The sequence below is a fragment of the Saccopteryx leptura genome, chromosome 5 (genome assembly GCF_036850995.1).
Source record: "Saccopteryx leptura isolate mSacLep1 chromosome 5, mSacLep1_pri_phased_curated, whole genome shotgun sequence".
In the NCBI taxonomy this organism is placed as follows: Eukaryota; Metazoa; Chordata; class Mammalia; order Chiroptera; family Emballonuridae; genus Saccopteryx; species Saccopteryx leptura.
This window is the reverse complement of record NC_089507.1, coordinates 156,257,589-156,320,689: the sequence shown is the minus strand read 5'-3', so window position 1 is coordinate 156,320,689 and position 63,101 is coordinate 156,257,589. Positions and strand designations below refer to the sequence as shown.

At 44.2% G+C, this 63,101-nt stretch overlaps 2 protein-coding genes and 2 pseudogenes across 2 annotated transcripts; 3 read left to right on the top strand and 1 right to left on the bottom strand.

Annotated features, from left to right (window-relative positions):
• Positions 1-6,416: 6,416 nt before the first annotated feature.
• Positions 6,417-30,157, top strand: LAPTM4A (lysosomal protein transmembrane 4 alpha). The gene is made up of 7 exons (XM_066386223.1): positions 6,417-6,696; positions 18,971-19,091; positions 24,465-24,541; positions 24,642-24,764; positions 27,849-27,944; positions 28,411-28,509; positions 29,541-30,157. Exons 1-7 carry the CDS (start codon positions 6,586-6,588, stop codon positions 29,613-29,615), a joined length of 702 nt encoding a protein of 233 aa, XP_066242320.1. The 5' UTR covers positions 6,417-6,585; the 3' UTR covers positions 29,616-30,157.
• Positions 18,447-18,739, bottom strand: LOC136406276 (cAMP-regulated phosphoprotein 19 pseudogene; annotated as a pseudogene).
• Positions 30,158-32,355: 2,198 nt separating the features above from the next.
• Positions 32,356-42,183, top strand: LOC136406583 (peroxiredoxin-1-like; annotated as a pseudogene).
• An 853-nt stretch (positions 42,184-43,036) lies between these two features.
• Positions 43,037-62,447, top strand: MATN3 (matrilin 3). Its single transcript, XM_066386222.1, has 8 exons — positions 43,037-43,326; positions 48,040-48,606; positions 51,087-51,212; positions 52,068-52,193; positions 54,427-54,555; positions 57,490-57,615; positions 59,182-59,292; positions 61,970-62,447. Exons 1-8 carry the CDS (start codon positions 43,077-43,079, stop codon positions 62,023-62,025), a joined length of 1,491 nt encoding a protein of 496 aa, XP_066242319.1. The 5' UTR covers positions 43,037-43,076; the 3' UTR covers positions 62,026-62,447.
• Positions 62,448-63,101: the final 654 nt, after the last annotated feature.

Sequence of the window (63,101 nt, the reverse complement as noted above, 5' to 3'; positions counted from 1 at the left end):
AACCTGTAAGTACTTAGGGAAAGGGTGTTACATTTCTACACTTTGCAGTTAGAGTTTAAGTCCTAGTGACTACTGCTTCTAGCTGGAATTAGCAGCAGGTCCCAGCCTATAATAGGCATGGGGCATTGAGATAAGAGAAATAAAGGAGACACTAAACATAAAGCAATAAAACCAGACTGTCAATACCCACAGTAGAGATCTTTGAGGGATAAATAAAACTTAAATATTCAAGCAAGGCATAGTAGATGGCCCTCGTGTTATTAGCTTATCTGCTACTTGGAAGAAATACCTTAGGCTCGTGAATGATGTCCTTGGGCCTTCAGTGGCAATTCCCAGCACGCTGGGCAAGGTCAGGTCACAGGTAGCTGGAGCAGGGCTAGAAGAAACTGAACCCTCCCTCCATGGAGCAAGGGGGCAGCTTACCTTCTCATGTCCCTCTTTCCACAGCACAGACGTGTCCTTTGATGGGGCCCGGAAGCCTGGCAGGCTTCAGTTCAATGACCTTTCTTTCCACTCTGGAGCAGGGCCTTGATGACATGCTATGAAGCGCCTTAGGGCGCTGGAGCCAAAAGTTGGTATTTCCTGACTTCTTTTGGACCTTATTTGCCTTTTCTGTTACTTCCTTGGTCATTATAGACCTTAAAAGCCATGCTCAGAAGATCTCACTGAGGGGCTTGACTAAGAGAGCAAAATTGGGAATACAACAACAGATCCTTGGTACAAAAAGGAAGTCTTTGTACTTGACAGACTATACAATTCTATTATGGCTAAAGCAGTGGGTTTAGAAGGGGCCGTATTCCCTAAATCTTCTCCTCGGGTCTGGCTCCAGATAGGAGGTGGGGATTCCCCGGAGCCAAAGCAGAGGAGGGCAGGGGGCTGTAGCAAGGTGATGATAGCCTCTAGCTTACTGCACTGTTATCTTTTGCCTGACTAAGCAGTGGCTCAGCCCTTGAGCCGGTGCCCAAGGGGGAGGAGCAAGTGCCTGAAACTGTGAGGGGAGCCTGCCGCTTCTCCTGCAGCCAGCTGCAGCCTGGCTGCCTTTTCTTTCTCTACCTCTGCTACTATGCTGGCTGCATAATGACCATGCCACCTGCCTGTAGGTGGGTGCTGGTGATAGTACGCTAGACTCTCTATGTTTTCTATGGGTCTAGCAATCCTTGGTTTGGCCAGTCTGCTCTTAACTTGGCCATTCCAGTAGCAGACAAACAAACCAAATATGCACACAAAACAAACAAAACTTCTAAACCAAAACCAAAGGGAGAAGGCAGCGTCCTGCGTTCCCAGACTGACCAGGTGGGGAGAAATCAGGTGGCGTCCCGCCTGCTCCACTACACCCTTTTCTAACCAGAGCTCTGTTTCCAAATATTCAAAGAGGAAGCTTTCTTACCAAACAGTCTCAAGACTCCAAATGTTTCAAATCAGCCAAATTCAGTTTCCAAATGGCAACTGCCGGAGGCTGGCCAGCTACCAATGTCTGCTGCAGCCCACTCCGTGAGGAGGGGTCTTACACGGTCTATCTCGCTGGGGCCTCCATCTGTTACATCCCAGCGAGAGAGACTACAGCAGACCCAAAGTGAATTTTATAAGTTTTATTGCAGACCTGCACAGGGATTGCAGGCAACCCATGCAAGGGAGCACTGCAGCCCCCCAAACCTGCGCAGGGACTGCAGGTAACCCACACAGGGGAACACTGCAGCCCCCCAAACCTGCGCAGGGACTGCAGGCAACCCATGCCTCCGAAGAGACTGGAGCACTGCAGCCAACCAAACCTGCGCAGCCAACAAACTGCGCAGGGACTGCAGCCCCCCAAACCTGCACAGGGACTGCAGCTCCGAGCTTCTAAAATGGCTCCTTTTTATAGGGTGGCTGTCTAGGATGAGCAAGCATCATACAGAAGCTGATGTGGCTGTTAGTCATTGGCTAGGGAGGTCGTGCGCAGTTACGGGGGGGGGGGTATTACTCAGTGGAGAATTTCAAACATAAACTTCTGATAAGGGTCTCTGACTCAATGCAGGATGTTGCTGAACTCTTTGTTCTCAGTGTCACAGGGACCTTGTACACTCTTGGCAGCCCCAGCATGTCAGTACTCCCTGAATCTAACACCACGGCCACTGTCAGAGCAGCCCAGCTCATGCAGGTTCGCTTTGGATTCGGACAGTCGGTAAAGAAACAACGGAGCCACAAACTGGTGGGCCATAGTCTTTAATCCTAGCTTGCACCCGGCGGGCAAGTAAAAACACACACTGGGCTCCAAAACCCACTCACATTCAGTGCTCACAAAGCTACTGACTTATCCGAGTTTCCTAGAATCAAAGGTTTCTAGCTCACCAGCCTTATTCTCCTCAGTTCCCCATCTCCTTCCTTCTCCAGCGTCAAACTGCACAAACTGGCCTTTCACTCAATATTCCACCATCTTGGCTGCTTCTCCTGGCCACATGGCCTCTTTCTGCTCTCCTCTCTGCTCTCTCCTCTCTCAAGCTAATTAGCCCAGGAACCAAGAGAGCAAACTCTCGTTCTGCCCCCATTTTATATTGTAGCTTCACAACCTCTAATCCAATATACAAAATAGGGAAGTCTCTAATACAAAGTCACTTCTCTGAGGCATGATGGGATTGTACCACCCCACATCAAAAAGGGTAGGAAAGGCTTAATCCCAAAACCAAGCCCCAGGCTACAAGGATTCTCAACACACATTAATATCACCTGGGCGCCAGCCTCACATGGGCAGCACCATCTTTAACAAAGTGAGCATAATACATTTTATCTGCCCAACAATATTAGATAAAAATTATCCAGACAAAACTCTATAATTATCCTTCCCCCCTTAAACCACAGCTATGTATGCTCTTTAAAAATTCACACCTAGTTCTAGTCCCCTGGTCCCTTCCCTGGGGTAGTTTTAGCACAGGAAAAGCCAACCTCAAGAGCTGATCTGATGCCATGTTAAATATACCTGATTTAGAATATAGATTGATTTTAGTTTTCATAGAACAAGATAAAGTTTCCCCCATCTTTCTATTCTGTCATTTTATTCTTATTCTGTCTTATTTTTTGTTTGTATTGTATTTATTTTTATCTGCCACATTTTATATCAAAACAGAATAACAGTGCTGCCCATTAGAACAAGCTGGAAGGCTTTAAAAAATTCCAATACTCTGGTCTTATTCCATAACAATTAAACCAGAATGTCTGGAGGTACTAGGTAGGTAACTTTCTATATAGCCTCAGGTGATTCCAACATGCAGCAAAGTTTGGAAACCACTTGCATGTTAGGTTTTAATCGCACTTCTGACACAGACTGGTCTTGTAACCTTGGGTATGGAGTTTAACTTCTCTGTGAAGTTAAATAATATAAAAGTACCTGCCTTATAGAGTTGTTGTAAGTATGAAATGACTCAAAATAAACAAAGTGATCCATACATAGAACTTGTCAATAAGGGTTATGTAATTTTTTCTTGGGGGAGGGCGTTATTATAGTCTACTCCCTAATAAGTGGAGAAATGTCACTATGAGTTAAATTACTACCACTTCACTCCATCCTTTAGTGTAGCTTGGTTTAATTATCCCCCCCCCCCCCAGGTATTTTGAAGTATCATTCAAAGTAGGAAAATTGCCCATGGACAATGCTTTCATTGTTGCAGAAGTAAAGTCTCTACTTTCCCAGAATTTACATTTCAGAAGATGAAAAAAATAATCGACATATCAATATATAATTTCTGGCAATGCTTGTTGAAGCTATGACAGTGCAAAAACCTTTAGTCGGAACACACTGCCCTCTCTCCGACTAGAATATATTTGGCTGTGGGAAGGCCCTTCTATTCCCTAAAGGGAAGTGTAGGTACTTCCAAAGTGTTAAATCACAGACTGGATGATAAAGGGGTTCTAAGAAAGGTAACCTCATAGGTTGATCTAATCATAAATTTCTTACTGGGAAGATCTTCATGTGTAGTCATGCCCCAGGCATGTAACTTTTTTTTAAGTGAAAAGTTTCTCTTTGCCTTAAGGAAGCAAGCCCTGTTCATGTACCTATATGTTAACCCAGGGGTCCCCAAACTACGGCCTGCGGGCCACATGTGGCCCCCTGAGGCCATTTATCCGGCCCCCACCGCACTTCCGGAAGGGGCACCTCTTTCATTGGTGGTGAGAGGAGCATAGTTCCCATTGAAATACTGGTCAGTTTGTTGATTTAAATTTACTTGTTCTTTATTTTAAAAATTGTATTTGTTCCCGTTTTGTTTTTTTACTTTAAAATAAAATATGTGCAGTGTGCATAGGGATTTGTTCATAGTTTTTTTATAGTCTGGCCCTCCAGTGGTCTGAGGGACAGTGAACTGGCCCCCTGTGTAAAAAGTTTGGGGACCCCTGTGTTAACCCATTTTAGAAATAAGTGTAACCACCCTTAAAGGGAACACATGGTCTTTTACTATCCTGTAATCTGATCCCTGTCTTGCTCTCTCCCACCTTTATGTAATCTTCCTTACATTCCCTCCTTGATTTCAAAAACATAAAAGAAACTGCAAAACTGTCATTATCGGGATCATCTGAGATCTTGCTTCCCAGCATTGTCAATTTGGCTCAGATAAAATCTTACAAAGATTCCTTACAACTTTGAACATTTACTTTGTAAAGCCAGGAGTCACAGCCAGGGCCAGCATCAGAGCAGCCCAGCCCATGCAGGTTCGCATTGGATTCGGACAGTCGGTAAAGAAACCATGGAGCCAAAAACTGGTGGGCCATAACCTTTAATCCTACCTTGCACCCGGCGGGCAAGTAAAAATACACACTGGGCTCCAAAACCCAGTCACACTCAGTGCTCACAAAGCCACTGACTTATCCGAGTTTCCTAGAATCAAAGGTTTCTAGCTCACCAACCTTATTCTCCTCAGTTCCCCATTTTCTTCCTTATCCCAGATACAAACTCTACACAAACTGGCATCTCACTCAGCACTCTGCCATCTTGGCTGCTTCTCCTGGCCTCCTCCACGTGGCCTCCTTCCGCTGCTGGCTCTACTTTTTCTGCTCTCTCATGCTAACCTCAGGAACCAAGAGCCAAACTCCCGCTCCGTTCCCATTTTATAGTATAGAAATCCAAACCCTTAATCCAATATACATAATAGGGAAGTCTCTTAATACAAAGTCACTTCTCTGAGGCATGATAGGATTGTACCACCTTACACCAAAAAGGGTAGGAAAGGCTTAATCCCAAAACCAAGCCCCAGGCTACAAGGATTCTGCCTGCCTTTAGCCCACCCCAACACACATTAATATCACCTGGGCAACGGCCTCTTTAACAAAGTGAGCATAATACATTTTATCTGCCCAACATACTTCGACAACGTTTTTTAAAGGAAAAAGTCATAGCAGAGTTGCACAGCGGAAGCGTGCTGGGCCCATAAAGGAAAAAGTCGTTAAGAATCTTCTACAAATACAAAATCAACACATGCCAAAGATTTTATTTACTCATTAATTGAGGAGACCAGTAAGATGTCCAACCGTTAGTTTAAAGAATTTAAGTATCCACTTTGTTATTGAATCAGGAATAGGAATGAATTTACAAATGAGATGCAAAATAGCTTTTTCCAAGGAGGGGAAAATTCAATATGAAGTTCAATAAACGAAAGTATTTTATCTTGCTCACAGCTCTCCATAATTTAAGAGTTGTGCAGAGCACCACAAAAAAAGATGGAGCCTCCACTCCCTTAGAATCAGAATACAGGGAAGGTGTGCCAGACTTTGGCTGGTTTTCATGGAAGACACCCAGTACTCTTTTGGTCCATTTCAGTATGTATACAATTCTCTCTATAAAAATCATCCTGATGATCCGTAAACGTCCAGCATCTAAGCAGGTTTCCATCTTCCACCTTTCTTGTATTATTCTCAAGCCTTTTGCCTCTTTGTTGTCGATGGCAGGGTTGGAAGGCATTTTTTTTTTCTTCTACAGCAGAGATGAGGGCCCCAGAACAGTTGGCCTCGCCCATTCCCCAAAGGCACCGCCCCCGGCCAGCTCAATAATGGGCTACGCGCAAAGGTCACGTGAGCAGCCGCCCTCCCATGATGCTGCCAAAGCAATACGTGGCAAAGACATCACTCAGAAAAGTCCTTCGGCCTTTCTGTCGGCTGCGCATCCCGTCTCTCCCTTTTCCTAGTAAATGCCTTTTTGTGGCCGCTCTCGCCTCGGAGATGGTGACTGACGAGGACACACCCAACCACTACTTCCTTAAACCTCCGAGCCAGCTCTTGCCGTCACTTAAGAGCAGAGGCGAGTTGCACTTCTGATTTGGCGTGATGTCTTGTCAATCTCCGAGTTTCTCCAATTAGGGGTCGAGTCGCCCCTGCTTTCCGCTCTTCCATTGGCCTGTGTGCGGGGAAGGTGGAGGAACGAAGGGTAAAGCGAGGTCGCGCGAGAGCGGCCCTCAGTCCTCAGTGCGCAGGTGCGAAGTGGCTGGCTGGGGCCCGTGCTGGGGGCGGGCTTGAAGACGCGTCGTTTGGTTTTGGACCGCGGTGACAGAGCTTTGCTGGGTTCAACTGTTGGGCGGAAAGCCTTTGTCCGGGGTCCGGCCAAGAACAAGCTTCGCGAGGTTCCCAATGGTGTCCATGACTTTCAAGCGGAGCCGCAGCGACCGGTTCTACAGCACCCGGTGCTGCGGCTGCTGCCATGTCCGCACCGGGACGATCATCCTGGGGACCTGGTACATGGTAAGCCCGGGCGGGGCGGGAGGGTAGGGCCCTGGGGGGAATGCGCATGAGCGGGAGGTGGCGGAGCCGGGTCGGGAAGGAAGGGAGTGTTCCCTGGGAGGGGAGGAACTGAGAACTGGGTGTTGGGTGGGGCAGGAAGGCGAGGGGCAACTTCTTTTTTGGGTGCTCTAACTTGGAGGGAGGGGACTATCCCGGAATCATTGTGGAGGTGGGGAAGGAGGAGGAGGTGGAGGGGGTGGAGGAGGAGGAGGGGGACGAGGAGGAGGAGGAGGGGGGGTGAGGGGGTGGAGGAGGTGGAGGGGGACGAGGAGGAGGAGGGGGGGTGAGGGGGTGGAGGAGGTGGAGGGGGACGAGGAGGAGGAGGGGGGTGAGGGGGTGGAGGAGGTGGAGGGGGACGAGGAGGAGGAGGGGGGTGAGGGGGTGGAGGAGGTGGAGGGGGACGAGGAGGAGGAGGGGGGGTGAGGGGGTGGAGGAGGTGGAGGGGGACGAGGAGGAGGAGGGGGACGAGGACGAGGAGGAGTAGGAGGAGAAGGAGAAGGAGAAGAAGAAATAGAAGAAGATTCTTCCGAGGCCAAAAGAGCTGGGTTGAGAGAGGCATAGGCTTTGTGGGCGGAGGGGAATGAAGGTATTGGGTTTTGGTGAGAAGTTATGGAAGTTACCAAGTTTCGGCTCTTTTTGTACTTCCGTCATCTGAAAGCCCCCACCCCCTACCCCTCCCTGCTCCCTGGAGTTTTTCTCCCTCACAATCATGGACCGACCTAAATAAATGCAGTCTGGGTTCGACTTTGTGTCTTGCCTGAAGGGAAAGGAAAAGATCAGCGTGCAACGCAGACCGTGGTTCCCGGAGCCTGTTGATTAGAATGTGTCTGTGATTTCGGCAGGAAGGCCTCTCGGAGGCCATACCATTTGTTGGGGTTTACACTCGATCAACTTGGCTGTAGCTGTACTATCCCCTGCACATTAGACGCTTTTTATATCACACCTGTTTTGTTTTTTTAAGAGACCTTTTTTGAGAGCCCGTGCTAGTCTAGCCACATCTAGCATTCCCTGGATTTCAAGATCAGTGTAATTCTCTGTCATAACCAAGTTGGCATTGTAATTGATTTGATGGTTCACTAGTAATGCTTCGTGATTTCTTATTTCCAGTATACGTACGTTTTGAAGCTGTGACTTCCATTTGTGACTTCCAAATATGTGGTTTCGTTTAGGTAGTTTAACGCTGTGATGACATTACAGAGGCTTTGACAGACTTTTGCTGTCGACGTGACTACTTTTCTAATGACTTTGTAATATTTTTTTTGTGTGTGTGTGTGAGGTTGTGACATTAGTGACACTGCTCAGTTTCTGATGACTTAAATTTAAAGGGGGAAGAGCTTTATCACAGACGTTCTTTTTGCCTTTCTCTGTTCTCATGACTTCCCCACACAGTGCCTTGAAATCATTACTGTTTGGACAAACACCAGATGAGAATTATCTCCAGTTAGGCAGATAGTGTTTCATGGCCCCCGTACCCACCCATGGGACTGTGCTGTTCACATTATTTCTGACTGCCCTGGGTTTTTTTTACAGCCTTGCTTCATTAGCGAACATTAGAAACAACAGAACTTGAGTGTGTAGGCTTATTTGCTTGTTTCTAAATTAAATATTTCCTGTACTTTTATATTCAGAAACATCACCGTGTCATCTTATTGGTGTAGTTTTATATCACACTTATCCTGTAAAGAAAGACTCTCTTCTTGTTCTGTATTTTAACTGACTTGTGATACTGGACTTCTATCAATTAATGGCAATAGCGGATGTTATATTTCTAACTTTTATTTCTAATCTATTTTGCTAAAGGTATGGGACTTTAATTTCTTTTGTTTGCCCTTAGCTCTGCCTTTGTTTCCTTAAAATAATAATTTAAATCTTTAGAGTCCTCCAGCCTCTTACTCAACCCTGCCTTCCTCATCAAGAGATGATCTTCCCTCCCACTTTAACTGAGAGTGAGTGTCCAGTAGGCTGATACTCTTGCCTGCAAGCCCAGCCTTCCTTTTTCTTCTCAGTGCCTTTCCTCCATTCACAGGACAAAGGATTTCTAACTCCAGAAGAAATAACATCCATCCCAGTTTCAACCATCTGAATGTAATTGGCTGTTTTTCTTCCAAGGCAGATTTTTTTTTGATGCTCTGAGCTCAGCTCACAAAAGTGAAAGGAATAGCAGGGAAAAGTGGGATTTATAAAGAGCAAAACTCAAAATTCAGGGAGAAAAACTTAACTAAGACCATTTATTCTCCCAAGATAGGGGGTGAGGAATTTGAATCTCTTCTCGAAGCACTTGATGTGGAAACTGCACGTATCTTCCCTTTTTCATGCTTTTAGCCATAGCTGTTCTCACTTTGCGTGGACTTTTCTAGTTAATAGAACATTATAAGCTGCTAAGTCAATTAACTTTAAATGAAGAGAGTTACTGATTATTTACAGTGGAAAAAGCAGGGTGGATATACAATAAGAAGTCGTCACAGGGCTTATATGTCATTAATCTTTTTTTTTTTTTTTTTTTTACAGAGAGTCAGAGGGATAGACAGGGACAGACAGACAGGAATGGAGAGATGAGAAGCATCAATCAATAGTTTTTCGTTGCGCATTGCGACACCTTAGTTGTTCATTGATTGCTTTCTCATATGTGCCTTGACCGCGGGCCTTCAGCAGATGGAGTAACCCCTTGCTCGAGCTAGCGACCTTGGGTCCAAGCTGGTGAGCTTTTTGCTCAAACCAGATGAGCCTGTGCTCAAGCTGGCCACCTTGGGGTCTTGAACCTGGGTCCTCAGCATCCCAGTCCAATGCTCTATCCACTGCGCCACCGCCTGGTCAGGCATGTCATTAATCTTTTTTTTTTAATATATATATTTTTAATTTTTATTTATTCATTTTAGAGAGGAGAGGGAGAGAGAGAGAGAGGAGAGACAGAGAGAGAAGGGGGGAGGAGCTGGAAGCATCAACTCCCATATGTGCCTTGACCAGGCAAGCCCAGGGTTTCGAACTGGCGACCTCAGCGTTTCCAGGTCGACGCTTTATCCACTGCGCCACCACAGGTCAGGCCTCATTAATTTTTTGTATTATTACCTGCCACATAGAAGCTCTCAGATGTTTCTTGGCTTGAACATGGCACCTGCCCTCAAGATTTTTTGGTATTACAAAGAGCTTTGGAGTACATACACAAATGAAATTTATGGTACATTGACAAGGGGGAAGGAGAAAGTGATCAGAGTCTAACCAGATTAAGGCCATTGGTTTTGTTGGTTACAGTATTGCTGTTGACTTTTAAAAGTGTGGCTTTAGTGCCATAGCAATACAAGGACTAGCTGGGGAGGACAAATAACATTTAGAAAACAAAATCAACTAGAGAAAAGTGTAATATAGTATCTCTAGAACAAAGGATTTGTCCAAACAGTGCATTTTGTTGCCAGGAGCTCCCTTACCAAGATGGAGAAAAAAAAGAAGAGAGTAGGTAGAATGTCATTTCCCTTTCCAGCTCTCTTGTCATGATACTCTCTATTTCGGATGGAAGAATATGATTGCCTCTGTGTTATTTGGAACCTAGGGATGCAACCCTCCCACCTGCTGGATCCAGACACCATATCAATGACTTTGTATCTGATACGGTGTCATTGCTTTCTAGCAACTCCTTCTGCAGGTCTAGTGTTAAGGCGACGGTAACACTATATACTGAAGTATTAATTGTATGGTACTAAATAGTGCAATAGGATATAGAGAAGTCGGAGCCAGTTATATGCACCAGGCTTGAAGTGTTTGTCTTTGGCATTTTTAGATTTAAATGGAGCATGGCTGACTTAATATTTGGTTAAGGAATAGATGAAATTTCAGAATGAACTCTATTTTAAATTCTGTAATTTCCAAAATTGTTTTTTCTCTAATTTATTAAAGAACTTGGAAGACAGATGAGGGTATATTTACCATGTAATGTTTATTGAATGATTGAAAATGGGCTTAAAATTCTGCAGATGTCCTCCATTGTTAATGGTGTACTGCAAGAATGCGTTTTGAGCATTCAATTTTTTTGAGCAATTACAAAAAATATTTGTAATATTTTTAGGTCCTGGAAAGGTTTAATATATGGCTACTTTTTTTAAAATTTGACAACAGAATTTATTTTGAAATTATCCATCTTTCTCTGGGGAAGGATGAACCTTATTGTCTATTTAATTTATGGCTAATTTTGCATGAGTGCCTGAAACATAAGCAATCTAAAGTGAGATAGCTGGAAGAGAAGTGAAGACAGGTTTCTTCCTCAAGCTTATCCCTTCCAGCTTTCTCCTCTGACTTACATAAGTATAGTTTGGTGATATTTCAGAGTTAGCACCTTTCCTTGCACACACTGCTCTGCCCTAGTTCTTCTCCCTGAGATGTTGTTCTTCCCATAACTCTTAAACCTCATGAAGAAAATTTTCAAATACACAAAATAGTATAAAAATCTCTCACTTATTCATCTCCCAGGTTTTTTTTTTTTGTTTTTGTTTTTTGTATTTTTCCGAAACTAGAAACGGGGAGAGACAGACTCCCGCATACGCCCGACCGGGATCCACCCGGCACGCCCACCAGGGGGTGTCGCTCTGCCGCGACCAGAGCCACTCTAGCGCCTGGGGCAGAGGCCAAGGAGCCATCCCCAGCGCCCAGGCCATCTTTGCTCCAATGGAGCCTCGGCTGCGGGAGGGGAAGAGAGAGACAGAGAGGAAGGAGAGGGGGAGGGGTGGAGAAGCAGATGGGCGCTTCTCCTGTGTGCCCTGGTCGGGAATCGAACCCGGGACTTCTGCACACCAGGCCGACGCTCTACCACTGAGCCAACCGGCCAGGGCCTCACCCAGTTTTAATCATTAACACTTTTGCCAATTTTGGTGAATTTTCTAATGATTAGCTCAAATGTTTCTTGGTGAAACTTCCCTTGCTTCTTGGTGAAATTCCTTGCTTCCCAGCCAGAGGCGTCTGGTTTTCTGATTGTGTACCTGGAAGAGTTCCCACCGATCTCTCGATCTCTCGTCTGTACTTTAAGATACTACTTATCACACAGTAGTAGAATTATCTTATTTTTCTCCCCACACAGGATGTTTTCTTTCAAGGAGGAAGGTGATGTTTTACTCTATTAAATGTGTATGGTAACATTAATTAGAACATTTGAAGTATTCAGTAGACGTTTGTTAAGTGAATTGTGTCATACAAAAAACAGTAGGAATAACTCATTTGTAACTGGACATAAGGGTAAAAATCAACAAAAACTTATACATACACATTTTATAAAAACTTTCCGTAATTTTTGTATTAATGACTTTATTGGAGTGACTAATAAAATGAGGTAGGTTTCAGGGGGCACAGTTTAATAACACATCATCTCTATATTGCATTGTGTGTTCACCGCCTCAGGTCGTTTGCTTCATCACCCGCTTACCCTCTCCTCCCTCCCCCACCCCCTTTCCCTCTGCTGATCACCAGACAGTTCTCTGTGAGATGATTTGTTTTTGTTTTTTCTTAATCCATACACTTATTAAAATTCAAAGATTGTTAATTTTAATCTTTAAATGATGACAGTTCTTTGCTGACTTAGAGCAGGGGTTCCCAAACTTTTTACACAGGGGGCCAGTTCACTGTCCCTCAGACCGTTGGAGGGCCAGACTATAAAAAAAACTATGAACAAATCCCTATGCACACTGCACATATCTTATTTTAAAGTAAAAAAACAAAACGGGAACAAATACAATATTTAAAATAAAGAACAAGTAAATTTAAATCAACAAACGGACCAGTATTTCAATGGGAACTATGCTCCTCTCACTGACCACCAATGAAAGAGGTACTCCTTCCGGAAGTGGGGGGGGGGGCAGATAAATGGCCTCAGAGGGCCGCAGTTTGGGGACCCCTGACTTAGAGAGTTGTAGACTTGGCTCTCTGTGGATCCCTCTTTGCCCAAGAGACCCTTATTCGGATGCCCTGAAGCGAACACATTGTTTTAATTATAGTGTCCACAGATACTGACTTGTGGCAAGATAAGCTGTGGGAAAAGTGAAGAATAATAATTAAATTACAAAAACCAGTCCACAAAAGCATCTCCTGAGACGGGTGTGGTGACGAAATAAGGAAGCAAAGAGGAATTCCTTGGCCAAGGCACAGTGCTCCCAATGGATCTGACTATGTTTCTTTGTAACAGTGAAATCTAATGCACCTGGCTTTGCTTACTGATACAGGGTGTGCAAAAGGCTTTCCAAGATCATGCAGACCATTTGGTCTGACCCACTGAGTTTGTAGTACCGCTCTCATATTGGTGAGTGGTATGTTCTTTGCCCACGGTGTTAACAGATTTGCATAGTTGCTACCTTCTATGCCTCCCCACATTACTAGAATTAGAAATTTTAATTACCTTTTTGTTAATTTTCTTTGTTAAATGCAAAAAGAAAAATGAATTGGGAATAAATATTTTGGAATTGCACATTTTTGCTATTTTCAGAGAAATTTTGTATTGCAAGACTATAAAATTAGTTTGATATATTTTTTTGAAGACTGCTGTATGGAACTTAGTAGGAATACCAACTGCAATTCCAAGTGAAAAGCACAGGGTCTGCATTTGAGCACAGGGCAGTGGGCAGTGGCGAGCCTTTCAGGGTCATAAGATGGGTTTTCCAGGTCAGTGTTTCAAATGTAAGTTGATGGTGACTTAATGGAGTATAATGAACTCAGTGATGATCTGAAAATTGTGTGTGCTTTTTTAAAAATAGTACTACTTGTTTTCCCATTTCTTGGTCCTTTTGGAGTGTCATTTCCTTTATTTAATAATTGAGTTTGCATGTTTTTCTTGACAGAATGTCTTTTCTATGGAGTGCTTTTTACTGTGACTATTGTGTTTAGCAGAGTTTGCCAAATTGATTCCAACCTTATTTCCTTAAACAGAATATCTAAGTTCAGTAGATAAATCTTGATTGTTCAGTAATTCACCTGATCGTATTAACTCGCATACGATATACACTGGTCACATGCATTACAATGAAAATGGACAATTATTGTAAATTAAAATTCAACTGGGGAGCCATCTTGGAAATAGGATTTTTCCTTGTAAGACCTTTTAGGAATTGAAGGGTAAAGTGTCTCTTGCCTTTGAGCAATGCAAGGATAAAGCCATGTTACTGAAACATTTATTGGAGAGTACAGTATAAATATTTTATAACCCTAGATAATGGTTTCTTTTGGAAAGACCTCAAAACAGGAGTTGCTTAGGAATGGTTATAAGTAATCACACGGTACAAAGAAGCAGGCAGTCTTTAAAAGGGCCAGATTGTATTCTAGCTGCATCCTCTATCAGCTCAGTGAACTTACACAAATTAGTTTGGTTTTTTTGAGCCTTAGTTTCCCCATCTGCAGATGGACTTTAGTAATATTTATTTTACTTAAATAAGTGAAGTATTATATGGCAATGTACTTGGTATATTGTGTATCTTCAGACACATTAGTCAATTGTGTATTTGATAGTGTGACATTGCTTAGATCACCTAACCTTATCTTATTTAAAGATAAAACTTGGGCTGCTTGTTTTAGAGCAGGGGTCCCCAAATTACTGCCCGGGGGCCACATGCGGCCCCCTGAGGCCATTTATCTGGCCACCCGCTGCACTTCCGGAAGGGGCACCTCTTTCATTGGTGGTCAGTGAGAGGAGCACATTGACCATCTCATTAGCCAAAAGCAGGCCCATAGTTCCCATTGAAATACTGGTCAGTTTGTTGATTTAAATTTACTTGTTCTTTATTTTAAATATTGTATTTGTTCCCGTTTTGTTTTTTTACTTTAAAATAAGATATGTGCAGTGTTCATAGTTTTTTTTTATAGTCCGGCCTTCCAATGGTCTGAGGGACAGTGAACTGGCCCCCTGTGTAAAAAGTTTGGGACCCCTGTTTTAGAGAATGTGTAATGCCTTTGACTGATAAATTTAAGCCCTGATAAAACTGTTATTTATCATTCTGGGTGGACAGGAAAGAGCTGTATAATACAGTGTGTCCGTAAAGTCATGGTGCACTTTTGACCGGTCACAGGAAAGCAACAAAAGACGATAGAAATGTGAAATCTGCACCAAATAAAAGGAAAACCCTCCCAGTTTCTGTAGGATGATGTGGCAGCATGTGTGCATGCACAGATGATGATGTAACACCGTGTATACAGCGGAGTAGCCCACGGCCATGCCAGTAGAGATGTGGATGGTACAGAGGAAAGGTCAATGTGTTCTGTGGCTCGCTAAATTCGAATGTGTGACCAAAGTGCAACGTGAATATCGGCGCATTCATAACGAAGCGCCACCACATAGGAATAACATTACTCGGTGGGATAAGCAGTTGAAGGAAACTGGCAGTTTGGTGGAGAAACCCCGTTCTGGTAGGCCATCAGTCAGTGACAAGTCTGTAGAGGCTATACAGGATAGCTACCTAAGGAGCCCTAAAAAATCTGTGCGTGAGCCCACATCAAACTGCACTGAATAGGTATGAAACTGGGAGAGTTTTCCTTTTATTTGGTGCAGATTTCACATTTCTATCGTCTTTTGTTGCTTTCCTGTGACCAGTCTAAAGTGCACCATGACTTTATGGGCACACTGTCGTTTGTTTAAAATGCTGTTGATAAGACCCAAACAGTTCTTGAAAGTATCAAATGTTCAGATTTTCAAGAAGGGGTAGAGAACAGATTCTATGAACTATAGATAGCAAAGCCTAACTCCAGTCCAGGAGAAGTTTCTCTCTGAAATCATTAACAGTTTTAAGCACTTACTTAAAGAAATGGTGTCTCCTGGACTACTGCAGAGACTCAAAACTAGAGGCATGAATATTTCCTTTTTAAATGGAGTTACAACCCTTCCAACCCACTGCAGCAAAAGTCACCAGGTTAATTATGATGAGATTTCAGCAGGATGTTTGACAAAAGTCTCAAGATGTTCCTCCGGATCAGATAGAGAATTTTACTGAAAGGTTATTAATGGGAAGAGGACAACCTCCGGCCCCTTTGTCCTCGCTTTGTTCTCTTGTTAGTGACTTAGATGGAAATACTGATTACATGCTAATTATATTTTCAAATGCAGGGTGCTGAGAGAGATAGGAAATCTATAGAATTCAATCTATTAGAATCTAGATTGAAAAATTTTTGACAGGCAAGAGTGATGAGATTTGATTGCAAATATTATGTATGAAGGCTTATGCTTGGGTCTCGAATGTAACTGAACCAGGTAGATGATAGCTTAGTCCAGTGGTTCTCAAACTTTTTGAAGGGGTGCATTTAAAATCCTACAAATAATTGTAGGCGCACTATATACATCTGAGAAATATGTTATAATAAGTCAAATATTAAAGAAAAATAAAGTTCAAGCATGCTTTTATGGTAATTAAACAATAAATACCATAAAATTAAATTTATTCTGACATTAGAAAACATTTTTATGTTACATTTTTTTGTTGTGCTTTTTAGAATTCGTAAAAAGGGGTTAAAAATGACAAAATTATTTTTTTATATATAATATATAGATAAATTCTTAGTAAGATTTAGTAAACTTGGCAGGTCCCAATGCGAATGTATTAAGTGTTTTCCTTCTTGTGTTTATGAGAAACATGACCCTGATTTCTTCAATGTTTGGGCATATATTTGAAAGGCAAACTCTCATTCCTTGTCAATACATTGAAGAATTCCTCTCTTTTTACTCTTAGTTGTGTTGTGTGCAGAAAACCCCCACCATACATATCATCTTAACTTGACACTAAACAAAGGATAGAAGAAACTTGCCTCCAGTCTTTCCGGGGAACAGGAGGGGTAGTGTAAACAATCCAGCACCACAGCTTAACAGCCTTTTGCAGCCTAATCAGGCAAGTGAGGTGGGGGTTTGGGCAGACTGTCAGCTTACAGCCAATTCCCTACACCTCTGTGCCCCCCAAATCTAAACACTTTGAGAACCACTGGCTTAGTGGGATCAAGTGTAGAAAAGAATTGGGGGTTTTAGGGAGTTACTTTCATATAACAATCAAAAAATTTAGGCCAGTGTGATTTTAGGCTCCATTAATTAAAATGTGCTAGTTAGGGACCTGAGACCAGCCCTCCCCCCCACCCCCGTGTTCTCTCCAGGCCTGTCTTAGCTCATTTTAATAGTGTATAGGGAAGGGCAGGGAGGACTTAGTGAGGTAGCTGGGCACTGTGCTGGTGAGAGCCCGTTCAAGTACCAGCGTTCTTCGTTCTTCGGGAGAGGACATCTGGAGGCACATGTCAGCTGCCCCTGGGTGTTACAGGAGCACTTATTTGGTAGGATGAGTGGATTATTGCAGAGGGTAGAATTAAGATAGTAGGTGAAATTTAAGTGACATAGTTGAAATATTGGCGGGTCCTTAAAGCATTTTAGTCTTTAAAGCATTAAGTCAAGAGTAAATAGTTCTCTGTCACAGGATAGGAGATACTGTGGAGGAGTTTCAGGCTTACCTGATGGCTCATTTTATGTTTATCCAAAGGCTATAATATATATTTATCTGATGGATCAGTATATTGGATGAACTGGCATCTTCAAAACCAGAAATTCCGCGATTGGTATAGTAGTATGTAACTCTGAACACAGATGATTTGTAATGATCCTTTTTTTTTTTTTTTTAAGAGACAGAGAGTCAGAGAGAGGGATAGAGAACGGAGAGAGTTGAGAAGCATCAATCATTAGTTTTTCGTTGCGGCACCTTGGTTGTTCATTGATTGCCTTCCCATATGTGCCTTGACCGTGGGCCTTCAGCAGACCAAGTAACCCCTTGCTCGAGCCAGCGATCTTGGGTCCAAGCTGGTGAGCTTTTGCTCAAACCAGATGAGCCTGCACTGAAGTTGGCAACCTCGGGGTCTCGAACCTGGGTCTTCCGCATCCCAGTCTGACGCTTTATCCACTGCGCCACCACCTGGTCAGGCTGATCCTTTATTTTTAATTGTTGCCATTTTATTCCATAAATCAATTACCTTCTCTCTGAAACAGTGAAGTTTATACTTAACTTTTTTTTTTTTTTTTTTTTTTTTTTACAGAGTCAGAGAGAGGGATAGATAGCGACAGACAGACAGGAATGGAGAGAGATGAGAAGCACCAATCATTAGTTTTTTGCTGTGACACCTTAGTTGTTCATTGATTGCTTTCTCATATGTGCCTTGACCATGGGGCTACAGCAGACCAATTAACCCCTTGCTTGGGCAACCTTGGGTCCAAGCTGGTGAGCTTTTGCTCAAACCAGATGAGCTCACACTCAATCTGGTGACTTCGGGGTCTCGAACCTGGGTCTTCCGCATCCCAGTCCGATGCTCTATCCACTGCACCACCGCCTGGTCAGGCTATACTTAACTTTTTGAAATATTTGTTTTAAAACTATTCTTATAGTAGTAGTACATATTTTATCTCACAGTCTCAAATTTTGTTCTTTTTTTTTTTAATGTAAAACTCACTTGTTAGTTGTTAGCACCAGCCCTACACTAGGAGTTAGGTAATGTGTACAATTATTTTCAAGTATATTGTGTTACTCTAACATGTTCTCTTCATCAGTGCAATGTTAAACTAATCAGAAGCGCTGCACCTGTCTTCCCTTGCAGTAGCCGCAAGCACTCCCACTACCTGCAAAACTGTCACTCTCAAATGACTTAGTGAAGAAGAGGAAGTAAGAGGCTGGAAGTAACATATTCAGGGAAGACTTGATGGGAATCAGAGGATTCACACAGTTTAGCTCTTTTAATCAGCCAGCCAGTCTGCTAGCAACAGAGGGTGGTTTCCATTGAGGAAGTGGGAACGTGGTCACCAGTGACCTCGGTCTTGTCTATGGCTGTTGTAGGAAGTTGCTTCTTCATTTTTGCTTTAGCCACGTTGTACTCCTCAGAATCAAACTATTTTTACCCTTCTTGCAATCATTTCCTTAAGAAATCTGAATCTCCAGGCTTTTGTCACAAAGGAGGATTACCTTGCTTTTAATTTTGCTTCTTCAGCTTTCTCTGGAGGAGTCACTTTATCTTCCATTTCCTTCTGCTCCTCCGTGGAGGCTGCGTTGGCGCTTGGTGTCCATGCTGCTCACTCCGTAGACCAGACGCCAGGCAGATGTGATTAATTACCCGGTCCAAGGCCACCCAGCTGCGCTACCTTTGCCCCGCGCGCCCCTTTATGTCTTTCTAACTCCAAGTAAAACAATTTTAAATATGGGAAGACATCTAATGATTGTGCTAAGACTGCTTCCTAATTAATAATATAAAATATTATCTTTTATAGGTGGTAAACCTGTTGATGGCAATTCTGCTGACTGTGGAGGTAACTCATCCAAACTCAATGCCATCTGTCAACATTCAGTATGAAGTCATTGGCAATTACTACTCATCTGAGAGAATGGCAGGTATGTTTTTAATTGGAAATATCTCCTACTAATTACACACACACTTGTTATTTAGAAGAGGATTATCTGAATTATATTTCAGTTACTCTGCTTGCCAAGGCAGAAAAGTGTTTTGTGACTTTTTCAAAGATACTCAGTGAAGATTATAATCGAGCATTTCCAGCCAGAAAATGTAATGGACTACTAGACGATTTTCAAGAGATTGGTATTGTATACTTTGACTCCTGTTGGGGGCTGGGGAGATCAGAGAGAGAGGAATTACAAAAAGATTGTGATCCTTTGAAGGTCAGCTGACAAGTGGCATAGAGGACGGGAGGTTTGTTCATGGAACAAAAAAACTTAGAGTAAAATATGAAATAAGTATTGGTGTGTATATATATATGTATATGTATATATATATATATTTTTTTTTACAAATACAATATTTATTTTATTTTAATTTTCTTTTTACAGGGACAGAGAGAGAGTCAGAGAGAGGGATAGATAGGGACAGACATACAGGAAGGGAGAGAGATGAGAAGCATCAAGCCGGTGAACTTTTTGCTCAAGCTAAATGAGCCCACGCTCAAGCTGGTGACCTCGGGGTCTTGAACCTGGGTCCCTCCACATCCCAGTCCGACGCTCTACCCACTGCGCCACCGCCTGGTCAGGCGAATTATTGGTATATTTGGTGATATCTTTTGCTTAGGGTCACAATTCTAAATACATTTCTATTCTTTAGAGGAGGACAGACTTGACTTTGGAGTTAAAAATAGAGTGACTTTAGTCCTGGCCGGATGGCTCGGTTGGTTAGGGTGTTGCCCCGAAGCGCAGAGGTTGCTGGTTTGTTCCCTAGTCAGGGCACACACAGGAGCAGCTTGATGTTCTGTCTCTCTCTCTCTACCCCCTTCCTCTCTCACTGTAATCAGTAATAAAAAAAAAAGAGTAACCCTACAGCATTCATAGAAACTACCTATTTAAACCTGTTTATTCCTGATAGCAGTGTTTTCATTATTTATCTTCCTCTACAATACAGGTGCATAAAGATTGTAGTAAAATTTTATACTAAGTTATGTTTAAAATTTTAATATTTGAACAGAAAGTTATGCCTCAGACTTTTCAGTGCAAATAACTTCCATGTGTTGATTTATTTATTTATTTATTTTACAGAGACAGAGAGAGGGATAGACAGGGATAGACAGACAGGAACGGAGAGATGAGGAAGCATCATTAGTTTTTCGTTGTGCATTGCGACACCTTAGTTGTTCATTGATTGCTTTCTCGTATGTGCCTTGACCGTGGGCCTTCGGCAGACCGAGTAACCCCTTGCTTGAGCCAGCGACCTTGGGTCCAAGCTGGTGAGCTTTTGCTCAAACCAGATGAGCCCACGCTCAAGGTGGCGACCTCGGGGTCTTGAACTTGGGTCCTTGGCATCCCAGTCCGATGCTCTATCCACTGCGCCACCGCCTGGTCAGGCCATGTGTTGATTTTTTTTTTTTTTTTTTTTTTCCTGAAGCTGGAAATGGGGAGAGACAGTCAGACAGACTCCCGCATGCGCCCGACCGGGATCCACCCGGCACGCCCACCAGGGGCGATGCTCTGCCCATCAGGGGGCGTCGCTCTGCCACGACCAGAGCCACTCTAGCGCCTGGGATAGAGGCCAAGGAGCCATCCCCAGCGCCTGCGCCGTCTTTGCTCCAATGGAGCCTTGGCTGCGGGAGGGGAAGAGAGAGACAGAGAGGAAGGAGGGGGTGGGGGTGGAGAAGCAAATGGGTGCTTCTCCTATGTGCCCTGGCCGGGAATCGAACCTGGGTCCCCCACACGCCAGGCCGACGCTCTACCACTGAGCCAACCGGCCAGAGCCATGTGTTGATTTTTAAAACAAATTTCACTTCAGAGGAATGTTTCCAGTTCATTTGTATATATTATATTTATAATATTGTACAATCTTAATTATTTAATTTTGTCAAATATGATAGAACTTATTAGAAACAACGCTTCTGGCATTTTTTTTTTTTTGAATAGTGTGTTTTTATTTAAAAACCAAGATAGAATGATAAACAAAACTTTTAGCTTCTAATGGCCATTTTTGGTATTTATAAAATTTTGCTTTAGGCTATAAAATATTATGGAATCTGCTCACATCAGCTTTTTCATTTGTCATGTGTGTTCCTCTTAAAATCGAGGTGTTGATGAAGATTTTGGGTTGTTGAGATTCTTGTAGGTCTGGACGCCTGGCTCAGCCTTCGCTAGAGCTTCGGGGGAGACCACAAGTATAATGCATGTTGCATGAGTATTGTGACTGCTGTCGAATCAGATGTATTCATCATCAACTTTCGTTAATTACAATTCTACAAAAACCCTTCTTGTTAAGAGAATGTAAAAATACATAGTTTTTGGTCAGGTTGTAGTTGTGTTTCTTTTGGAAGGTGAATTTGACTTTCCCACAGAGCCAGTGTTATAATGGCAAGTTAATTTCTGATCATTTGCCTGCTGATCAATTTCAAATAAGGAGCTTTTTCATTAGTTTTTTAATCAGCTAAACAGGATATATACTCAGTATATCTGAACTACTTCTACAACAATTGCAAGCTGCTTTTCACATGAGTTTACTTTTATTTATACTGACGTTGAAAATGGATCAACATTTGGGGGCCCCCTAAAGGAAGTTCCTGAATGTGTTGGTGAGTGGAAACCTCAGGTCCATATCTGGGCACCTAGCCTTCATATTTTGTTTGCTGATTGATTCTTTTTTATTTTATTTTTTTTTTACAGAGACAGAGAGAGAGTCAGAGAGAGGGATAGATAGGGACAGACAGACAGGAACAGAGAGAGATGAGAAGCATCAATCATCAGGGTTTTTTTTGTGTTCATTGTTTGCTTTCTCATATGTGCCTTGACCGTGGGCCTTCAGCAGACAGAGTAACCCCTTGCTCGAGCCAGTGATCTTGGGTCCAAGCTGGTGAGCTTTGCTCAAACCAGATGAGCCCGCGCTCAATCAAGCAGGTGACCTCAGGGTCTCGAACCTGGGTCCCCCGCTTCCCAGTCCGACGCTTTATCCACTGCGCCACCACCTGGTCAGGCTGTATTGATTCTTTTTTTTTTTAAACTTTTTTTTTTTTTATTTCATTTATTCATTTTTAGAGAGGACAGAGGGAGAGAGAGAGAGACAGAGAAGGAGAGAGAGAAGGGGGGAGGAGCAGGAAGCATCAACTCCCATATGTGCCTTGACCAGGCAAGCCCAAGGTTTCGAACCGGCGACCTCAGCATTTCCAGGTCGATGCTTTATCCGCTGTGCCACCACAGGTCAGGCTTTTTTTTTTTTTTTTTTTTTTTGTATTTTTTCTGAAGCTGGAAACGGGGAGAGACAGTCAGACAGACTCCCGCATGCGCCCGACCGGGATCCACCCGGCACGCCCACCAAGGGCGATGCTCTGCCCCTCCAGGGTGTCGCTCTGTTGCGACCAGAGCCACTCTAGCACCTGGGGCAGAGGCCAAGGAGCCATCCCCAGCGCCTGGGCCATCTTTGCTCCAATGGAGCCTTGGCTGCGGGAGGGGAAGAGAGAGACAGAGAGGAAGGAGAGGGGGAGGGGTGGAGAAGCAGATGGGCGCTTCTCCTGTGTGCCCTGGCCGGAATCGAACCCGGGACTTCTGCACGCCAGGCCGACGCTCTACCACTGAGCCAACCGGCCAGGGCTGTATTGATTCTTAAATACTGGAGTATCTCGTGTTCCAGTGTTTGATGTACTCCCCACCTGCCATCCGGTTTCCCCCATTTTGCTGTTTGTTGCTCCAGTGGAAGACCGTGAACTTGACTTTAATTTCAGTATTTTAAGAAATCGAAATAAGCATATAGTCTTCTATAACATTTGTTAAAGCTGATTGTTATAAAGTTTTCTTCCAGGTGTGATAGTACCTGATCTTATTAAATTTCATGTGTCCACTGAATTTTTCTTCCTAAATGCCATTTTGTATGCTGCAGCAGGGAAGTCCAACATTTCCCTGTCCTGTATCCTCTAGGAAAATTTAAAGAGGGCTGTTTTTACTTCGTCTAGTGCCAGATACTGGTGACGTTTATACTGCCACGTGACAGGGTGAATGCATGACATTTACCCAGTACTGTAGTGTGACTATTCAGTTATTCTCACCGTTCATTACTGTTAGTGCTCTTCAGGTTCTACATATCGAGCCACACTGTCAGTCAACCTTAGATTTGTGATAAGAAGCTCAACAAGTCAAGTGTGGTTTAGTACTTTTTAAGTTACTTAGCGGTTTTGTGAGAAAATTAGTGACCGTGGATTAATGTAGAGAGGGGGCGTGATCTCTGAGAATGAGTTGAGGAACAAAGAAAGCAGACCAGTGTGTCGTGGAAGCCGAGGTGACGGCTTGCGGAGCAGTGGTTGGGGGTTGCAGTGGGGAGGGAGGGGATTAATGGACAGCCTTGAGTTTCAGATTATGTGTTTTATCTAAAGCAAGTGGGGGCATCAGTGGCCTTCTGTGTTCAATAGATGTGTCTTAAGCAAATACCAGCCTTTCCCTTCACCCTGCTCATTTCTTTTTTTTTTTTTTTTTTTTTTGTATTTTTCTGAAGCTGGAAACAGAGAGGCAGTCAGACAGACTCCCGCATGCGCCCGACCAGGATCCACCCGGCACGCCCACCAGGGGGCTATGCTCTGCCCATCCGGGGCGTCGCTCTGTCTCGACCAGAGCCATTGTAGAGCCTGGGGCAGAGGCCAAGGAGCCATCCCCAGCGCCCGGCCCATCTTTTTGCTCCAATGGAGCCTTGGCTGCGGGAAGGGAAGAGAGAGACAGAGAGGAAGGAGAGGGGGAGGAGTGGAGAAGCAGATGGGTGCTTCTCCTATGTGCCCTGGCCGGGAATCGAACCCGGGACTTCCGCATGCCAGGCCAACGCTCTACCACTGAGCCAACCGGCCAGGTCCAAAACCCTGCTCATTTCATGAGACCCAACTTGTGTTATTTCTTTTATATTTTTTTCCTGATTTTCCAGATAAAGCTGATTGTTTCTGTTTCTGTTGTAGCACTTGCCACATTGGATTATAATTATCTGCTTGCACATATTAGACTCTTAGACTCTGGGCAGAGATCTGTCTCCCTGGCAGGGTACCCTAATAAATGAGCCATCCTTAATAGAATGTCAGTGAGTTGTAGCAGTTTAACAAAGAAGACAACAAAGGTACGAATTCCTTAAGCTTCATTATGTAATGCTGAGGCAGGTGTTTTTTTTATTTACCCTCTTGGCCTTAGATCTTTTTCATAGCCAACCTGAAAATTCTTGGATGTTTGTAAACTAGCTTTAAAATGTTACTTTGTCCTGAAGAGCTTTATTCTTTTTATGTAAGTAGTTTAACTAGATTTTGGTTTTTGTTTTCTTAGATAACGCCTGCGTCCTTTTTGCCGTCTCTGTCCTTATGTTTATAATCAGTTCAATGCTGGTATATGGAGCAATTTCTGTAAGTATTCTGTGTTTTCAGCTTTTGGAGTTGGATCTTTACTGAGCAGTACTTAGTCCTTTCATGTGTGTGATGTGATGTGGTTCTCTTTCTTCTTCAGTATCAAGTGGGCTGGCTCATCCCGTTCTTCTGTTACCGGCTTTTTGACTTCGTCCTCAGTTGCCTGGTTGCTATCAGTTCTCTTACTTACTTGCCAAGAATCAAAGAATATCTGGATCAGTTAGTAAGTATTTATGGTAATTAGTATTTTTTCCTTTTCCTTTTAAGTAAAATATTTAAATTGAAATTCTGAGTCATCTTGAGGTATTATTTTTATTTTAACTGACCCTATTTGTTTTTTAAAGTGCTCTAAAGTAATATCACTACTCCTAACTACCGTGTTGAAACCAGTAAGGTTACAATAGAATATCTTTTTACCATACCATTTGGATGGTTAAAAGTCTCCCTAACAGTGGTTGTTATGAAATTTAAGTAGTAGTACAATTTTTGTTTTGAGTAAACTAAAAGTATAACCATTTGTCTGTATTTGGCACCTTTAGAGCATTAGCTTTCTGCTTTTGCAGGCATTTATAGCAAATGTTAGAGTGCCTACTGTAGCCTTCATTCTGTTCTAGGTGAACTGTGGTGAATGGTGTAGATATAAAGATAACCCCCTCAAAGATAACTTCCTTTTCAAGGAGCAAACCGTGTATTTGGAAAGTCAAGACATAAAAATGTTATCTGTGATAATGACCTGGAGCTGTCACAGGACAGCAGTAAATGAGGGACTTGGGTTAAGTGCTGCATGGTGGAGGGGTAGGGAACACTCGAGACCAGAGGAAGGTCTGAAAGGTGGTATAGGGTCCAGAGAAATGAAAGCTCACTTAAAGAATTCTACCTTCTAAGAATTTTTTTCTTCACTTTCAGATTTTCTGCCTAATCCATTTTGCATATCACCAAATTCATTGTTCATTCAAAAAATCATTTGTTGATTGCTTATGGGCAAGGTGCTCTGCTAGATCCTAGGGAAATATCAGTAGAACTTGCTTTCTAGTGAAGGGATTGGAAAATTGAGTTACTGAATTAAAATTGTGATAAAAGCCGTGAAGTAAATGTGTAGGCTGTTATGTGAGTGGATGTTTCACAGGTAGCAGACCTGTGCTAGGTAGTGAGATTGAATTCCAAGTAGGAATTAAGGTAAGGAAAGCACAGAAGAAAATGTTTTGAGTAAAAGAGACACCTAGAAGCAGGGAGGAATGTGGGACATAACTGGGGACTACAAGGTGACTGTGGTGGCTGTCACACGAGAGTGGTGGCGGGGGAGCAGCCTGGTCTCAGGCTGGGGACAGGTGCCAGGCACTGCCGTGGGCCTGGTCAGCAGCTCCCTAGGAACAGCTCTCTCTGATCTTGTCATCTCCGGCTGCAACAGTTCAAGCCTTCTGAATAAAATCGTAGCATTTCCCCCATGAGCTGCTTCCATCATGTGTTTGTCCTTTTTATTTATACTTGAAGGCTTAAAGAACACTTTTGTCCCAAAGGGACATTTAGCTAGGTTTTGGGGTTGGTGTGTGGAGACTTTTTCTTTCCTTCATTCCCTCCCTCCTCCTTTCCTTCTCTTCTTTTCTCCCTCCTTTGGGATATTTCTGTGCTGCTTTTTAATGAAGATGTGGGATTATTTGTATTTACATTTCCATTAAAAACATATAGGTTTAAGACTGTTAAATGAGCCCTGGCTGGATATCTCAGTTGGTTAGAGCATCATCCTGATACACCAAGGTTGCAGGTTTGATACCTGGTCAGGCCACATGCAAGAATCAGGCAGTGAAGGCATAAATAAGTGGAACAACAAATCAATGTTTCTCTCTCTCTTTCCTTCCCCTTTCCCCTTTCCTCTTTGTTTCTGTAACATCAATAAATAAAAATTTTAAAAAATTAAATGAGCTATATACAAAACATGAAAATGAATTTTTTACTACTCCCTTTAACAGCCCTCACTGGTTTCTTTTATTTACTTGATCTCTCAGCATGGAAGGCATATCATTAGTTGGCCAGCTTGTAAATAAATCTTAAATTACTATAATTTCCCTCTCCTTGAACCTAGCTCATTACCTTGTACACAGTAAATGCTAAATAATTTTTCTTTTTTTTTTGGATTTTTCCCAAGTTAGATGCAGGGAGGCAGTCAGACAGACTCCTGCATGCGCCGGACCGGGATCCACCCGTTTGCCCACCAGAAGGTGGTGCTCCATTGCTGCCAGAGCCATTCTAGCACCTGAGGCGGACGCCATGAAGCCAACCTCAGCGCCCTGGCCAGCTTTGCTCCAATGGAGCCTTGGCTGCGGGAGGGGAACAGAGAGACAGAGAGAAAGGAGAGGGGGAAGGGTGGAGAAGCAGATGGACGCTTCTCCTGTGTGCCCTGGCCAGGAGTCGACCTGGGACTTCCACACGCTGGGCCGATGCTCTACCACTGAGCCAACCGGCCAGAGCCGCTAAATAATTATTTGAAACAGGTAGCTGATCCTTCTCAGTAGAGCATAGTATGTCTGCAGTGTCATATAATCTTGTCTAGCTTCGTAACCACAAGGGCATGCCTTCCTTTTGCCCATTTCTAATGAGCTCTGAGAGTGATAACTAGATTTTAGATGATTATTTTCCTATGGAACTTAGATAGATATCATACTTCTGACTTAGCAACTCAGTGACCCAGGGACAAATTTGGAGTTCTATACAGAAGATAGTGTTTTTTCAAAGGTCAGAAAGATGTTAAAAATAGTGAAAAGAAAGAAAGTGAGCTCAACATAGACTCTTAGGAATATTCTGAGTATTCAAACAAATGTATTTTAAGTTATCAATAACATGCATTATTGATGAGGCTTAAAAGTACTTTGAATTAAGTCCTGTTTATAAGTTTTTATCAGACTGAGTTCTGACTTTGGTGCCTTTGTTTGTACTTGTACCGTGCATGCTCTTGAGATGCCCACAGACTGCAGGTGTTCTGACAGAATTATAAGCCAGTATATGTGTTTAATAGGCTTTATTTTTAGAGCAGTTTTAGGTTCACAGCCAAGTTGAATGCAGTTCCATATATTGCCCACCAGCACCCCGGTAACCTCCCTTACTGTCCACTCCCTAAATCACAGTGGTGCATTTGTTACGGCTGTGAACCTGTCGCCACATCATGATCACATCCGTAGTGTACATTAGGGTTCATTATGGGTGTAGTCTATACATTCGGACATATGTATAATGACTAGTCACAGTATCATACAGAACAGTTTCACTGCCATAAAACTCCTCTCTGCCTCTTCCTCCCTCCCCTGTTTTATAGCCTGATTTTCCCTATAAGGATGACCTCCTGGCATTGGACTCCAGCTGCCTCCTGTTCATTGTTCTTGTGTTCTTTGTGTTATTCATCGTTTTTAAGGTGAGTTGCTGACTCAGTATTGGGGGGTCAGTTAGAGTGTACCACTGTCCGGTGTTGGTTTTAACCCGGTAGTAGAGACACCTTCTAGGGAATGTCCTCCCTCTTGTTTCCAGAGTGGTTGGGAATGCCAGGATCCTTATTAAGAAAGGATTATCATGTTTTTAGAAGTGGTTCATGATTTGGATGGAGAATCTTAAAATTCCTAAGGTTCAGAAACAGAGTTTCTTCAGCAGAACGGTTGTCAGACCTGAAACCCCAACTCTGGTTTTTCTGTAAAATGGTGAAAATAAAACTTGTGACATTTAAGTGAGAGCAAGTAGGGATGGTGCCGGGGCCTGTGCTGGTCCCCGTAGGTGTCAGTTTGCTTCTCTGTAGAAATGAGGGGAAAGCACTGGAAGGCCCTGACCTTTAGAACAGGTAGTCTGTTGAGTTCTAGTATATGTAAATTTTGTTTGTATTCTTTTAGGCTTATCTGATCAACTGTGTTTGGAACTGCTATAAATACATCAACAACAGAAACACACCAGAGATTGCTGTGTACCCTGCCTTTGAGGCACCTCCACAGGTGCGTGGCCTAGTGTATTAAAATCCGCTAGCCTTTATTGATTATTCTCTAGAACTTGGATCTTGACTTTTGCTTCAGTACCATCACTGTGGTTTAGGGCATGAATAACTTACATCCACAAGATTGAACATTTCTCAATTGGAATCCTGAGTACGATGGCAAGAGAGTCTGCACTGCCAATCATATTGTTTGGCTGTTAGGTTTGATTTATAAGAGGTTTCCAAGGGTATTACATTGTGAGGGGGCCATTAGGCAGAAAACAGCTGTGTGCCCCATGCCAAGCTCTTAACTTCTGAGGATGGGGTACCATCAGTTGTGTTGCTTTCAGAAAACATGCATATGACCCAAAGAAGAAGCTGATTTTCTGTGAGATGAATGAATGGGTTCCATGACTCTTGGGGATGCTTATCTCTTTGGGGCCCTCTAGTTGCTATGTCACTCTTTCCATATTTTCAACATGTAGAATATGTGTGGCCCGGGTAGGGCCAGCCTGTTACAGGTTAGGTGTTACCATTCTGCACGGGTGTGCCCTTTACCTCAGAAAGATGATGGAAGTACCCGGCCCTTTGACTGCAGTTTAAGATGGAATTCAGGCTCAGCATATTACTGGAGGCTTCCTTTTGCATGTTCAGTGGGGCCCTTAGTCCAGGTTCACACCCACCTGAGGTGCAGTGGGCCCTGGTAGGTACTTCATCAGTCACATTAGAAGGATGGGGGACATGGGTGGATATTTCCTCTCAGGGTCAGTTCAGAAGCAAAACTGCCCTTCCTGCCCTCCCCTCTTTTCTCACCCCTCTTCCCTCCCTCCCTCCCCCTGTCCCTCTCTAGTAGTCTTGAATCAGATGTCTCACCTGCATGCAAGGGTTACTAGTTCTGTCTCTCCTCTCAGGAACTACTTAGCTAACACTTTCTTCAGCTCTTCTCTTTGTGTTTGTATGTCCCTATGTAGGACATAAAATCTGAAAGCTGAGTTACTATAAGTAGGATTTTAAAGGAGAATAAAGGCCAATACAATTTTTTTCTCTCTTCAGTATGTTTTGCCAACCTATGAAATGGCAGTGAAGATGCCTGAGAAAGAACCACCGCCTCCTTACATCCCTGCCTGAGGATGTTCTGCCTTTGTCAGTAAACACTATACCAGCTTTTCGTCTTATTTTACAGAATGTTGCAATACAGGACTATTCAAACTTGTTTGATACCAACTGTGTTTTCCTTTGTTTAAGCATTTATTTTCAAACACTAACAAGCTTTTTGGATATTATTAAAAAGTCAGTTCTTTTTTTTTGTTGTCTATTACATTTAGTAGTTTTTGAAGACAACTTAGGTTAAGCAAGAGCAAAGTGCCATTGTTTGCCTTTAATGGGGGGAGGGTGGGATGGGGTGTCCTCTGCACATTTTCTTCTTCAACTTCGCACTTTCTTTATATAATAGTTTGCATTTTGATTATTTGCTGCCCTGGATACTTTCAGGAGGAATGAAAAGTATTCAGGGTGAGCCATTAGTTATAAGATCTGAAGTTTTTAGCTATGAAAATAGGAAAAATATATAACATTTTAACTTGACTCTGGAAGATGACGGTTGCATGTTTCTAATTTGTATGCATTTCCATCTTTGTGATAAGATGCTTTAATAAATCTCTTAAAATTTACTGTTGTCATTTTTAAGAAGTCTATTATCCTTTTTTTGTAGATAAAACCTAACATAATAAACTTAGCCACAATTTTTGATACTTTGAGAATACTGTGGTAGACTTCATTGGAAAGCACTTCTTAAATCCAGTAACTCAGAAGTATTGTTTAAAATTCTGGGAAAGCCCTGGCCAAATAGCTCAGTTGGTTAGAGCATTGTCCCGAAGCAGAGGTTGCAGATTTGATCCCTGGTCAGGGCACATACAGGAACAGGTTGATGTTCCTGTCTGTCTCTTACCCTTCCTCTCTCATTAAAATCAATAAATAAAATATTTTGCCCTGGCCGGTTGGCTCAGTGGTAGAGCATCGGCCTGGCATGCAGGAGTCCTGGGTTCGATTCCTGGCCAGGGCACACAGGAGAAGCGCCCATCTGCTTCTCCATCCCTCCCCCTCTCCTTCCTCTCTGTCTCTCTCTTCCCCTCCCGCAGCTGAGGCTCCATTGGAGCAAAGATGGCCCGGGCGCTGGGGATGGCTCCTTGGCCTCTGCCTCAGGTGCTAGAATGGCCCTGGTTGCAACAGAGCAACGCCCCAGATGGGCAGAGCATCGCCCCCTAGTGGGCATGCCGGGTGGATCCCTGTTGGGTGCATGCGGGAGTCTGTCTGACTGCCTCCCCGTTTCCAACTTCAGAAAAATACAATAAATAAATAAAATATTTTTAAAAAATAGAATTATAGGGAAGATATTACTTGAATCACAGGCCAGAAATTAATACTAATGGTTTGTTAGACAAATTATATGAAAGTGTAGCAAGCTATGTGTTTATTTGTTTTTTTTTTTAAGTGAGAGGATGGGAGTTAGTAAGACAGACTCCCGCATGTACCCCAACTGAGATTCATCCAGCAACCATGTCGGGCTGATGCTCTAATCAGCTATATTTAGTGCCTGAGACTGACACTTGAACCAAGTAAGCCACTGGCTGTGGGAGGGGGAGAACAGATGGTCACGTCTCCTGTGTGCCCTGACTGGGAATCAAACCTGGATGTCCATATGCTGGGTTGATGCTCTATCCACTGAGTCACTGTCCAGGGCCCAAGCTACGTTTTATGATGAGAGTATTTAGTTGGGTAATGAGCTCATTAAGAACAGTTCATGTTGAATTGTGTCATTTGACCTCCAGAAAGGAACCAAAGAGGAAGCAGAAGCAAACTGCTAAAACTTTCTGAAAATATTCCACTTGGCATCTTGCTGAGAATGTGGCAGTGGTGACATGCTCATCTGACATATAGACAAACATGTTTGACTTTTTTTTGTATTTTTCTGAAGTGAGAGGCAGAGAGACAGACTCCTGCATGTGCCTGACCGGGATCCACCCGGCATGCCCATCTGGGATGTTGCTCTGTTGCAACTGGAGCCATTCAAGCGCCTGAGGTGGAAGCCATGGAGCCATCCTCAGTTCCCAGGCCAACTTTGCTCCAGTGGAGCCTTGGCTGCGGGAGGGGAAGAGAGAGACAGAGAGGAAGGAGAGGGGGAGGGGTGGAGAATCAGAGGGGTGCTTCTCCTGTGTGCCCTGGCTGAAAATTGAACCCGGTACTTCCACATGCCGGGCCGACGCTCTACCTCTGAGCCAACTGGCCAGGACCTCATGATTGATTTTTTTTTTTTTTTTTTGTATTTTTCTGAAGCTGGAAACAGGGAGAGACAGTCAGACAGACTCCCCATGCGCCCGACCCCGACCGGGATCCACCCAGCACGCCCACCAGGGGCGACGCTCTGCCCACCAGGGGGCGATGCTCTGCCCCTCCGAGGCGTCGCTCTGCCGCGACCAGAGCCACTCTAGCGCCTGGGGCAGAGGCCAAGGAGCCATCCCCAGCACCCGGGCCATCTTTGCTCCAATGGAGCCTTGGCTGCGGGAGGGGAAGAGAGAGACAGAGAGGAAGGAGGGGGTGGGGGTGGAGAAGCAAATGGGCGCTTGTCCTATGTGCCCTGGCTGGGAATCGAACCTGGGTCCCCCGCACTCCAGGCCGACGCTCTACTGCTGAGCCAACCGGCCAGGGCCATGATTGACATTTTTAAAGGGAGAACAGAATTGTTTGGTCACAGTCTCATTTTTAGGAATACCTACCACCATCACCCCCAAAATAGTCAACTCTCTTTAGAGGTGTGTCTTTCTGACTGGTTTTGCTACTGTATTTCTGTCTCAGAGCTGCTAATAGCAAAATGTCTTCAGAATATGCTAAAATTGGAAATCCTGTTCCCAACTTCAGATCCACAGCTGTTAAGCCAGATGGTTAGTTCAAAGACACCAGTCTATCTGACTACAGAGGAAAATATGTGGTGTTCTTTACCCTCCTGGCTTGACCTTTGTGTGCCCCATGGAGATCACTGCTTTCAGTGATAGGGTAGAAGCGTTTAAGAAACTGTTGCCAAGTATTGTGCTGCTGTGGATTCTCGCTTGTCACCTGGCATGGGTCAACACACCTAAGAAACCCATGAACATCCCTTGAAGTCAGGCCCCAAGTGCACCATTGCTCAAGAGCATGGGGTCGTAAAGGCCCATGAAAGCGTCTCATTCGGGGGCCTCTTATTGGTGATGAAGCTTCATCAGATCACTGTAGACAACCCCTTGGTTGGCTGCTCTGTGGATGAGATAGACTACTATTTCAGGCTTGCCAGATTGCTGACAAATGTGGGGAGGGGTGCCCAGCTGCCTGAAACTATGCAGTGACACCAGCAAGCCTGATGTCAGAAGAGCGAAGATTTCTCCGAGCAGAAGTGAGCACTGGGCCATTTTAGGGTTATGCAGCAATGGATGGCCATGGAGCAAAACCTCTTAACTGTTGTCATGCTTAAAACACAAAACCTTAGACTTAGCCCAGATGTGGCATGGGACAGAGCAGGCCTTTCTTCCTCAGGAGGGAATGACCACACTTACGGAACAGGCCAACTGATGAGTACAGTAGTGGAGCATCACCTTTGATATTTTGTAGTTTCTATTTAACTTGAACTGAGGAGAAAAAGCTATACTTAGAAGTGTAATTGTATCTGAGAGTACACCCAGTTTTTAGTAGTGGGAAATTTTTTTAGCTAGAAAGAGACAGGAAGGGAGATGAGAAGCATCAACTTATAGTTGTGGCTCTTCAGTTGTTCAGTGATTGCTTCTCATATGTGCCTTGACCCGGGGAGTTGGGGTCTTGACTGGGGGAGGTTGGGGTTCCAGCTGAGCCAGTGATCCCTTATTCGAGCCAGCAACTTTGGGCTTCAAGCCAGCAACCATGGGATCATGTCGATGATCCTGTTCTCAAGCCGGCAGCCTTGAGGTTTTGAACTGGGACCTCAGCGTCCCAAGTCGATACGATCCACTGTGCCACCACTGGTCAGGCAAGAAGATGTTAAACTGATACCTTTTTGGTTTTAGAACATTTCATAATCTGGGGTGATTTCTGCGGGCTAGATCTTGCTTTGTTTCTGTATAAAAACTGAAATGGGCCTGACCAGGCCGTGGCGCAGTGGATAGAGCGTCGGACTGGGATGCAGAGGACCCAGGTTCGAGACTCCGAGGTCGCCAGCTTGAGCGTGGTCTCATCTGGTTTGAGCAAAGCTCACCAGCTTGGACCCAAGGTCGCTGGCTTGAGTAAGGGGTTACTCGGTCTGCTGAAGGCCCACAGTCAAGGCACATAAGAGAAAGCAATCAATGAACAACTAAGGAGCCTTAACGAAAAACTAATGATTGATGCTTCTCATCTCTCCATTCCTGTCTGTCTCTCCCTGTCTATCCCTCTCTCTGACTCTGTCTCTGTAAAAAAACAAAACAAAACCATCCAAACAAAACACAAAACCGAAATGGAAGTCTTAAGAGATCCATCAAGTTTTCTTGGTTGTTATTGTTGATTTAATTATGTTCTCAATTGAAGATACGCTAAGCAGTATTTGGATATTAACCAAACTGTTATTAGTCCTTTGCTAGTGGTGGGATTACATTAACATTTGAACACATCAGGACTCTGACCTCATGGGCTCCTTTTACTATTGGCAGGTAGATGCAAAGGATCTTACCCACTACCTACAGTCATGCTCAGAACTGGGCATTGTTCTTACCCCTGGGGCGGAAATGATGGGCCACCACTACCTCTGATCATTACTTCATTGGAAGCAGGTGTATCTTCTGGGAAAGGACACCGGCTTTGAACTTAATGGAGAACAGTCATAATGTTTTAATTCCAGTCATTTCTTCCAAGGAGCAGAAAAAATTGTGATTTCAGGGGTCATTTTTCCAGTAGAGGGAAGTCTATTGTCATATAACAGTGAAATATCCAGGTAAATGTGCCAGAATTGTTTCCCTATTAATGTTTCTCTTCTTCTGGTGCTAGGAAAATACTTTAGTAGGTTACTTAGTATGTTTGATTCTAAAATTCAGATAATGTTGAAAGGTAAATGTTTAAATGTTTGGCTCTTTTTTAAAATATGAGGTAACTTGCTGTAAGTGGGTAGCTAGGTACTGTGAGAATGTACCATTCAAATAAATTTGACCATTCTCATCCCTAAGTTGGACACTTCCTCAGAAAATCCTATGAAAATGTCTGGAGATACTGATGCCTTCCTAAATCAGAGTCCTTTAATTTTTTTCTAACTGGTTTTAGCTTTATCATTCAACACTGGACTGCACACCCTTAATCACACTTGGCTCTCAAAACGTTTTACTGAGGTTTGCATATCTTCTTAGTCAATTTTGTTTCCTTCTATAGCTCTGATCACCTGCATTCATGGTGTCCTTACCAGCCTGTATTCTGGTTTTGGCCCTCTTGCTTCCTTCACTTCCCCAGCTTTCACTTCTGGGAATGTGGCTGTAAAAGCTCTACGGAGCTCCAAGTGTTCCCGAGGCTTGCCAAACACAAGTCCAACGAGGCCCTCGTTCCCCAAACCGAGCTCACTGGCTCATACATTCCCCGGGCATCATTAGCACATTTGGTGTGATGGAAAGGGTGTGGCCTCAAGAAGTATGTGTTGGGTTCAGATACCCAAGTGATACTCTGTAAACAGAAGTAAAAGTTCAGTTCAGCCAGTATATTTTGAGTGAACTTGTTCCAGAGGCAGGAGATGCAGTGATGGGCAAAACAGTAAGAATTCTCTGGCCTTGTTTTAGTGGGGAGAGAGATGACTTAACATATACAGTGAGTTAGTGGTAGAGCTATGGAGAAACAGGAAATGGGGATGAGGATTGGGATGGGAGGGGTACAGTTTTAAATGATGTCAGGCAAGGCCACGTTTAGAAGGTGACATGTGACACCTGAAGGATGGGGGAGGAAAAACACCCCAGGCAGAGGGACCTGCAGGGGCTGCTTGGCGTGTTCAAAGCATAGTGAGCTTGAGTGAAGTGAACAGAGGAAGAAGAGGAGGGACGGGGAGTGAGCTCAGAGGTGCTGAGTCGGCCCTTGTGGGTCATTGTGCTGGCTGTCCTCTTAGTGGGGTTGTGAACAGATTCAAGTCCTGAAGTGCCTTATAGTCCGAGTTCTCTGAATCTGTTTTCTCCTCTGGAGGACTTGTAAATAGTAAATGACATAAATGTACCTCACAGACTTGTAAATAATAAATGATATAATTCATGTGCAGACCCTAGCACAGTACCTAGCACATAAAACAAAACATTATAAAGCAGGTGTATAGGAGAGTTGTTGAGAAATCATGTTGGATTTGGTTTTGAATCTTAGTTCTCCCGATTACCGTGTGAATGTTGCCAAGTTACTTAGATCACACAGTATCTTCCTAAGATGTGGACATTGTGTACAGAACTTAGCACAATGGCAGACTTGTAGTAAGTACTCAAAATAATACATTTACATACATACAGGTACATGTGTAAAATGTTAATTTTTTAAAAGTTTTTAGTACATTTGGTAAATGGCCATTCTCTCCTTTGCTCATTTGGCAGATGGGCTTTCAGTGAATTGGCTTTGAAGAATGATTTGGTAACCTTCATTACAGCTCATGTTATGTTGTATCCGTGTCCCCGTTAATGAACAGTGTGAAAATGGGCCGTCTTCTCTTTCTTCCATTTAGCACAGTGATCTGCACAAGCAGATCTGTTGGGGAGAGGCAGGGTAGTAAATGTTTACTGCATGAAACAGTTTGTCTCCACAGATTTTACACTCTAATAGATTACTTTCAGTATAAATTAGGTGTCACCAAAATGTAGGGTATACCACACCTACATTTAAGGTTCTTGCAATAAGAAACCAAGAGACTTCCCATTGATAAATTGTCCACTTTCTTCCCCCTGTTGATGTACTAATTGCTGGGTTCCAGTCTGTGACTAATTTATTTGCAGTCATCGTGGGAATTTGTTCTGTCTCCAATGTTTCGTGTGAGCAAATGATAGGGGTGCCATTTTGGGGATTCCTTTCGCTTTCAGAGAAGGAATGTGTTAGAAATAAGCCCAAGAGTTGGCTGAAAGAAAAAAATTGTATCTCTGATTTTTTGAAGTTGCTTTGTTTTTCTAGAAAAGTCATGACTTCAAGTCTAAGGGAATACTTTAGAAGTAGATGAATGTTGTCAAATAAAATGGAATTCAGGCACATGAGAGAGGCAGGATGGGGCTGATGAAATGAGATCAAGATCTAGAGTCAGAAAATTGAAATCAATTCCTAACTTCTCCAAGCCCTCCTCTCGGCAAATTTAACTGGGATTTGAGCTTTAGTGTTTACTTGCATCTGTAAAATCAATAAGATGCAAACCTCCGACCTACCTACTTCTTAGAGTTGTTCTTAGGATCAAGTGAGGTAACAGATGTGGACGGTTGGCAAGTACAAAGCACTATGCAAACATGAGGGGTTGTGTGAGCAGGGAATGGCTAGAGGAAGGACTGAAGAGGGAGGAGAAAGTATTTGACTTGGAAACCAGAGGAAGTTACTGTTTCTGATTTGTTAGGTGCTTTGTATCTGTCATTCAGTTAGGTAGCTTAAAATCTGGACAAAACATCAGGAAACCCAATTTAGATTTCTGGCCCTCCCACAAGTCAATGGCACTAGTAAATAACTCATTGCCAATGAGTAGCTGACTAGATTTCTTACTTTGACCTCATGTGACTGATATTTGCTTAAACAGGTAATTGTCTTTTAAAGAGAAAAATATTTTAAAAGCCTACATATGCAACCATTTAGTTACCATTTCTGGTGCTCTCTGTTCCTTTTGTAGGTCCACATTTTTGTCTGTTATCCATTTTATGTCTGCTAGAGGATATTTTTAATTTTTAGTTTTAAGTTTTAATTTGGGGGGGTCAGTGTGGCTCTGCTGCTGATGAATTCTTTTGGTTTTTGTATGTTTGAAAATGTCTTTGTTTTATCATTTTAAAAGAAAGATAGTTTCCCTGGGTATAGAATTCTAGGTTGTGAGGGATTTTTTCATTCAGTACTTTATTTTTCTTGACAGATTTTAGACAGAGAGGGCGATAGGGAGAGAGAAGAAGGGAGAGAGAGAAACATCGATTTGTTGTCCCACTTATTAATGCATTCATTGGTTGATTCTTGTATGTGGCATGATAGGGGATTGAACCCACAACTTTGGAATATCGGGACAACACTAATCAACTGAGCTACCCAGTCAGGGTACTTTAATACTTTAAAGATACTGCCCCACTATCTTCTTGTACACATAAATTTGCTTTTATTCTTAACTTTGTTCCTCTGTATGAAACTTTTTATTTTCCTTCCAGTGATTAAATGATTTTCTCTGTCACTGGCTTTGAAAAATTTATATATGCTGTTCTTTGATTGCACTTTTAAAAAATGTATACATTTAAAAATGGAGTATCTTTGTTTTTTCCATGTTCTTGTAGTTCATTGACCTTCTTTGATCTGTGTGTCTATAGGTTTCATGAAATTTGGAAATTTTTTCAGCCATTATTTCTTCAAATATTTCTTCTGCCTTCTTTTTCCTATCCTTTGGGGATCATGCTGGACTGGAAAGATAAGAATAACCTTGCTACAATGAGTTTATTTGACACAGGCCTTGAGATTTGGACAGGATCTGAACTGATGGAGATATGGGTAGAAGACTTGGTAACTATTTTAATATAAAGGGATTAAGAGAGGAAAGAGGATACCAGGATTTCATGCCTGTGAGGCTGGGAAAATACTGGTACCAACAGCGGAAATGAGGAATAAAGCAGAGGAAGTTCATTAAAAAGGAAGATGTTGAATTCATTCTTGGATATGGTTGAGCATGAGGTGCTTTTGTGTTCTTTGAATAGGGAGTATAACAGGCAATTATTAATGCAGCTCTGTTGCCCAGAAGCAGGATTGAGACAAGAGACTCAGATTTTGGAATTAACCACCAGGGATGCAGTAGCTGAAACACTGGATGGAATTCCTGACATAGATAGTCCAGAAAGGACCAAAGAAGGCCTAGTTGGTAAGAGATCCCATATCTAGCAATTTGTTCAAAGGAAAGAATAATGCACAATGATTCACAAAAGGAGATTCATTGAAGCACTGTTTGTAATTTTAAAAGGTAGAAACCGAGTGTACCACAATGGAGAATTGCTTAAATAAATGAAATATACAGTGGATTATAGTACAACCATTTAAAATGATGCATTAAAGAATATAGCCAATAGGCCCTGGCCAGTTGGCTCAGTGGTAGAGCGTCGGCCTGGCGTGCAGGAGTCCTGGGTTCGATTCCCAGCCAGGGCACACAGGAGAAGCGCCCATCTGCTTCTCCACCCCTCCCCCTCTCCTTCCTCTCTGTCTCTCTCTTCCCCTCCCGCAGCCGAGGCTCCACTGGAGCAAAGATGGCCCGGGCGCTGAGGATGGCTCTGTGGCCTCTGCCTCAGGCGCTAGAATGGCTTTGGATGCAACAGAGCGACGCCCCCTGGTGGACATGCCGGGTGGATCCTGGTCGGGCACATGCGGGAGTCTGTCTGACTGCCTCCCCGTTTCCAGCTTCGGAAAAATGAAAAAAAAAAAAAAAAAAGAATATAGCCAATAAAAATGTTCACTGTACATTAAGTACAGAAAGCAAGTTATAAGACCACAATATACAGTGCAATCTCATTTGAAATAATAATATATAAGCAGAGAAAATTAAAGTATCACATAGCCTATCTTTGGGTGTAATAATCCTTATTTTCTTATTTTTGCTTGTCTGCATTTTCTAGATTCTCTACAGTAAGTTACATTATCTTTACAGTAAGCAAAAAAAAAAAAAAAAATCTTATAAATTCTTGAATGCTGACCCAGAGAAAAAGCCCGTGGCTTTCCAAACTGTGGGGTGTGGGAGGCAGAAAGGAAGAGGCAAAGGAAGTAGAGCCTTCATGCAGAGTCTAGTGCCAGCCTGCAGGAAGAGGCTGGAATTGGGGGCACCAGTCAGAAGGGGAGCTGTCTGAACTCCCAGAAGAGGTCTTTTGACTTGGTGATTGAGTCATTACATTAGTGTCTGCTCTTGAGAAGTGTGGAGGAGAGGAGGGGCGAGGGTAGTCACTCCCTGGCCCAAGGTGTCTCATAATCATAAAGCTAGCATGTCAGCAAGACTCGTTTTGTGCAGGGATGTGACCCCACCCTCACCTTCCACGCTGGGCAGTCATTTTCTTGCCTCTGCCCCTGCAGTGAACCCATGTCCAGGCCTGTTTTGAGACCATTAGAACCAGGACATTGCAGACAGCTCCCCACAGCGTGGCAGTTGCCTGCAGCGGTACAGTGCAAATCTCTGGGTCTAGTTCCAAGTCATCTGAATCAGAACATTTGAGGTGGGAGCTCAGGAATCTGCCTTTTAAAAGCCAGGCAATTTCAGTGAACAGTCAAGTAGCAGAGCCTCTGTGTTAGTGCGTGTGTGTGACTCCTCTAGGTTTCTCTCCTTCGCACACAGTCACAGAAGGCTACCTGGGAGCTGCTCTCAGTACCATGACTGGGGGCTTTGGTCAGGAATCTGTAAGTGCAGGATGTGGAAAAAAATACCTCTGACTCCAGCTTGGTCCCATGGCATGGCAGGTGTCCTGGGAGTCTTTGGAGCTGGACAGCAGGGCACCACCAGACTTAAAAGGACTTGGCTCCCGGGACTGACAGCATGTTCATTGGAAGAGGTTTTCAGTGAGGATCCCCAGGGGCCAGAGCTGAGAGGCAGTGCAACTTCCTACTCACAGGGTGCCAGGGGCAAGAACAAAGAAGTCCATCCACTGAGCTGCCTCCTTGTATGGCTGAACAGCTGTGAGATTGGCTAGCAGGAGGGGCCCCCTGATGAGGGGGTGATCTGGATTCAGAGACAGGGTTTCTTTTTTTTTTTTTTCCGTATTTTTCTGAAGCTGGAAACGGGGAGAGACAGTCAGACAGACTCCCTCATGCACCCGACCCTGACCGGGATCCACCCGGCACGCCCACCAGGGGGCGATGCTCTGCCCCTCCGGGGCGTCGCTCTGCCGCAACCAGAGCCACTCTAGCACCTGGGGCAGAGGCCAAGGAGCCATCCCCAGCGCCCGGGCCATCCCTGCTCCAATGGAGCCTTGGCTGCGGGAGGGGAAGAGAGAGACAGAGAGGAAGGAGGGGGGGGGTGGAGAAGCAAATGGGCGCTTCTCCTATGTGCCCTGGCCAGGAATCGAACCCGGGTCCTCCGCACTCCAGGCCGACGCTCTACCGCTGAGCCAACCGGCCAGGGCAGAGACAGAGTTTCTTAATCAAAACAGGAGACCTTAGGGATACCCATGCATCCCATCATAAAAGACGTGTAAATAAATAGTGTGAGATCATATTGTAGTTTCTAGCAATCTGCTATCCCTCTTGTAAAAGGTTTGTATACTCCACCCACAGACATCAGGCTTGGCTGGGTGACTTGTTTTGGCCAGTCACTCATGAGTGGAATTAATGGAAGACACTTCTTGCAGAAACATAAGATCCATCCTCTGGTGGTACCATCTTTCCTGTTTTTCCTTTGCCACCAGACCTGCATGTCCCAGGTTGGGGCAGCCCCTTAAGTTGGGTGCCAGAATGAACATGTAGGGAAGAGCTGTAGCCAACCTCCCAAGGACACGTAACAAGCAATAAATCTTTGTTGCGATAAGGCCCTGCGATTTGGGGAAATATTAGTTATCACAGCATAACTAGCCAGAGCTGACTAATAAAGATGTAGTCACTTAGAATTGTAAAAGCAAATTGCAGTTATTGCAGTAAATTTGTAAAGAAATCTACCCATAACTCACTCCCTAGCCTAACCACATGGTTTTAATTTTTACATCTGCCTACATGTAAATATGCCAAAACAGACCTTTGCACTTTCTGTTGCTTCTCCCTCTGAACTTCAGGGAAGGAGTGTGGGGGTGGAAGAGGCCAGGGGAAGGAGCCAGTGCCCAGCACAGAGCGGCCGGTTGTCACTCAGTGAAACGAACGAGCAAAGCCATTTCCTCGGCATTGTGTGACTCTCAGAAAAAGCAATGCCAGGTGATTTCTTCTATAATGGGCCTGTCATGCCTGCTTAGGGGCCTGCCAAGGCAGGCTAAATATCAGCTTTGTGTTATCATCTTGCATTTCCAGAAGTCCTGGCCCCACCGCAGAGGGCGAACCTGCACGAGGAGAGGCAGGATTTACAGGAATCTCACGGGGAGCAGTGGGAACATCCGCTCTGCCCTCTCAGAGCGTGCAGTCAGGTGGGGTCCGGCAGTTTGGATTGTCCTGGAAGTGAAATGACAAGGCTTAAGGAGAGAAGGGGTTTTAAGGTTACTGTGTGGAGTGCGGATTTTAAAGGGTGAAACGCGGGAAGCAGGAAGACCACATAGGCTCTGTTGGAATTCATATTCATGTGTCCTCAGGCACAACCGGCCTCTTTCCTGAAGTCGACTTGTTCCCTGAGACACGTCCACCCTTCCTCCTCCTCTCTCTCCCCGGGGACAGTGGGCTCTGGAGGGTCCTTTGGCAGCTCCAGCCCTGTGCTATCATGCCCGCTCCTCCTGAGGCAGGCCAGTAAGAAGTTTGAATTCCTTTCCAATTGGAACGTGACAGCCTTTTCTGCGTCTAGGCAGCCCCGTCTGGGCTCACTCCTGTGGCTGATCTTGTGCCTTTTCCATCCTAGGCCCTTCCTTTGTTTCACTGTCCCCAGCTTTAATAAACGTCGTACTCTCCAAATGCCCCTAAATCGCCTGGACTCCTGTCCTGGAATCTTCGCTCACTGAAGAAAGAACTCACACATTGCAGACTTTGCTGGGGCAGACCCACCTCAGTCCCGGTCTCTTCCCGGTGACATTCTGGAGGAGGAATAGGAGGGAGGGAGGGAGGGAATGGGGGAATGAGGGAAGCAGCGAGCCCCCGAAGCCTCGGAGGGGACAGGTCGTCCTGCCCTCCAGCGAGCAGGGCGCACCCTGGGGACCGTATGTTGGCCTTGCTATTCCGGGCCGCAGACTCCTGCCCAGCCCCGTGCGCTCAGCAGTGTTTGCGCACATTGGGAGCGGGGATGAAAGCACTGCTGTTCTTGCTGCTAAAACCTGTGCCACCCCACCCCCACCCCCCCGAGAGCCCTCAGCGAACGTGGGTTTCCTGGCCGGGGAAGAAATGCAGTGAGAAGCTGGGTGAAACCGTGAGCCCGGCAGAGCTGCGCGGACAGGGCAGGCGGGGACCCTGGGGACCAGCAGGGGCGCCCGGGGTCAGGCTGGCGGGAGCGGGAGCGGAGGGTCAGGCGGCTGAGGCCCCGTCGGCCCTGCTAGAGCTGGGGAGGCAGGTGCTGGCCGGGCCCACCCGCCGAGGCCGGCCGCGGTGCAGTAACGGGCGGGCGGGGTCCAGCCTGCCGTCCCTGACCCTCCGCCCAGAACTTCGCGCCGCTGGAATGCGCGGGGCGGCTCCTTGTGGCCGGGGCGGGGCGGGGCGGGCGGGGCGGCCCCCAGGCCGCGGGACCTTTAAATCGGCCGCTGGAGCGGCCCCGGCCCGACTGACCCAGCCAGAGAGCTAGCGACTCCGGTGACGTCGGACACCATGCAGCGCCGCCTCCCGGATCTGCTCCTGCCGCACTGGCCGCCGCCGCCGCTGCTGCTGCTGCTGCTGCTGCTGCTGCCGCCGCCGTCCCCTGCAGTCCCCGCGACCCCGGGTCCCCTCGCCCGTCCGGGCTTCCGGAGGCTGGGGGCCCGTGGCCCGGGGGGCAGCCCAGGGCGCCGCCCTGATCCGGCCGTCTCCCCCGGCGCGCCCTATTCGGGGGCAGGCCAGCCCGGAGGGGCCCGCGGCTCAGGTACCCTCCCCCCGGCGGGGCAGGAGAGGCGCATCGGGGAGGGACAGTCGACGGGGGCGCGGCGGGAGGGAGAGCCCGGGACGGGTGGGCAGGGGAATCCGGCATCATGTGTTCCCTCCAACCCAGCCTGAGCATCCGTGGCGCAGGAGAAGGGACCCCATACTGGATGCATCCTGTGGGGAAACTGAGGTTCAGAGAAGGGCGCCAGAGCTAGGATGTGGGTCTCCTGAAGCCCAAACTCCGGTAACTGCCCGCTGTGATCTGGGTAGGTAGTGTCGGGCAGCTGCGGGGACCGGCGCCCCTCAGGAATCTGTCCCAGTCCCGGCCGCTGCTTCAGCTGATCAGTCTTCCCGAGACTCTGCTCTGAGTTCTCTGGAAATCGCTCCATCTCTGTAGCCCAGGCTCAGTGCATGGCCCTTCTTTTCCTCCTGCCAGCCCTCAGACTACCTCCTGCAGTCTTGGATCTGGGCTAGAATTCCGCCTTTCCAATCTGGAGTTGGGGTGGGAGGAGGCCAGGCAGGAACCCTGAGCTGCCCCAGCTGCCACCCCACCCCTCCTGTCTTATAACCATCTTGGTCTCAACCTCTGTTCTGCCCCTGACCACCTGTTCTGCTTCAATTAATTGGGCCTCAAGCCCAACCTGTTTTCTCCTTGGTCATCAAACACCCCTGACGCTTTGGGTCTTTGACGAACGATTCCATTTCTGTTTGAGTCAGGAGTTGGTTCCTGTGGCAGAACAGAGCTCACACAACCCCGCAGAGCACATATGGGAAACTGAGGCTTGTCAGAGTGAAGGGTCCCAGCCAATCCATGTCAGAGCCCAGAATAGAACCCAGGGCTCTGAAATCCCAGGCAAGGGTCTTTCCACTGCTATCAGCCTGTGATGATTTGATGTTGACTACCAAAACTCCAGCTTCAGTGCTGCTAGAGGAGCAGCACTTAGAGGGGCAGTGCTGCTAGAGGTTTGCCCTTGTCGGTGTGTCCAGTCTCATCTGGCCAGTGGTCCTCCATGCCTCAGGTTGGTCTGTGTTGTCTAGCCCCTCCTGCTCCATTCTGGGTGATGCGAGATTGGACAGGGGTTCTTTCCTGCGCCAGCCCCAATGGACTGGATTTGAAATGGCAACAAGATTGTCAGTGAGCCAGGCAGTGCCAGTGTTCACAAGGCTGGTAGTGAGTTCAGCTGGTAGTCAGCTGGTTGCTCCCCGCCAAGAATAGGGATAAAACCCTTTCTTCTAGGAGTTAATTCTCACCTCTGGTCCTGACCCACCTCCCTTGGTGATGGGTCTAGGAGGGGGAAGAAGGATTTTGCATGGGGTGGCTATGCTCCCCCTAAGTAGCACTTGTCTTTATTATCTGGAATACAAACTGATCTTGAATGATGATCCTTTAATATCACATTCCAGTCTTGCAAATTCCTTCCTTACAGATCGCTAAGCTTTTATTTTTAGCATGACTCAGAATTTGGCAATATTGTGAGTATGGAAACATTTTAGGAACTCTAGACTCCTACTTTCTTGGTTTCTGAGAATCCACATCCTGCTGTCTAGAAAAAGGGAGTGAGATTCATAAACAGTGATGGGGTAACTAAATAATTTCCTGGGAGATATAAATTGGGAAGTGACCAGATACAGAATTTCCTACCACCTGTGTCAAGCCTCCTGTCTTAGTTTTCTGTTGCTGTTGTCATAAGTTACCAAGAATCGGTGGTTTAGCAACAACACATCATCTAAGAGTTCTGTACATCAGAAGTCCGACACCAGTCTCACTGGACTAAAATGAAGGTAGTAGCGGGGCTGTGTTCCTTTTGGGAGGATGTAGGGGCGAGTCTGTTTCCTTGCCTTTTTCAGATTGCAGAAGCTGCCCTCATTCCTTGGCTCATGGCCTTTCCCCTCTATTTTCAAAGCCACCAAAGGCAAGTTGAGTCCTCACATCTTGTCACTCTGATCTCCTCTTCTGCTATCCTTTCCCACTTTTAGGGACCCTTGTAATTACATTGGATCCACCGAATAATCCAGGATAAACTCCCCATCTTGGTCTTTGACTTAATCACACCTGAGAAATCCTTTTTTTTTCTTTTTTATTTTTTTTAAAATTTTATTTATTTATTTATTTTTTACAGAGACAGAGAGTGAGTCAGAGAGAGGGATAGGCAGGGACAGACGGACAGGGATAAAGAGAGATGAGAAACATCAATCATTAGTTTTTCATTGCACGTTGCAACACCTTAGTTGTTCATTGATTGCTTTCTCATATATGCCTTGACCACGGGTCTTCAGCAGACGGAGTAACCCCTTGCTGGAGCCAATGACCTTGGGTTCAAGCTGGTGGGCTTTTGCTCAAACCAGATGAGCCCATGCTCAAGCTGGCGACCTCAGGTCTCGAACCTGGGTCCTCTGCATCCCAGTCCGATGCTCTATCCACTGCGTGGTCAGGCTGAGAAATCCTTTTTGTCATGCAAAGTAATATACAGGTTCTGGGGATTAGGTTGGGGGAGGGTTTAGTCTGTCCCTGTAAATTCACATAGAGGAGTCTGAAAAACCAAGTGGCAAAGGAAGGAATCAGGCACATTTACTTATAAATAGTAAGGGCACTATTTTGGTGTTGGTGAAAGCATATGGTGTTCACATAATCAGAAGTTTTCCTTATACTCCTATTATGCAAAAATACCTAGCTCTATCTCTCAGGATTTTCAACATGGGTTTTCTTCCTTGCTTCTAGTCCATGGTAACCAAGGGATGAAGTGAAATTTTGCAGTTGATTTTTTAAAAAAGGATTCCTTTTGACTTAACTAATATATGACATGCAGCACATCTGGTGATATCTGAGTGTCAACAAGCAGGGTGTTTACTAGGTACATGAGATGATGTTGATCTTTTTGTGGTAGAAAATATTGCCTCAGAGAGAGGCAGCCATGCAGGGAAAAGCCTGGGAGTCAGGAACTCTGAGGTCCAATCCAAGTTCTACCACCTCTAGCTCTTACACCTCCCTGAGACTCAGGCTTCTCACCTGTAAAATGGGTATAAAAGCAACTTCTGCCCCTCCGGCTTCACAGGGTTGTTGTGTTGGTACCCTTTGATCTCTAAAATGTTATTAATAGTAGTGTATTATTTATTTTCTTAATTGAGTACCTCCAGGCAGCAGATAAAACCAAAAGAATAATGTTCAGTTTTTAAAAGAACACTGCAGAGAGACAGAATTCTTGTCCCTTGTAGGACTTTTTCTATCATAAACTGCTTGCCCTAGGAAATTACTTGGAATCCATCTTTCCCCTACTCACTAAGTACATTGCCTTAGCGTAGCATCGATTGCTGCCCCATTAGGAAAGGAGAGAGCTTTGATTGACACTTCATGCCCAGGGATCTTATTTCCATTTGGGACTTTGTGTGCATGAGGAGTGTGTGTGTGTGGGTGTTTGCGCGGTGGGATAGGGAAGAGGAATGACTTGAAAAAAGACATTTACTAACTGGCTTCTCTCTTAGTGGGCCCTGAGTTGTGAGCTTGGTGTTGTTGGCTGAGAGAGGAAGGGGTATGGAGTGAGACTGGCCGAGGGGGAAGAATAAGAAAGTACAGATGAAAACAGAAATGTGTCATGTGCCAGGTGTTTTTGTGGAGGAAAGTTATGCGTTCCTTGAGGGCAGGGAATCTGGTTTATTTGCTTTTGTAGCCCTAGCGCTTAATACTGGGTAGGCTCCCCCCAAATTTTGGTGAATGAAGAAATGAAAGAGAGGTGACTAACAGTTTGGTAGGGCAATAGGATAGATACCAAATGGCGATCTCTGCTTTTTAAAACAAGAAATGCCCCCATTAATTTAATTTTCTAAATAAAATTATAAAAAATTAAAAACCAAACAAAAACACTCACAAGAAACAAGAAATACCCACAGAGGTGGAAGTGCAATTAACACGAATCAGATTAAGTTGTCGCCCTTCTTTCTACTTGCAGTGCAGCTCAGGCTAGTTGCGTGTTGAGTTCACCAAGTATGAATTAGTGGCCAGCTAGAGGGAGATGTAGGCCCACTCTGGAACTGTGCTTACCCCCGGGAAGGGGCGGGGTGGGGCAGTGTGCAGTGAGGCAGCCCTGACAGTTCACCTTTCACACTGTTCAGGGACACTGTCCCATTGCCTCAGATGGCCAATGTGCCCAAGAAGGGTCTGGAATCCACTCCTTCATGTGAGTCAAGAGGAACTTTGAAAGCAAAACTTGAAGAAGGTTCTATGTGTAATTTCAGAGCTCAGCCAGCCTACAGGTGGGATATTTGGAGATACTGCTCACCTCTGGGTGAATTCTCACTAGGGAGTTATGATGGCCTAGGTGCTTTCAACATCCAAAGGGCGATGATCTTGGGGAAGGTAGCAGACAGTGGGGCCTTTGGAGGTAGGAGATGCTGCCTTACCTGGCCTCCAATCCCAGAGCATTATGGGTGTGAGGAATTGCCTCATTTCTTTCTTTTTTTTTTTTTAATATTTTATTTATTGATTTTTTAGAGAGAGAGGAGTGAGAGAGAGAGACGGGGGGGGGGGGGAGGAGCAGGAAGCATCAACTCCCATATGTGCCTTGACCAGGCAAGCCCAAGGTTTCGAACCGGCAACCTCAGTGTTCCTGGTCGACGCTTTATCCCACTGCGCCACCACAGGTCAGGCCGAGTTGCCTCATTTCTGATTGTGGTCAGATCACTGCTTAGTCACTTCTGTTCCCCACACCCTTCCTTGCAGGTGTTTGCAAGAGCAGGCCCTTGGACTTGGTGTTTATCATTGATAGTTCGCGTAGTGTACGGCCCTTGGAGTTCACCAAAGTGAAAACCTTTGTCTCCCGGATAATTGACACGCTGGACATTGGTGTCACGGACACGCGGGTTGCAGTGGTGAACTATGCTAGCACCGTGAAGATTGAGTTCCATCTCCAGACCTACTCAGATAAGCAGTCCCTGAAAAAGGCCGTGGGACGAATCACACCCTTGTCTACAGGCACCATGTCGGGCCTGGCCATCCAAACAGCCATGGAGGAAGCCTTCACAGTGGAGGCAGGAGCTCGGGGGCCCAGCTCCAACATCCCTAAGGTAGCCATCATCGTGACAGATGGGCGGCCCCAGGACCAGGTGAACGACGTGGCCGCCCGGGCGCGGGCCTCAGGTATTGAGCTCTATGCGGTGGGCGTGGACAGGGCAGACATGGAGTCTCTCAAGATGATTGCCAGTGAACCCCTGGATGAGCATGTGTTCTACGTGGAGACCTACGGTGTCATTGAGAAACTTTCCTCTAGATTCCAGGAAACCTTTTGTGGTAAGTCTTTGTTTCCAGCTAGAAAGATTGATATAGTCAAACATTATTAAGCCAAAGAAAAAGAATTCCTTTTTTATTTTTGGTGGAAATTTCATGGAAAATCTTAAATATAAGCAATGGTGTGTGTATGTTTTACTAACTTAAACACTTTGTTGGTTTAGGAATATAGAGCTGCCTTATATACAATGTGGTTTGCTCATAAAATTTCCACGTTTGCATTAGAAATGAGAAGGTCTGGAAATATCCAGGATAAATGATCATGCTGTTCCCTGACTGGGTCAGAGAAAAATAAAAATAAAACATTCAAGATGCTGCTCTTCCCACCTCTGCCCACTGCAACATGTTCCCCAGACGTTTTCTCTAGCTTTCCATGTGTAGATTTCACAAGACTCTTCCTGTTTTCCTGCAGAAGACAAGGCCCTGCATCTGTCCGTGAAGGCTGCTGGCCTCTGTTCCGTGTACCTGGCAGGCAGAGGGTACATTTAGTGGCTGCTCTGGCTTTTGGGTTTGGCTTTTTGTCTGGTTATTCTTTACGGAAGAGAGTTAGGGCTCAGGGACACTGGGGTTTCAGCTCACTTCAGAGAGAGAAGGAACAAGATTTATTTTTGTTTTTTAATCATTCTATTACTGTTCTCATTTCTTCGTTTAGGATGGAATTTGAAATGGGAATTTTTAGCATGAATCAGCCAAAACCATGACTATGAATCCATTTCAGGCTGGGGTTTATTGCTTGTCATTGATCAGAATAATGAACGTGGGGCTGTCATCATGTTTCATTCATGCGTTCATTTGTCATTTGGAGATAATCTTTTGCAGCCCTCAGTGGAATTCTCCAAGCAGGTGTGGGCAAACTTCTAGTTTTGGTGAATTTTAAAACATAGACACACACACATACCATAAATACCTTGTGCTATATAATCTATTCCATATTTATTTGTTCGACACACTTTTCATGATCACTGATGATACAAAGATGAAATAAGTCCCTCTCTACCATCCAGCAACAGTCTAGGGTTGGGGATGAGACAAACAAGTGAGCTCATAATTATAACTGTACATTTCAAGGAGACTGTCTATCTAAATTAATGGGAAACTCAGCAATCACCAGTTTGTCAGGAAATGGGAGGTGAAGTCTTAGGCTGGAGCAAAGTTTGCCCTCATCTCAGACAGACTTGGCTGGGATCCCCTTGTCTTTGCTGTCCCAGGATACTCGGCTTTCATAAGCTGTCGTTGGCTTTGGTGGCATCTCCATGGCATTCATTGGTTTCCCAAAGAAAAATGGTTTTCTTTCTCCCAGGAAAAACCCCTGTGCTGTGGGTGCGGGCTTGTCAATAGAGATGCTGGTCTGTGGTGGTTGGGTCTCAAAAAGCTAGAACCTAGGGTTGGGCTTGAAGGCCATAAAGTAACAAGTGGTGAGTGGCAACCTTTCCTCCTGGTACAAAAGACCTGTTTGTTCTGGGGGTGGGGAAAGGCCCTCTCTATGGAAAAAAGACTGAGGAGCAGCTTGTTGTAGTCTGTGGGCTGGAAATATCATTCTATGAAAAGGCTATTCTTGGGAAAATGTTAGCCTTGTCCTGTTGCCAAAGCAGTGGAGGCTGGGTTACCTGCCACGGGGTGCCAGCCTCTCCAACAGGCCTTGCTTTCTCAGAAATGACTAAATTCATTGATTCTTCTTTGAAAACATCTCCTTAGGGAAAAAATCCAATGACATGTAAAATGGCTGTAGAAAAGATGGAGATGCAGTTTAGCTAATATCTCATTAATTTTGTTCTTTTCTTTTTACTTGTTTGTGTATAATGTATGATTTTCTTCTCTTTACTGATATCAGAGGCCCTGAAGTTGCCTATGTTTAAATTTGCTGCATATTTGGAAGGCAGGTACCTGCCTTCACCATGTGCAAGTTCAAATACGCATTGCTGCCCAAGTGTGAGTTCCAGGCTTAGAGGAACATGCCTGTGTGTGAATTCTGTTTAGACACAAGCTGTAGAACCCTTGGGTACCAGACTCTGGTTGCAGTGGGACAATTAGCTCATAGAACTTCAGGAAGTACATTATTGTTCTCCCCATTTTTGGCTTTAGGGAAGTAAAAGTCTTTTACACAGGAAGGTGATTAACCCTTTGAGTAGTGAGGTTTTTGTTAACCCTTTGAGTGAGGACATACATGAATGTTTGTACTACTTAAAGGGTTAAGTTGAATAAATATCAAATTGCCCGACCCATGTAAGTGTTGGGTTTCAGCTTCCAAATTAAAAATTCCCTTTCTTTGTTGAGAAAGTTAATGATAAGATCTGTGATTTAAAATTAGCAACATGACTAGTTGAAGAGTGGTGTTTCTCATAATCCAGAGGCAGAAACAAATAGCCAAAATTTACAGTGAACTCAAGATAGGATCAGAAAGAAACCAGAGACATGGGAGAAAGTACTCAAAATGTTTGCGTGTCAATACTGACTGTTGTCAACTTTCAACTTCCTTTGCACAGCGGTGGACCTGTGCATGCTGGGCACACATCTATGCCAGCACGTGTGTGTCAGCGACGGGAACGGCCAGCACCACTGCGAGTGCAGCCAGGGCTACTCCTTGAACGCTGATAACAAGACGTGTTCAGGTGAGGCCTGCTTCCCCACGGGTGGCCGACTGGAGCTCACATCTGGGGACCTACTCTCCAGGTTTGGGACTGGCCTTATGTTTTTCCCCTAATTGCCTTTTGGCTGGTTTATTGTTATCAACAATTTTCCTCAATAGGGAAAAGGAGAAGTAATACATAAATCAGCCTAGTACAGTATAAAAGCTTGGTCCTTTGGAGGATTTGAAATTATTCCTGGATTTTATTTAATTAACTAAAAAGCTTTTGCCCTAGCTGGGTAGTTCAGTTGGTTAGAGCGTGATTCCAATATGCAAAGGTTGCAGGTTTGATACCTAGTCAGGGCACATGCAGAAATAGATCAGTGTTTCTCTCTTTTTCTCCCCTCTAAAAAAAAAGAGTTACCTTTTCCTCTCTGTGACCATAGATACTCATAGAATCTAGGAGAAGTAGATTTAGAGAGGTCCTCCACTCATCGGATATAGGAATACTCACATTCAGTCATGAAGAATGGGAAGTAGGCCCATATTTTAAAAAATCCTGGAAAAGATATTTGAGAGGAAGATAACTTACAGGTCATTTAATTCAACCTACTCATTTTACAGATAATGAATTGAGACCCAAAGATGGGAGACTACCCATGTATTGGGTCTGTTAGTAAAGAATGCAAGACCAGAAATTTGGTTCCCAACTTCCAGCCCTGTAGCCTTTCTCTTGTGCCAAGCTGCTCTTAGCTGTGTGTGTGTGTGTGTGTGTGTGTGTGTGTGTGTGTGTGTGAGAGAGAGAGAGAGAGAGAGAGAGAGAGAGAGAGAGTAGTGAGGTCTGTAATTATTTATTCACATTGGCTGTGTTCACGTTTGTCCTGATCATTTTTTATAGCTATCGATAAGTGTGCCCTTAACACTCATGGATGCGAACACATTTGTGTGAATGACAGAATGGGCTCTTATCACTGTGAGTGCTACGAGGGTTACACTTTGAACGAAGACAGGAAAACGTGTTCAGGTAAGTGGGGGAGTTGGCTTTAACTATTGCCACCTCTGTCTACCTAGTTCTCTAACTAGTGTCAGAGGCGTAGGTCACATTGATGGGAAACTTGATCTGTTTTTCCTCTTTTGCTATGCTTGGCTTTTTTGATTTCTAAGTCTTGTTAGAAAAGTTATATAGCCCTGGTAGGGTTGCTAAGTGGAGAGAGCGTCATCCCAGCTCACCGAGGTTGCAAGTTTGATCCTCGGTCAGGGCAATACAAGAAGCAACCAATGAATGCACAGCTAAATGGGGTAGAATTTTTTTTTTCTTTCAGGGACAGAGAGAGAGAGGGATAGATAGGGACAGACAGGAATGGAGAGAGATGAGAAGCATCAATCATCAGTTTTTTTGTTGCAACACCTTAGTTGTTCATTGCTTGCTTTCTCATATGTGCTTTGACTGTGGGCCTTCAGCGGACCGAGTAACCCCTTGCTCAAGCCAGCGACCTTGGGTCTAAGCTGGTGAGCTTTTTGCTAAAGCCAGATGAGCCCGCGCTCAAGCTGGCGACCTTGGGGTCTCAAACCTGGGTCCTCCGCATCCCAGATCGATGCTCTATCCACTGCGCCACCGCCTGGTCAGGCGAATGCACAGCTAAATGGAACAACAAGTTGATGCCTCTTTTTCTCTCTGTCTCTTGCATAAATGAGAAACAAAGTTATATATATATCACGGCGAACATGTGTAAGAGTGTTGTTCATTTCCTTCTCTGTACCTGCCCAAGCAGTCCATTCCAAATGCTAAAGACTGTGTAACAAGTTAAAATAAAATATCACCCCCAGGATATTTATTACTTACAAAGGGAGGGCAGAAACTACTCAGTGGAGAAACCTGGCGGACACCACTTTAACCGAGTGGCCAAAGTTAACATCAACAGTAGTAACACGCAGTGACATCATGACCTCCTGACACGATGCACTGAGGGTACAACAGCACTCTGTGGTGAATTGCTAAAAAATCAGAGCCACGAGGAAACAGCAGACAACCCCAGACTGAAAGACATCCTATGAAGTAATTTTCCAGTACTTTTTGAAAGTGTCAAAGTCATGAAAGACAGGAAATAAATAAAAACTAGAGGAGACTAATAAGGAGATGTGACAGTTTAATGCAATGTATGATCCTAGTTGGATCCTGGACCAGAAAAGGGACCTTGGTGGAATAATTGGCAAGTTTGAATGATTAGTCAGATTAATAGATTAGTTATAATCTGTAGATTAGTTAATAGTATGCTATCAGTGTTAATTTCCTGGTTTTGAAAATTAACACTATGGTTATATAATATGTTAACATTTGGGGGAACTAGATGAAGAAAAAAATTGTACAATTTTTTTGCAACTTCATATGCCTGAAATTATTTCAAAATGAAAAGTTTTAAAAAAAATTTTAAAACTTCAGTACAGAGAATAAGTGCATTGAATGACAATTTGGGTCTTGAGTTCTGATGCTGTTCTAAGTCAGTTGGTCTCTTTTGGACTCAGTTTCCTCATTTACAACAGAAGAGGGTCGAACTACACTTTCTTCAAACTCCATGTCTTTCTGAATCTAGTATAATTACCTCACACTGTAGGTATCCCTCTGATTTAGCCAAAATACTAATAAGCCTGAAAGGAATGCTTTAGAAAGTATTTTATGAGATACTTAGATTATAAAAACTCGATATAGCTCTTGGTTCCTGGGATGATTAGCATGAGAGAGCAGAGGGAGCAGAGCAGAGAGCAGAAAGAGGCCATGTGGCCAGGAGAAGCAGCCAAGATGGCGGAGTGCTGAGTGAGATGCCAGTTTGTGCAGAGTTTGTATCTGGGATAAGGAAGGAGATGGGGAACTGAGGAGAATAAGGCTGGTGAGCTAGAAACCTTTGATTCTAGGAAACTCGGATAAGTCAGTGGCTTTGTGAGCACTGAATGTGAGTGGGTTTTGGAGCCCAGTGTGTGTTTTTACTTGCCCGCCGGGTGCAAGCTAGAATTAAAGAAAATGGCCTATCAAAAACAAACAAAAAAAAATACAACTCTATATAGATGACTCTGCAAAGGACTTGGGAACAGCAGAAGAATGAGTGTTGTACCCCAGTAAGAGCAAATAGTACTGATGCTTTTGAAAGGTTCCTAAGGGGTTTTCTTCTTACACATTTCTAGTGCAAATAAGATTCCTATATATAGGCAATGAAAGACTTTTCCACGTTTAATTTCTTTTCTCCTGGCCTTTTGTCTGGCAGCTCAAGATCAGTGTGCTTTGGGTACACATGGCTGTCAGCACATTTGTGTGAATGACAGAGGAGCTGGGTCCCATCACTGTGAATGCTATGAGGGCTATATGCTGAATCAAGATAAAAAAACATGCTCAGGTAAGGCACGCTGAACAAGTTCTTTCACACTTGGCTCTTTCTGTTGCAGTGAAACCAACTTGCAGTTTACCAAGAGAGAGATTCTTCAAAGTAACTTAAAGAATTGGGCTTCAAGGTGACTGAGGACAGTTTGACTTTGGGTGATGGGCATGCAACATAATTGAATAACAAGATAACCTGGAGATGTTTTCTTTGAACATATGTAGTCTGATTTATTAATGTCACCCCATTAAAATAAAAAAAAAAAATTGGGCTTCAGGCAGTCTACTGTGCTTGCAGACTAAGGCACATATTGCTTTAGATTTAGGGCCATGTGCTCACTAAATTCTGCAAACAAAGTTGACTTCAGAAAATTACTGGGAAATTACTCCCTAGTAGGGGATATGAGAAAAGCTCATTGAATGTAGGGTCCTTATCCAGGAAAATTTTATAGCTCTGTATACTGGGGGCTTGTAAAGTAAATAGGAAACTTTAGAGGAAGTCAGTTGGACAGTAACTATTTGATGTGATAGGCTGAACTGATCTTTTTCCAATTAAAACTTGGTCTGGAACTTTTCTGTAGCATTAATCTTAAAGCTGGGTCATGTTGGTAAAGGAGACTTTGTAAATGACTGAATTAGACCCACACAGATCTTCCAGTAAGTTTGAAGCAAGTTGTTCCCTGACAGTTTCTAGATGATCAGTCTTCGATGAATTGGAGACTTGGCTAGTGAGCCTGTGCCAGAAAACAAATCCTCGTTAATTTGATTTAAATTTGCTGGCAGAACAGGGTGGCATTTATAATGTAAAAACATTCCTAAGAGAAATTCCTAGCTCTCCAGGTGGTGTTTAGCTTTGGCATATTCAATACATTTAAAAAAGATTTTATGTATATTTTCCTCTCCCTTAAAGGAGATATATTAGGTGACCCTTGCAAGAGAGAAGAAGGCAAATGGCTTTCACCAATTTCCTTTGTAAAAAAACGAGATCAATGAAAGAGTACATTTATTAACGCTACAGCAAAGTTCCTGTGCTAAGTGCTGTGGAGAATAAAGCAGCACAGATTTCAGCCTCTGAGAACCAATGCCTTAAGTAAGCAGAGACTAAGTAGCCAGGAAGAGGGACTGACGGTAACTAGGGGCCTGGGTGGAGGCATGTCCCCTTGTTATCTCTAGTGAGTGACCCAGAGCTAGTGGGCCTGGAAGTGACATTTTAGGATGGTGACAGGTAGATGGCAGAGCGGAGAGATGGAGTGGAAAAGGGGACTGGCTTGCACCGGCTTGCTCAGGGAGGCAGGGCTAGGTCAGGGGGCGTGGAGAGGACTCCTGGCTGTACCTCTCAGATCATTACAAGCATCCCACTTGGTACTTCAGGCTTCCAGGAATATTGAAGTCCTGGGAAGAGGAAACAAGTTACATATCAGCTAACAGATATGGAATAAAATGAAACATTTTACTTAAGAAAACCCATAGAAATCAAAGAAAGTTCCCAATCCAGGCTGACTACTCCAGTAATACTTCTGCTAGCTAACGATAACTGGCACTCCTCAATGCCTACTGTGTGCACATGTGGTACCAGGCATTCAGACACAGTCACACATTTGGTGCTCACAGAAACAGCACGAGGGAACAGGCACAGAAAGACTGGGTAACTTGCCCCCAGTCACTCAGCTAATGAGCAGCAGCGTCAGGATTTGAATCCGGGGAGTTGCTCTGGTGGTTACATATGCTCTTAAAACACTAAGCCTTACTGTCTCCTGGTGCGTAGCCCAAGGTAGCAAAGGGAGACAGATAAGAAAGACAAGATGGTGGAAGGTTAGTATTTCTATATTTTAGAGCAGTAATGAATATGATCTAAAGCTGGGGTGCATGGGTCAGACCCCCTCTAATGGCCTGCCTTCCCCTAGCGGGGCAGCAGGAGGGCTTATGAATTCAATGTGGAGGCTCAGGGCAGAGGCGGGGGGTGGAGCCATGCCCTGTGGAAATCTCCAGAGTTGGCTGCTAAGCTGGGGAAGAATGAAACTTTCTCTGACTAGGCATTTTGCTGGAACCAGTAGAATTGTAGAGATGAAGTTGGAAAGACACTTGATGGATAGATTACACAGAGCCTCGCATTTCACGCCAAGCTATTTTAGAGGCAATAATGAGCCATGGAAGGTTCTGGAAAATGAAATGACACTTAAGAGAGTTAGAGGGGAACATATGAACTAATGTGGCCCCTGCAGTGACAGAGGGAAGGACTATCTGGAGGCCTTCCTGGGTTTGCTGGAGAACCGTGCTTTTCACTGGTTCCAGGTCACATGGGCCGTGGGACTAGAACAGCCCTTTTCTCTGCTCCCCACCCAAAGTTGGGCAGACAGTCTTCGCCATGCAATGTATTAATATGTGACAGGTTATAACTACTTCACTGTCCAACTGTGCACATCCTTATCATCCTCATCCCTGTTATTTTCTGTGGGTGGGGGGGAATGTGTGCGGGTCAGTGGTTCTTCTCCCACTTGGTGAGCTATCGAGGGCAGGTCCTTGGCTATTGGAGTCCTTTTTGTGTGGCATCCAATTCAGCTCCATGGGCCCCTAAGAGTGATTTTGGTGGATCTATGTATGGTGGAAGATGCTGGAGGCATCAGTGGTCATCAGGCAAGGTGGAAGGGGAGCTTTGGAATACAATGAAGACTCAGGGAAGCCCCAGTGCCGAGAGAAGGCACCCCCAGATATCAGCAACGAGTGAAAAGGAAAGGGGTGTCTGCAATACAAGGAGAGCTAAGGGGATGTAAGATGGAGGACAGGAAAATAGGCTCGCTGTTGCTGGAATGTGGGAGACTTGTTTCTGACGATTGAAGGACTCATTCTCAGCACTTGATGGGACCAAACCAAAGCCTTGTTCTCCCAGAAGCCTGTGTTTAGTTTCCTGTTGTAATTTTTGGCTGTTTTTCTTTCCTGCCCTGCTCCTGGTCAGTCCGTGACAAGTGTGCCCTGGGCTCTCACGGTTGCCAGCACATCTGTGTGAGCGATGGGGCCATGTCCTACCACTGTGATTGTTACACTGGCTTCATCTTGAATGAAGACAAGAAGACATGTTCAGGTAAAGTCTGTCCCTTGACTCCTGCTTCATTTGTAGGACAACCTAGGAGTAATCGTTGCTCTCTCCAAGTCAAAGCACATTCTTCTGGTCAGAAGCCTCCAGGAGGTCCCAGCATCAGAATGAGACAGTGCTACTCCTCCCTGCAGGCATTCTTCCCTCCATGGTCGGGTTCCATCCTTCCTCCCTCTTGAATTATAAGGAAGAATCACTCTTGGACATTTTTCTATTCCTGGAAGGTGGGGATTCCGGCATGAACCCTTTGTTTAAATATTCACTGATTCATTTGTTCAGCAACGATTCACGGAGCTGCTTTTACATACCCTATTAGAAGGTCCTGAGGAAGGGCCTGGAGACAGATTAGTGTTTTGTAGTTAGCAGTGTACTAGTCTTGCCTTTCTTTTGTTAAATTCGCTCCAAAATCCTTTATTCTTTTTGATGCTATTGTGAAGAGATTCATCTCTCAATTTTCAGTTGTGCTCCACCGCAGTTGTCCAGTTTTCTGTGGGGTCTTTTCATTACAACATCCCACTGAGCCCCTGCCCTCAGGGAACTTGTGGCCTATCAGGCAAGATACACTGAAAAAGAATCCCAAGTACCAACTTTATGCTCGGGACAGGGAAGGCAGGTGGGCTTATACTTGGTGTTCAGTAGGTACATTCTGGTTTAGTGACTAATTGACTGACTGAGATGGTCTTGGAGCTGGCCATCCCTGGAAGCTTCAGCAGGATTTGGACAGGTAGGTAGATGGTATTTAATAACTGAGTTTTTGGTCCCCCAGCCTTATGTCGTATATTTGTAGAATGTGGGAGCCAATGTAGGAGCAAAGGGCCACTCCCTGTCCTTAGGGATGTGTAATTGGAAGTTTGCACATCAGTCTTTAGACCTAGGGGGAGTTGCTCTCATTTCTATTAGGCAACTTTAGGGGCTATGATATCGGGTAGGAATAGCTGCTTCACTGAATTACAGAGAGAAACAGGAATTAGCATTATCAGCCTCCAGGGTCTTTGCTTAAATGTCAACCTGACTTTTAGTTCCAAAGTACTTAAGGGTAAGAACTAGAACTCCCATTTTAAATAATTCAATAGAATAATAGTCTATTTAGGGAACCAGGAATTATTTAGTTTTAATCCTTGAAGTATTTTGGCCACACACATAGGGGTTTTCCTCATTTTCATTATTTTAAATGAGGGCACAGTATCACCAGATTGTCTTATCTCTGCATTCTTGACTTCCTGCTATACTGTCTTTTGAAAACTTTAACTTTGTATCATGGAAATTTTCAGACCATCACAGAGGTGTAGAGAAAATATAATGAGCTCACATATAACCATCGCCCAGCTTTGACAATGGTGAACTTGTCCCCAGCATTTCCTAATTCAATTTATCTGTGACATTAACATTTCAAAGTATTGTTTCTTCTTCCTGTGTTCTTACATCCTTTTACCTTCCAGAAAGTGCATTTAGGTAAGTCTTAACAATGGAACTATCAAATCGTGGATTTCCCGATGTGATGTGATTGCTAATGAACTATTGATATAACACTTCATGCACTGTTGTTGTCATTAGCCATTGAAGAAGCACGGAGACTCGTCTCCACAGAAGATGCTTGTGGGTGCAAAGCCAAGCTGGTATTCCAGGATAAGGTCAGCTTGTACCTGCAGAGGCTCAACACCAAAAATATCCTTTCTGGAAGATTTTCTGCTTCTGCTTAAAGCTTACCGAGGTACCGCAACGAGCCAGACATTTTAGGATATTACACAGGATAAGGGCCCTCCCAATTCATTAAGTTTCAAGATGAGCAATAGTAAACTGTGCAGCCTTTATTTTTTAAATTTAGAGTTCCTTTTAAACGTTTTAAGAGACCGTTCATCCCTTCATATTTACATGTAAGAGCTACCTGTTTCTTTTCCCTTGTGTTTTTCCATAGCAGCGTGTGCTCCTCACGGAGCTCTTATTAACAGATGGAGCTAGTACGCTATGATTCCTTAACACGGCCTCTTAGTTCAGAAGTGGTACAGACGCAGAATGAGTCAGCTGATTAGCGGGGTGTGATGGCTCTGACGAGACATAGCTGTACACTTTGGCAGGCCAAGTGGTCAAAAAGCAGACTTGAAATGTAACATGGTACCGTGTCAGAAATGTTCAAAACCAGTTCTTTAGCCAAAGTTGTAATTCAGGAAAAGTACTTTTTCTTAGCACAGCTCAAGTTAACAACACTGATCTTGGTGATCTTAGAGGAATGGTGTTCAAATGATATGTTATAGGGGTGCCCTAGGAGTATGCTGAGACTTTCACGAGGTGTAGTATGTGTGTGCGTGTGTGTGGGGGCAGTGGAAGGGGGTGGCGGACTGAACGTTTTAAAGAGATCAGTGTCCATATCCTTCCCTTCCTTAAACTGCTTTGCCTGAAATGCTCCTTAGGGTCAGCCGCTATCCTTTCTTCTGGCCTCGCTTTAGTATCACCATTCTCCTAACTTGATACAAGACAGGCACACCTCTTCCATAGCCTGAACTTTACCAAGCTGAATTTCTGGGAAAAGTAAAAGCTCCAAGAGCCCAACAAAGGGAAAGCTCAACAGTTTCTTAAACCAAAGCTTCATACACACTGCTCTCCCAATCCAGTCCACTAAGAGATAACTTTCCGATCACCGCATTTCCCCATGTATAAGATGCACCTTAATTTTGGATCTCTAAATTTGAAAAAAAAAAGTTATATAAAGTTATTGAACTCAAGTTTTATTCATCATAAAATTCATACAACTCCTCATCACTGTCAAATGCAAGCAAAAAAAAAAAATCTACAACCACTGTATAAGATGCATCCAGGTTTTAGACCCCGAATTTTTCCAAAAAAGGTGTGTCTTATACATGGGGAAATATGGTACATTTTACCTTTTATTAAGGATTTTTTTTTTTTTTTTTGTATTTTTCTGAAGCTGGAAACAGGGAGAGACAGTCAGACAGACTCCCGCATGCGCCCGACTGGGATCCACCCGGCACGCCCACCAGGGGGCAACGCTTTGCCCACTGGGGGCAATGCTCTGCCCCTCCTGGGCATCGCTCTGTGCAACCAGAGCCACTCCAGCGCCTGGGGCAGAGGCCAAGGAGCCATCCCCAGCGCCCAGGCCATCTTTGCTCCAATGGAGCCTCGGCTGCGGGAGGGGAAGAAAGAGACAGAGAGGAAGGAGAGGGGGAGGGGTGGAGAAGCAGATGGGCGTGTCTCCTGTGTGCCCTGGCCGGGAATCGAACCCGGGACTTCTGCACGCCAGGCCAACGCTCTACCACTGAGCCAACCGGCCAGGGCTTATTAAGGATTTTTATGTCAAAACTTGCAACTTATTTGTTGTTTGGATAAGTTATGTGCTCGTAATAGTTGTAATAATAACTCAATCCAGATGATTTTTAAAAAAATTAAGGACTTATGGTCAAAGAAAATTAATTGAAAGGTAATTTCAATATAAATGTGTGCGCTTGTTTGTGTAAGTATAATAGAGTGATCAAGAAAAGTTTTCCGAGATTGAAAATAGAATTAAATTCTGTGGAGAAAGTAGAAAGGAAATACAAATTATTTTATTTTAAGTATTTTATTTTAAAAGAATGATAGTAGGTTTCAGGTCAGTATGTTTTTTTTTTTTTTTTTTACAGAGACAGAGAGAGAGAGTCAGAGAGAGGGACAGATAGGGACAGACAGACAGGAACGGAGAGAGATAAGCATCAATCATCAGTTTTTCATTGCAACACCTTGTTCATTGATTGCTTTCTCATATGTGCCATGACCAGGGGCCTTTAGCAGATGGAGTAACCCCTTGCTCAAGCCATCGACCTTGGGTCCAAGCTGGTGAGCTTTGCTCAAACCAGATGAGCCTGCGCTCAAGCTGGCGACCTTGGGGTCTCGAATCTGGGTCCTCCGCATCCCAGTCCAAGGCTCTATCCACTGGGCCACTGCCTGGTCAGGCCAGGTCAGTATGGTTTTAATATTACATGGGGTACATTGGAAAGACTGATTTAAATTTTATTTTAGAGAGTCAATATTAATAACAGCAGAAATGGCATATTTTGTAACTAAAACTCATGATGAAAATTTTCATATTTAAATTTGCACAACACTTATTTGTCAAATTATTTTATGGGACGTATGAGCTCAAATGTTTGAAGACTACTGCTTTACATCATACTTTCTAAAGAAAAGAATTCCTGAGTTTTAGATTACATTAGACTTTTGATGAGAAAACACTTTCACTTTTAAAAATTTACAATAGAACGTAATTATTTTATTTTGTGCTGAAGTGTTTAGAAGTGTGTTTATGTTTTCTAATGTCTAAAAATAAATGGTGTTGGCCTTAACAACTAGCTACTCGATGACATTTTGGAGAAGTTGCAAGCAAATGACTACAGACAAATACACCGTTGAATTGCTCAAAATTTTCATCTGGAAATATGAAGAACTTGGTATATTTAATTCTTTTGCATATTCCAATGTTCCTGCTAATAATCTACCATTACAAATGCTTGAATATTACGTGGATAAGTAGTTTGAGGCTCTTCTGGAGAATAGGTGTCATTTTTCTAAGTAAACATATGTCCAGATCGTTATTAAAAGCAAACTTTAGTGTTGCTAAGGTATGACTGTAAAATGGTTGGTCAGAAATAGAATGAAGTTTAATATGATTTTATTTACTAATTGAGCCACTTATTTTTTGTCCAGTTCCTAAGTTCTCATTTTATTCTCAAACACAAGTCTATTTTTTTCTATAATTATGTTCATATTATATATTCATTTTATTTTTAAATGTATAGACATACAAAGAAATAAAAATCACCTCTACAAAACTACTAACATTTTGCTATTTTTTCGAGTGTTTTTCTTTTATAAGATATTTTTCATTTCTTTATTCAGTTCCTTTTTAAAACAATTTTTATTTAATTTGTTGGGGTGACATTGGTTAATAAAATTATATAGGTTTCAAGTGTACAGTTCCATAATACACCATCTGTATGTTGTATTGTGTGTTCACCACCCAAAGGCAAAGTCTCTCCTTCCATCACCTTTTAGCCTCACTTTACCATCTTCTACTCCCCACACCCTCTGCCCCTCTAGCAATCACCACACCGTTATCCGTGTTTATGAATTTTTTGCTTAATCTGTTCACCTTTTCACCCAGTCCCACAACTGCCTTCCCCTCTGACAGCTGTCAGTCTGTCTCTACATCTATGAGTCTGTTTCTATTTTGTTAGTTTATTTTGTTCCTTAGATTCCACATGAATGAAATTAGGTGGTATTTGTCTTTCTCTGACTGGCTTATTTCACTTAGCATAATGCTCTCCAGGTCTATCCATGCTGTTGTAAAGGGCAAGATTTCCTTCTTTTTTTATTTTTATTTTTTTATAGCTGAGTAGTATTCTGTTGTGTACCATAGCATTTTTTACCCACTCATCTACTGATGGACACTTGGGCTGCTTACAGATCTCAGCTATTGTAAATAACAC

Bases quoted from the DNA above. Each gene is read 5' to 3' on its own strand.
- LAPTM4A (XM_066386223.1), top strand. From the start codon at position 6,586: ATGGTGTCCATGACTTTCAAGCGGAGCCGCAGCGACCGGTTCTACAGC. The intron at 6,697-18,970 runs GTAAGCCCGGGC...TATCTTTTATAG, and splicing joins TCCTGGGGACCTGGTACATG to GTGGTAAACCTGTTGATGGC. The intron at 28,510-29,540 runs GTGCGTGGCCTA...TTCTCTCTTCAG, and splicing joins CCTTTGAGGCACCTCCACAG to TATGTTTTGCCAACCTATGA.
- MATN3 (XM_066386222.1), top strand. From the start codon at position 43,077: ATGCAGCGCCGCCTCCCGGATCTGCTCCTGCCGCACTGGCCGCCGCCG. The intron at 48,607-51,086 runs GTAAGTCTTTGT...TCCTTTGCACAG, and splicing joins ATTCCAGGAAACCTTTTGTG to CGGTGGACCTGTGCATGCTG. The intron at 59,293-61,969 runs ATATCCTTTCTG...ACAACTAGCTAC, and splicing joins GCAGAGGCTCAACACCAAAA to TCGATGACATTTTGGAGAAG.